This window comes from Pteropus medius, unplaced genomic scaffold (genome assembly GCF_902729225.1).
Source record: "Pteropus medius unplaced genomic scaffold, Ma_sr-lr_union100, whole genome shotgun sequence".
NCBI lineage: Eukaryota > Metazoa > Chordata > Mammalia > Chiroptera > Pteropodidae > Pteropus > Pteropus medius.
The window spans coordinates 13,945,504-14,017,592 of record NW_024346667.1 but is presented as its reverse complement, the minus strand read 5'-3'; the positions used below and the strand labels follow the sequence as shown (position 1 = coordinate 14,017,592).

The 72,089-nt window shown below is 35.0% G+C and overlaps 1 long non-coding RNA gene and 1 pseudogene across 2 annotated transcripts; one reads left to right on the top strand and one right to left on the bottom strand.

The window, feature by feature from the left end:
- Nucleotides 1–2,979: 2,979 nt before the first annotated feature.
- On the bottom strand, nt 2,980–3,098 carry LOC120613608 (uncharacterized; annotated as a pseudogene).
- Nucleotides 3,099–30,891: 27,793 nt separating this feature from the next.
- Nucleotides 30,892–53,435, top strand: LOC120613364 (uncharacterized). 2 transcript variants are annotated; one of them, XR_005655683.1, is made up of 8 exons: nt 30,892–31,004; nt 43,680–43,748; nt 44,090–44,158; nt 44,254–44,461; nt 45,256–45,426; nt 46,099–46,229; nt 51,391–51,525; nt 52,059–53,435. It is a non-coding gene; the product is annotated as an uncharacterized LOC120613364 (long non-coding RNA). The 2 variants fall into 2 exon arrangements; XR_005655682.1 differs by lacking the exon at nt 43,680–43,748.
- The last annotated feature ends 18,654 nt before the right edge of the window (nt 53,436–72,089 follow it).

The following is a 72,089-nucleotide window of genomic DNA, read 5'->3' as shown; positions in this document are numbered from 1 at the left end:
ATAAAAAGAAAATAATTCTGATGCTTTAAGCAAAAAAAAAAAAATATATATAACTAAATTTAGCAAAGATGTAAGTGATACTTGGTAAGTCAGATTATTAGAAAAAGATTTTTGGAAACATTTATTTGTTTGGAAAAACAAACAAATGGAAACATTTATTTTATTGGGGAACTAAAATGGCTGTAACTGAGCCAGATGACAAACTCATAGGTTTCCAAGAGAAACATAAACTTATCCTGAATAAAAAGTTGCAAATGGTCAAAAGCATTAAAAAAGAAAAATAGCGAAACCATCCAAGAACAAGGTAGGGCTTGGTATAAGAAAACAGTCTAATTTAGATACAAGTATATGCAAAGGAATGGATCACTTTTAATTGAAAACTAAAATCAATTGAAAGTTGAAATCATTTTAATTGAAAACTCATCATGTGTCTATATCATTATTTTTCCATCAATAGAATGTAGTCACAATCCACAACTTTTTTTCAACTTAGTAAATATTCATTGAGCATCTACTTAATGTGCAAGACTCTGCTAGGCACCACAGTAGAGGTTAGCAGGATATTGGCAAGGAGTGTGTAATCTGACAATGCGGATCAGAGAAATGCGCATATATTTCGAAAACAAAGCATAAAGTACTAAGTGCTGTAAGAATAGTAAAAACATTACGCTTTGGAAGATCAGTGGAGGGAAAGAGAGTATCCAGTTGGAAATATCAGGAAAAGTTTAATGAAGAAGAGAACATATGAGATGAACTGTGAAGAATAAAAAAGAACTTTCACAGGCTGGGTAGTAGAAATAAAAATAACACCAGTGATGTTTACTTTATGCTAGGCATTGTCTTAAGTATTTTACATGCATCATTTCATTTAATCCTCAAAACAACCACAAAAAAAGTAAATATAAAATTGCTTTGTTTATAACAATGTTAGCATATAGGAGACTCAGGAAATGCTTTTTGAATGAATTAATGCATAATGTAGAAAATATGTATGCATATGGGCAGAGATCAAGAGATCAATATTTAAAAATGATTAGTTGTAACAGGATTGTGGCCTTTCCCTCTTTTAAAGTCATCTTTAATTTGTATATTGTCAACTCAAGATTTGTGTAGAAATCAGGTGTTTATTTCCTTTTCGTTAACAAAAGATAAAGCACTTCCATCTTAAAGGATAAATGCATTAATCTGTGATTTCAATAATCAATAGAAAATTCTTTTTTCAGAATATTTGTTAACATACACAATCTTTCTAAATAGTTTTAATTTTCTTCACCTTTTAATTTTTTTCAGTAATGAGGGACATAAATCCAGATAAAATGATGCATATATCATAACTTAGACATGCACGATTGAGAACAGATGAGGCAACGATAGTTTGCATGCTGATCTATTTCTTAAAGTTCTCCAAATTGAAGTCTTATTCATCATTTTCTAGTTCTATGCAATAGTACATTCTTCAAAAAATGCCTAATGATAGAAGCAGGAGAAATGATAAATGAAATAGTCGAAGTATTCAGCAACGTGTTGCCGATGTAGTAAGATTTTTAAAAAATAACAGCATATTGTGGGATTTTGCCTTTAACTAGACTAAAATAAATTTTGTTGGCCTAGTTAGAAGAAACTATTAAATATTATATAAATATTGCTTTATACTTATTTGATTAGAAACAGCATTTATATACATATATGTACACATGTATATATATTTACCAATGAAGTGAATAACTCATACCTGAAGTACCATTTTTATTTTTTTCGCTGAAAGCAGAAGCTTCTGTTGGCAACGTAAACTACATTTGAATGTGTTGGGTTGACCATGAAGCTGTCAGTTTTGAGTGGGGCCCCAAGCAACAGAAGGCTCCACAGCTGGTCCAAGTTGAAATACAGATACTCTGCTACTTGGGCCTTGTGACTTGGCAGAGCCAATGACACCCAAAACATTTGTGGCAACTGGAGATGTTGTATGCAGTCCCTGGCCACTTTCAAAAGAAGACTCCTGAGGTTTTGGAAACAAATTCTTTCCCCCTCCTGTTGCCAACTTGCTACAGTTTCTTAGCCAGAAACTGAAGACCTGGCTAAGATGCACTCAATGAACATTTGACCTGAATTGTCCTTTTGATCCAAAACATCATAAATTAGGTTTCTTAAAGCCCTCCATTATCAAGTGACAGTGGTATACAGGAGACAGGACTCGAGAAGTTACTGAAGGCATGTGTGCATTGTGCCTCTGATTATCTTGGTGTCTACTTCCGGGGCTCTGATCTCTTACCCACAACTCACACATGTCTCATGTGGAGCTCCCTTGATCAGCTGACTGAGTAGGCTGAAATTCAAGTGTGGTTTATATGTGGTTTTGTACAACATGCTGGCACTAGCTAGAATTGGACTATTGCATTATAGTCCCCCTTAGAGGTGGCACAGAAGGACACTGGGGAAGGAAAATCCTTCCAGTAGAAACAAATTACAAGCAGTGCATCTGATGATTTACTTTGCTTGGAAGGCAAAAGGGCCAGAGATAGGAATCTAGAGAAATTAATAAGTAGTGGCTAAGGGCTTGGCCAGAAGTTCAGGAAGAATGTTGGGGAATCATGAAATGTAGATCTGGGAAAAGACTGGGTAGGCTCCTTTGAAAAGTGAAGAATGTGAGGATCTTCTATTATAGAAGAGGCTCTCAATGATTAATGAACAGGATGACTCAATATCAGTCAGCCTCTCTGCACCAACTCCAGAACTGGCTCACTGGGCTCATGGACAAAGTGGTAGCAATGGAAGTTCTGTGATTCCACTGACATGGCATCCCCTCATCAGGGTGGTCTGATCACTGCTGATTTAGATATTCAAACTGGTTATCCTATTAAGATGAAATTAAGACCATCCTAAGAGAGAGGAAGCTATTTTTTTTTTTATGAAATAGGTGTTATTTTATTTTATTTTTATATATTTATTTTATTTTATTTATTTAATTTTTTTGACATTAAACACATACAGCACCTGGTATTCCAAAGTGGTCTCCCATCCAAGTACTAACCAGGCTCGACCCTGTTTAGCTTCCAAAATCAGACAAGATTGGGCATGTTCAGGGTGGCATGGTCGTAGACTGAGAGAGAAAGCTATTGATAGAACTTTGGGGAGACAGTGAGGTTTATACTGTGCTTTCAGAATAAGAAAAGTACTTTTCCCCAGAGGGACCAGCGAAGTACCCATGGGGAAGTAGATAACTTCCACCATGGAGGGGGCAGTGCTTTATTATCACTAGAATTGACTCTTACTCTGTATGTAGGTTTGCCTTCCTTCCCCACAGTTCTTCTATAAGCACCACCATCCACAGACTTTCTATCTTAATTACTGTCAAGTTATCCAATACAACCTTCTTTATGATTAAGGAACTCATATTTTGGCAAATGAAATGTGGCAATGGGCTTGTGTCTATACTAGTCACTGGTTTTATCTTGAATTCCCTCACACTTGGCCTACTGAATGCTCCTTCCCTTCCCTCAATAAATAGAGGTTTCTAGCGTCCTTATGCTGTTAGATTTAGAGCTTTGTTATCCAAGGGTGTAAAGATGTAGGTATAAAATCATTAATTTGTTTTTTATTATATGGTGGTATGACTGGTAAGTAAGTAGTTCTATTTTCATTTCTCTTATTTTTTTTCTTTTAGTTATGCTCTTAAAATGGTATAAAAATTCAGCATTGACTGAGTCAGTGTTTATTATTATTTTAAGTATTGTTTTAATGTGGTGGTGTTCAACATAAAAATATTACATAAACTAGCATCAAGTAATTTTCACTGACACTTATGAATGAAGTTAGTACTTTAATTGTAAAAGGATGCCAACAGCTGGACTTAAAAATCCCATTTAGATTCTGATTTTGTTTAACATAGTTTTTCAGGTGAAAAAACTGCATGTATTTTCAAGGATTCTAAATCAACATCTAGATAGTAAAATTGGAAACTTTTCAAATACCTTATCAAAAGTCTTTAAAATTACATAGGGAAATTTTAGCAATATAATTTTTGGACTTCGGTAAATTTTTGTATTGTTTTAATTACTTAGAAAAAGACTGCAATGACATAACTAGCTAAAAATTTAAGGTAAAGCATACTTTGAGTAAGAGAACTTATATTACAACCGAAAATTTTTATGAGATGTCTTCTATAAAAGCGCATAGATCGTTTGAGGGAAATGTCAGCAAGATAAAGACATACTATTATTATAAACAGTTAAATATTCTGATCTAAATGTGGTACACTCAGGATAAAATTAGAACCAAAAGTTAAACAAAATATAGCAAGTAACTTAAAAAATATGTAACCTAGAGGTTAACATAAGCTATTCTGAAATGAGCACATGAAATGTACAGAATGCATAGAGCTAAAGGTGAGTGCTACAGGCATTTAAAAAATTTACTTTGCTTCTCTCAAAGGAAAAAAAAATGTAGTTCAGTATAATCTTTTCCATAATAGGAAATAAAGCTTTACAGGCAAAAGTGTAGAGGCTCTGATGCAGAAAAAGTACAACTGTATCTTTTCATCATCTGAGTTAACAATATATAGCCCAGCAAAAAAGCAGCTTGAGCTTTGTCAATGACCAAATCAGGACAATTTTCATGAAGTGAAAGGCATTAAAATAAATGCTAAATAACCTCGGGCACCCCAGGAACGAGGAGCCAGGAGAATTTGATTCAAGTCCCAGTTCTGCCAGTGACTATGTGATTTTAAGTAAATAGTTTACCTTCCTGAGCCTTTGTTTCCTTGTATGTGAAGCAGGAATGATAACTTGTGCCCTGACATCCTGAATTATGAGAATCAAATGACGAATCTGGCAGACATTGGTGAAAAGAATAAATGAATGAAGGCATTTTGTACATTAGAAAGCCCTGAATGCAAGTGAATTATCCATTCTATCCCAAGTTTACAATTTCATCATTTAATTTAAAGAAGAATGCCTAGTTAAAAAATTTTGCTATATTTGGATGCACGTTGCTTTACATATGGATATAAATGAATGCAATAGCAATGAGCTAGTCTGGTTGTCACCAGCTGGATGTCATTTGATGAGTGTACTAGTTTCTCTTTCTTAAAATAGTACTGCCTCATGACCAAAGCTTCAAGATTGGTAGGCATTGCCATGGGTTAAAAAGTACCTATTTTAAATGGCACTTAAAAAAAAAAAAGATGAATCTAGCATTTTTAGAATCAATAAAGAAATGTTTTAGTACAGGGATTGTCGGGATGGTGTTAAAAGTAGTGACAGGAGCCCCGCCATCAGGAGAGAAGTGTGGCATAGCTCATAGCTAGAATAGAGTCTTGGAGGCACCCTGCTGTGCCAAGCATTTATGCTTTAATTGCCTGGATTATGGGGAAGCCTTAGAGGGTCCTGGGTGGGAGGGCTGGGCAATCAGGATGGCATTCAGAGGGCTCTGGAGCGGTGGCTGTTATTTTTAACAACTATTTTTACCAAAGTGGCGTGTACTGGCTACTATCAACCATGTGGGTAGCAAACTCAAAAGCCTATCGGAGTCAAGACCTCAAGGACCTGTGTAGTAAATATGGGAGATTTTGTGGTAAACTGGAGACATATGCTGTGCGGAGAGACAGCTGCTAATCTCCAGCCAGTTGTCAGGAGAAAATGCAAGCCTGGATTTCCAACATCAAGAGATGCTGGAGGCTTGGATTTTAACATGAAATCTGAATTTGCAATGTTGGCAATACCTCCGACTTTTTAAACAACAGATCCTGTCTGAGTCAAATAAAACACGACCATGGGGTAGATTTGACTGAAAAAGCAAACGGGTCTAAAAGGGAGGAAAAGGAGAGGCAGGGCCCCAGAGACCAAATTTCCTAATTTGTAGTTTTGCCTCAGTCTGGTCTTTGTACAGAAATAAGTGTTCCAAGCAACGCCTAATATCCAAAATATACAAAGAACTCATACGACTCAGTAACACAAAAACCAAAATGATCCAATCAAAAAATGAGCAGAAGACCTGAACAGACACTTCTCCCTAGAGGACATACAAATGGCCAACAAATATATGAAAAGATTCTTCACATCGCTAGCTATTGGGGAAATGCAAATCAAAACTACAATGAGATACCAACTCACACCTGTTAAAATGCCTATAATCAATAGGACAAGTAATAACAAATGTTGGAGAGGATGTGGAGAAATAGAAACCCTCATACGCTGCTGATGGGACTGCAAATTGGTACAGCCACTATGGAAAACAGTATGGAGGTTCCTCAAAAAACTAAGAATTGATCTACCATAAGATCCAGCAATCCTTCTACTGGGTATTTACCCCAAAAGACTTGAAAACCCATATCCGAAAAGATATTTGCACACCGATGTTCGTAGCAGCATTATTCACAGTGGCCAGGACATGGAAGCAACCAAAGTGTCCTACGATAGATGACTGGCTAAAAAAGCTGTGGCACATATATACAATGGAATATTACTCAGCCATAAGAGGAGATGAAATACTCCCATTTGTGACAACATGGATGGACCTTGAGATAATCATGCTAAGTGAAATAAGCCAGACAGAAAAAGTTGAAAATCACATGATATCACTTATATGTGGGATATAAACCTAAAAGCAACAAATGAACAAGACAAACAAACAGAGACTCATGGACATGGCATGGACAATGGACTAGTGGTTACCAGAGGGGAAGGAGAAGAGGGGAGGGGGAAAAATAAAAAAAATAAAATGTTAAAATAAATAAATAAATAAATAAATAGATAAATAAATAAATAAATAAATAACTAAATAAATAAATAGAAGTTAAAAAAAAATTTAAAAAAAAAAGAAAGAAAGAAGTGTTCCAAAGATCTGGAAGGTGACTTGGAATGCTAACTATTACCACTGGCAACAGAGAGGGGTTTGGAGACCATGAGTGAAAACCTGCAGAGAGCAGGTGTGAGGTGATGTCAGGCAGGGCATCCTCGGGGCTGCAGTGATTGCTGTCGAATGATTCGTTACTGCGGTCATGTCTTATAGGGAAAAGGTTTCTCTACAAATTCTCTTCACAAACACATAGAAATATTCTTTCACAGATCTATCTTTTGCCATATTTTCACAGATCTATCTTTTGCCAAATATTTTTTCAAGGAGTATTTCACTAAATCATTAGAAAATCCCTAAAGGGGAGAAAATTTATTAAGTCTTAAAAAGACAACATAAAATGTTTTGGAATCCCTTCAGATTTGAGAATTTGCATTTGGCTCTTATTGTAGAAGATTCATCTTACTTGATACTAATATGATGAGATACTGTTTAGAATTTTGTGGGTGCATTTCTAGTGGAATTAAAATGAACTATTATAAAATGTGAATAAATTGCACTAAGATCCGACTTAAAATGCACGCTTAGCTGTGGACCAGTTTGCTAATCCAATTCAAAGGGAGGAATGAATGTCATTCTTCAATGTCCTGCACAGATCCATGTCTTTGGAGGTGCAAAAAAGGAAAGAGAGATAAAAATCATCCACACAAAGTGTGACCGCATATGTTCAAGCAGAGCAGTAGCTTGGGGTTGGCCTCGGAAAAACCCGAGAGAACATGCCGGTAGCATGTGGTGAGCCAGCTCCGCCTATGTTTTGCCCAGCTCTCTGCAGTCTTCACTCTTTCAATCACCCATTGCTCAATTTGAATGAGTGCTTAGGAAATTAACAGTCTTAATAATATTGCAAAATAAAATTAGTTGGATTTTAAAATATAAATAATATCGAATTGAATTGTTTCTATTTAAGTTAGTATTATCTTTTTTAAACTGACATTTGAGACAAATAACTTATTTTGTCATATGTATTTGAAAGTTACGAAATCAAATTTCTTTTAAAAAGATTCTCTGGGTGTTGTGTGATCCAGACCTCACTCAGACTAAAGTAGTGGAGAGATAAAGCGAAGTTAAGGGTCCTAATTTCTTGGACTGGCTTTTGTGTTGACTAGATATGTGGCCTTGAATGAGCCACTTTGACACATTAGGTTTTACTTTCCTTCTTGGTCAAATAAGGACATAATGTATGTAATACCTGCTCTCACAGCTGTCTAACAGAGAGGCTTCTGAGGAAAGAAAGGACCACACATAGTTTTGGAGGTAGAAACTGTACAAGCTCTAAGGTCTGACAACTTGAGGAGCTTAAGAGAATTCCAGAGAAGAGACATGTGGATAGGAGATGATTTGGGGATCCCCAGTGTATAAATTGTAGTAAAGTGTGGTGGTGCATGGGAACACTTGGAGGCAGCAGATTGGATGAGAAGGGCAAAAAGCAGAACTCTGGGAGAATGTAAACATCAATATTTAACTCATATTTCCAGTTGGCCGGATGCAAACTACTTTTGGGTTTCTCTTGTTGAATTATTCTGATAAAGCAAATTCACCTCTCCCTTTGGGGAAAAAGTATTTTAGGAGTTCAGTAAAATGAGATGCAGGCAGGGAAGAGTAAGGGGGACCCATGCTCTTTTCTGGGCTGCAGTCCCGAGGGAATAATTTCATAGTCCTGCCACTTCAGGTCAAGTACAAATGGGCCCTATGGTGAAAGAAATCCCCCAAATTCCAGGGGTGAGAAAAGGGAGTCAGAGTCCCCTATATGGGTTACCCGATAGGACAGGACTAGAGGCTGGGGAAGAGGGAGGGATTTCATAAGGATTTCAATTCTATCCTAAAAGAGGGAAGGTTTGGTAGTCAATATCAGAAATGATTCTAGCGGTGCAAGGGTGAGTGTGTACTTCTATTGCTCCCCCTTGAAAACTGGAAGGAAAGGGGATTTAAGGCAATTAGCAGACAATATTCCTGTCAGCCTGCAAGCACACACTTGGAGTCTAGCATTAAAATAAAGCAACCTTTGGGTTCTAGCGAGACTTCCAATCAACACAGACCCAATGGGTTACAGGCATTTGGGCTTACTCCCTCTTTCACTAGAATCTAGCTCCTCAGTGGACTTGGGCCTCTCAAGATCCCATGTAGGAACCTCTGATGTGTTCTGTAGGGAAACCTCGTCATGTTGAACCCTGCCTTTCTTCATTACTTTCTTCATTAAAGAGCATTATGGCATTTGCTCTGCTGGTTTCAAGTTTTGGTTTTCACCAGTAGATTCTGTTTGGTATTATGGATGCTGAGAAGATTTATTTGATGTGAACCCTGAGAAGGAACTTATCTTCTGAGATGGACCCCCAAAGTCAGCCGAGGGCCCAAATTTTATCAATAAGAAGAGTCTAATGGCCATTTGCTGACAGAGGCTTCTCAGTTACTCTGCGTGCCGGGGGAGAACCTCAGACTGAACTCCTGGCTTCCCACACTATACTGCACTTGTGTACACTGTCTGAGCCAACCACTGCAGAGAAATCCTGGTTTTGTCTTTCTACCAGTGGACTCAGAGCTGCCCCTTCCAATCAGAACTGCAAAAGCTGGATACCTCATTTACATAAAACGGATCTAATTGAGAATCTGGGCTGGAACTTTCACTATAAAAGGTGGCCTCCCCTTTGTCCCAGTGGAACATAATTTAGGTTGCTACCTGACTCTGTGTCTCCTGGGTTGCAGCTCTCTTTTGCTCAAATAAATGCTTTTTATTCCTTATTACAGTCTAAAATTAATTTTGGTTTACAGTATCACTGCCAGAAGGGACAGGTGTGAGGTAGGTGACCAACTATCCTGGTTTGCCCAGTATTGATGGGCTCCTGAGATGTGAGATTTTCAGTTTCCAAACCAGAAAAGTCCCAGACAAACCGGGACCAGTTGGTCACCCTAGGAAGGGGAGAAAGAGGAAATTCAGTGCTCCAAACTCAGCATGGGATATTTACACAAAAACCAACTCTTTTACACTAAAAAGATTAACCTTCTCTTAGCATATTTCCTATGACCTTAAAAGAAACTCTGTCTCTTTGTTTGCCTTGAGAAATATGTGTGTCTTAAACCCTGTAATAAATCCCTTTCAGCTTAAACTAGCCACAGCAGATTTTATTCTCTGCAACTGCACTTACCTACTCGGTGCCACATGTTATATTTACTCTGAAGAGATTATTCTAACAAAGCTAAAAATCATTTTTAGAGAATTAGTGTCTGGGAGTTTTCTAAATTTTTTTTTTGAGGGGCAGCAATTTCTTCCCCCTTCTTTAGGTAGCAATATTCTGATTTTCCTTTGGAGAATCACTCCTCCACTCAGTCTGGGAAGGGCTGACCTTAAACTCAGGTCTGGATGACAATGAACTTTCTTTTTCTAGCCATAGTGGTGGTTCAGACATTGGCCTGTGACCTACCTGGGCTAATGAGAATTATCTCTTGGGAATTTTGCTTGAGCTACTGAGAAAGAAGTTTCTTTTCGTTATATATCTGATTGTAGGCACAACTAAACTTAAGACTTGCCAGGGCACACAAACTTTGCTTGAGAGCAAAGAAGACAGAGTTGCAAGGGAGAGAAAGGGGCCAGCGGCTTATCACCGTTTTGGGACTCCTAGATCTGGTCGTGCCTGGAGTGTCTTTGCAGTTACGGGCATACTCTCTAATACTCTTGTGTTTCTGTTACTAAACACCTAAATAGTATTAAATAACACGATATAATGAAATTTAAATTTATAAACAAATAAATTTGGGGTATTATATAAAATAATTCACATGATTAAATACATAGTTCAACTGCATTTAATGTAGAATTCAATTTTAAATATTTGATTGGTAGATATACTTTCAGGAATATCAATAATGCTTAAAGTGAAAGAAATTTGCTAGTTCTTCCTCTTAGCCTGACTCTTACTTACTGGTATGATGTCTTGGGCAAGTTACTTAACCACCCTGTGATTCATTTGCCTCATCTGAAAAAATGTAGATAATAATAGTAACTACCTCACACACTTATTGTGCATAGAGCTGAAGCACGCAGAACAGTGGTCTGGCACCCTAGATAAATGTTATCTCTTACTGATGAGACAGGAATTGTTAATTCATTAGTTTTCCTATCACATTTAAAATTAATTTAATGTAATAGTTTTTAGGCAGTTAAGGTAAGAATTTGTGTTACTACACAAATATGTAAACAAACATATAAAACACTTAAGTATAAAAAAGTTAGAAACAGTTATGTAAATAATAAGTACACATAGGACAAAGGCTGAAAAGTTATAATATACAAAAGATAAAACATTATTTTTACATGTTGTCCAGCTTATGGTTGATTTTTGCTCATTTAAAATTTTTGTTATATCAGTTTTCATATAAATATAGATGCATAACACAGAGCTGTGTTTCAGAGAGTCAATTAAAAAAAACTTTGTTGGACTAAAAATTGTTGCTTGATTATAATAAACAAGCTCCTAATAAACAGTCTCATAAATAGCATAATACTTCACCGCTTTTGCTTTCCAAAAGGAAACAAAAGACTAGAATTGGATCATATATCCAATGTGAAATATAGGGTATTTCAATTAAGATTCAAGTTGACTTTTTAAAGTGTTGTTCAAGTCAAATGCTACCCTATGTCAATTGCTTCCAGCTGCTGAATGAGTTTGTAAAGTTATAGGGCATTACAACAACATTGTCTGCAACACTTCTTAATTTCACTTTTAGAACATGGAAGATAAATCACAAAGTGCATAAAAGTGTATCAAAATAATAATAAGTGATACATAAAGAAAGAATGATGATAATAAAGAATAAGTATATAATCTCCCCTCCCTTTGCAAGAATATGTGTAGAATGAAGGCTAAAATGTGTGTATAAACTTTAAAGGCAAATTACCAACTACTTCCATGTTAATTTTATCTTACACCTTTCCATTTTCTTTTGTATATATTTAGTACAAGTGCCAACCGTTTTTTTTTTTTTTAAACTATAGGTCATTTTCTTGGAAAAATAAAGGCAATGCTGATGCATTTCAAAACCAAGAAACATTGTGATAGTTTAATTCATGCTATTGCCATTTTAGTGGGATCTCACAGAATCTTAGGTATATAAAATAAGAAAAAAAAAAAAGAATCTTTCGGTGGTCAAGCATTACCCACACTGCCTCACTCTAAATTCCTGAGTTCAAAATGAAAACTAAATAGCATTTTGAAACGAGTGTTACATATGCAAGGATCTTGCAGAATCCAGTGGTCTCAGGTTGGATTGAAAAGAAAAAAGGTTCGTTGCTGGCCAGGGGCTTATTCTCTATTTTTCATTTCTGTTTGTAACTCCTGTCATCTTTGTTTCTTATGCTTTGGCTAAAAAGGGCAAGTCATATTTATTGGAACTGGGTTTCAATAAACATTATGCATTATAGTGAACCAAAGAGTGATTTATTGATAATTTGTCACTTATATCCATGAAAATTTAGACTCAGAGCTCCAGAGCTGGTAAATCATATTCTACTAGCTTGAATGTGTTGGTTCCCTACCCGCCTCCCAATTTACTGCCCAAAACACCCAATACAAGCTGAGTGCCCCATACAACTCAGGTCCTGGTCATCAAACACTTGCTAATACAAAATAAGAAAAAAGAACAACTGTTAGAGATTTATTTTTTGTTTCAATATGTTTTCGATTTAATTCTCAAGTTGTAGAAATAATAAATTAATAAATGTAATTAGATGTGAGATTACAATTTAATGAGGCCAGAGAAGAAGCAAGAATGTAAATAGAATGTAAACAGATTGTATGGAATTGTTATTATTTTTTTAGTTTGTTTATTATGTTACAGCTATAACGAACTTGCACAGTTTCCAGATGCAGGCAGCTGTTAGTCCTTTGCTATTAAGGAAACAAAAGTTCAGAGTTCATTTTGATCCACTTGTTCTAGACTAGTGATGTTTAAGATGACACTTGACTAAGTTGCAGTCTCAAGTCATATACAAGGTTGTCAAGATGTGCATCATGTGTTCACTGGCCTTTGCTCACTTATCTCATCTGGCAACCTCTCTAACAACAGGCTGCCCCAGTCTTTGTAATATGTTTATCTCCCGTGGTGATGTCAGCAAAACTCAGCAAATCTAATATTCATGCTCAAACAGATTTGCTGTTGCTCTTTCTTTATAAGAATAGGTCCTATATCACTCTTGCAGCTGCTTCCTCCAGATATGTGGACTGACCTTTGTATTTCATGTCCCTTCAGACAGGGCTCGGGCAATGAACAAAGCACCTATCTAGCTGCAACCTATTTTTCTGTTTGTTTGTTGGTTTCTATTCACAAAAATTTAATTCCTGTGTGTTTTTTTCCACAGATGCGACTATAATCATGTCTTTTTTTTCCCATTTGGCCAAATATTTTGGACATAAAATATTTACAGTAGTAATATAATGCATATTTTTTCTTTTTCAGAGGAATAATTGAGAGAAATAAACAGGGTTTTAGAACACAATTTAGGCGGAAAAATATTTTCTAAATGCAATGCTCTAAGTCTAAGGAATTAAGTGCATGAAAATGTATATATGTGCCACACAGAGGTCTATAAAAATCATGTTATATGTACTATCCTATAATAGCTCAAGTTTTAATTGTATGTTAATTAATCACTGTTTTTCAAGTTTAAAGTGGTTTTTTATGATTCAGTGGCAAAATATAACAGAAAGGTAGAGAAACAACAAAATTTAGCTATTGTTTCAGGTTTCCTTTTCACTATTTCTAGTGCAAATCTGTATTAGAAATCTGCAACTCCTTGAGTCGAGATAGTTGGAAGCGTAAGCGAAAGATGTGGATCTTATTTTTCATCATGAATTTAAGGTAATTTATTCCACATTTCTTCATTTATACATGATCCTGTACATGTGAAAACTTTTAAATGAGTCTCAATTACATTTATTTTTAAGCACGGCAGTATTGTAGCAACTTTAGAGCTATCTTTGATATAGAACTAATTTTACTTAACTAAATTATATATAATTTCATGTAACTTTCTAATTTTAAGCAGTGAAACACCATTTGTGTTACATCACAGGATTGCTTATTTTTATATTTTTTGAGAAGCATAATACTAAATTATTGATTTATAATGGTTTAATTGTTCATTCTGCACCCAAAGCACTATGTCTTTTTCAACGTCATCATCAACTATACTTCTTTTGCTAGATTTACAGTCAAAACATGGTCTCAAAATCTTTGCTAGATTTACAGTCAAAATGTTGTCAATTTTAAGATTTTTTTTTAAGACAAGACCCTTTTACTTTGTATTAAGAACCAGTTCAAATACAGTATAGATGTTATAAGCGTTTGTTTCACAGTAGTTTTAATAACAGATTAATTGCATATTGACCTTACATATAAAGATCTCAAAGCATAAATTCTCATGTAATTTGACATTGACTCTATAAAATTCTGTGTCTTCATTTTATAAATTTATAAATTCATACTTGGAGATTTAATATAAACCGACACAGACCACATTATAGCCACCGATGGTAGTAGTTTTATACAAATTATTTTTGATATGAATTTATGCGATAGAAATAAAAAGGTTAAATTTTAAGACTACCCATTTAAAATTTTTCACATTTCAAATAATGAATAAAAGTATTTTTAAAAATCCTGTGGTTTTATATTCTACATGATTAGAATTTTCATAAAATGAGTTAAAAAATGACCTCAAGTAAACAGCATTGGTTGCTTCTGATTTTGTACTTTCTTAGCTTGTGCTTTCATAGCTTTCTTTTCAAACATGTTCATAGTAGAAATCTGGCAAAGCCAAATTGAGGTGTAGCTCCTTTGACTTGAGGAAGAATCCTCGATTCTTTCCCTTACCGGCAGAGACTGTTAAAGTGGTTACTTACTCCCTTCTTGAAAATAGAAGAATCGAATGCATTATTTTTGCTTTGCAGTTCTAGTTTCAATTTTCTGAGTTCATGTATTTTTAAGGTATCTTATATTTTAAAAAATATTATGCTTGTTGGTTTTCTCACATTTTTATGGTAAAGTAAATCCTCTTATTTAGTTACTGAGGGCCAATCAAATAAACTTTTAATAGCAGGACTAGATTATAGAAATCTAAAGGTACGGGAACGATGCTTCCTTCCTTCTCAAATACTAAAGAATATACACACACGCACGCACACACATATTTATACACCCCATATTTGTACTTTTCCTTAGGACGCATGAGAGGGTTGTGTTCTGAACCATACTGTCTTGTCGGTTCTCTTACAGGCATAAATGAATGCCCTCAGACTTATGTAATTCATTCTCTGAAACCAGCTATCCTCATCATAGTTGGGTCCAAGTAGATATCTAGTGTAAATGTCTATCCAGGTGTTTTTTTTTTCAGTACACCCTGAAAAATATTTCCTTCCTGCATTACGTTCCACTGATGTTACAAGGCAGTCTTGGAGTATCTCTTGAGAAAGATGAAATCGCAGTAATTATATCTGGTGTTTATAGGATCGTGATGGAAGCAGCCCCTGAGAAAGGAGATTCCAAAGCTCCTACTATTTCAAATGGAAAGTGACATAAAATTAGGTTTAGAGTCCAGATTCCCAGCTTCTAAGAGCATTTAAACATTTAGAGTGGTCAGAATAAGGCATCAGATTTACCAGTCTTCCATCTCTGTTCTCCCTCAAAAGTCATGAAAACACCTGAGTCGTTTCATAAAGTCCATACTGTCATCCCAGGGACCCTATAATTGTGGTCCTTTAGTATTTGTGCTATTAAGATAAGGCAATTTTTCTTTTTAGGTCCAGTTAACTTTGACCATAAATTACAACAATAGTAACAACAACAATTTATTATGTTTATTTGATCCAAAGGCACCTAACTGGACAATATACATTTAACACTTCCAATAATCTTCTGATATGGGTGCTATTATTATCTCTAGCCTATAGATGAGGAAAAATGCAGAGAGAAGTTAAAAATCTTGCCTGAGTTGACACAGTTTTGTGTTAGGCAAATTCTAAGATTTTTCACCTCAAAATGTCCTCTTTCTGATATACACACTCTGCATAATGCCCTCCCTTTCAGTGTGAGCAAGGCTTGTGACTATGATGGGCTATAACTCCCACAATGATGGTAACCTGTGTGGCAGAAGAGATTTCACAAATACTCTAAGGACCCTAATCAGTTGACTTCAAGCAAATCAGAGAAGAGCTTATCCTGTGTGGGCCTGACTTAGTCAGTGAACCCTTGGGAATGGGTGGGCCCTTCCAGAGGAAGGGGCTGGAACTGCAGAGCAGCCATAGAACAAGGATTTGATGATGGCTTCTGGAAGCTGGGAGAGTCACATTCAACAGCTAGCAGGAAAATGAAGACCTCGATCAGACAATCCACACAAAACAGAATATTGACAACAACTGAATGAGCCTGGAAGGCAACCCTGAACTCTAGGTGAGAACCCAGCACCGGCCATCCCCTTGGCTTCAGCCTGTGAGACCCTGAACAGAGAACCCAGCAATACCATGCCCAGACCCCTGACCTACAGAACTGTAAGATAATAAATGACTGTTTCAGTCTGCTAAGTTTGTGTAATTTGTTATGCAGCAATTGAAAATTAATATAGCTATTGACTTGCAAAGCCAAGATTTAAAATTAGATCTGTCCAAAACTAGAACATTTACCCTTTTTAACATGGGCGCTTATCATTTTACTCTATTACACACTCATTCTCTGCATAGTTCTTATTCTAAATCTTCTCCTTTGGCTCTGAGTTCAAGATTAAAGGTAGACAAAATACTATTCAAAATTAATTTGTTGGGCTTTGAGTTCCTGGCAGCAGCCTAAGAAAATAAGAGTAGGGGCCAGCACTTAGCTGGTCCAGGCTAATGTGGTGAGGAAGAGCAGGACTGGAGAATTCATGGTCATCCCCATCCCTGGTGTCAACTGTATGATGCTAATATCACTGTTAACATCTTCACTGAAGTCACTATATTTGTAGAATATAGTGACTTCAGTGAAGTCATGTGCAAACCATAGCTGATGTGTATCAGCTTTGGTTTGTCATTGAACAACTTGTTCAATTTTATCACCCTGTTTTTCTTTATAACATACTTGAATAGTCAGACTTAATCTTATCCCTACCTGACCGAATACAGATGCTATAAGAGAGAAAGAATGGAAATATAAGCAAGAAAGATTAGGTTCTGAAATGCCTCACCAGGACTCAGTTGTGTGGGGCCAGGTGATAAGATCCAGTGTAGGTTTAAAGACTCTGAGAACAGAGGCTCACCAAGACAAATTCTCTGTGTAATATGGCAGAGGGGAAGGACAGCAGGCACAGCTGCATCAGGGTGTCCAGACAGAGAAGTAGATGCAGATTCCCATCTGCCCCAGTGAGAGGTGAGAAGAGTCTCATGATTCTTACATAAGCCACAAGAAACAGACATTCCTGAGACAGAACTTGGGTGATATTTGGAGAATGAGCTATGATTTGTGTGAACTAGATAATAGTGAGGTAACTCCCCAGGTAACAGCATGGGCAGACAAGGTACAAGCGCCAGACACTCTGTACTCCTTTGCCACAAATGACACATCCTCTGGCATTCTGGAGGCCAAAGGAGCTTAGACATAATTCGAGAAATTGGGGGACAGGAGAGACACTAAAATAATTATATATACATATAGTTATATATATTATATACCACGGTTTTATAATAATAACTATATTTGAGGTGATACGTGACTATATATTTTCCTTCATCCAGTGAGAGAGGAGGTCAAAATAGAAATTATGTTTTGCAGTACAAAAACAAAAAAAGTTATACTTCCTAAAAACCTAGGTTTGGGGCATATTTATGTATAACTATCCAATTTCATTAATAACAATGAATTGGTATCAGCATTGTCATGTTAACCACCGTCAACACCATGCATATTGGAAACTGGGACCCACAGAGGCTGTGTTCTGTCCAAGATCATGTAATAAATTAGTGGCTTAACACCTCACTAGACGCTAGACTTTTAACTGGTCTTTGTTATAGCTCGTGTTGGAATAATATTTACCCCTAACATCCAGAAAACTGAAGGCTCAGCTTCTTTTTAACTCAGGTTTGCAGAATGTTATTTCTCATTTATACTTCTCCGGATGCCTCTTAACCTAGGAAAATCAGTGGCTGAAGAGTAATGGATGAAGAGTTGGAATTGCAAAGCCTTGAGTGGTGGTGTTCTGAAAATAATTGCCTTAGACCTGACACTTATAAAAACTGGTAAACCCTAAGCATTGTCTGAAAGAGTCTTGAAGCAAAAATGGCTGAAATATGTTTAACTTCAGTAAAACAGCCAATCTGCAAAAACATCCTAGTCCTGAAGTTTTAAGCACTTCATGACTAGCTGGGAGCAGCCGTTCCAGCATCCTTCTCCCAGAGTCCGGGATGTTAAAACACCATTTAGATCCTTGAAGTAAGCTGATATTTTCACCTCATAAAAATACCTCTGCATGTTCACCTGAGAAGAAAAAAATAAGTGACATCTCTGGTGACTTTCATGAGGAATCCCAGTATACTTTTTTTAAAAGGAAGAAATGGAAAAGTCTTCAATTCCAGATGCTTGGAGATGGGAGGGAGGTAGGAAATTAGTATCTATAATTCTTACAACTGTGTATCATTTTCAGAGAAGTGTCAAATACTATGTGTATATGTATGTGTATATGAGTAGCTATGTTATTCTTTTTAAAACAATAACTCTTTGGGGGGAAAGTGGGGGCGGGCAAGGGAATTCCTGTTCTGCATGCAGGACATCTGAATGCAAAGATTTCAGCAGGCGTTGGGTTCATTCTTGGATCTCCATTAACCACCCTGAATTTCCTATACGTCAGTTCTCTGGTTTTAAATCTAGTGAAAGATGTCAGATTTTAAGAATGTGTATGGGACATCCCTCTTTTGTCACTGCTGGAGTTACAAAACCCTGTCATTTGATTCGCTGTTCTTTCTCCTCTATTGAAATTAATATTTGCAACTGGAAAGGCCAACATTAGCACTGAATATTTTAAACATTTTACAGCCTTTCAGCTGTTCTGTAGTGCCAGTTTGTTTTCCATTCCCCTTGACATCTCACAATGCTAAGTGCCCAGTGACAGCCTGTAGAGGTTTCACCATAATCCACCTTTATCCATTAACAGACACTCAATCACTAAAGTGCTTACTAGACTAAACATATTTATCCAACCAAATCACACTTTACAATGCAAATCTGCCAATCAGACCCCAGCTATTAACAAGAAACTGCTTTAAGGGGATTTTGGTGTTTGTGCTGTGAAGAGCCTGCTTACCTCCAACAAACCACTAAACCAAATTAACATAGCTGTATCCTCATAAAAGAAACCAGATATCCTGTTGTGAAAATAGAGCGCTTGGTGGGACAGGCCTCCTTTGATGGCTAACGGTGTGGCAGACGGGGCTTCAGACTTCGAATCTGGCTACCACAAAGTCATTACAAACCTTCCAGCATCAGGCTTTTGATAACTTTAAAAGCAAAATAAAAACGTAGCGTTGGGGTAACTTGGTAAGTCGTCAATGTACTCGGTTACTATTATAATTGCAATAAGTGCTGTAATTGTTGGATAAGGCTCCTTAATTCTAATTGCTCCTTTAACCAAGATCATGTTGTAAAAGCGCTTGCTTTAGCCAAAAATAAAATCCAAGAGACACAAATGTGGTAGTAATAATAATTCTTTTTATTGGCCTGGCAGAGAGGAAGAGAACAAAGCTTTAAAAACTTCAAAGTTCTGACCAAAAAAAAAAAAATCAGAATTGGAGAAACTCATATACTCTCTGCCCCTTTATTAGACCAATACTTACTAAGTGCCATCACCGCAAGTTAAGGGTTTGATAACACTTTTTTCCTTAGTCTGTGAGAAAGTTACTCCAACCATGTTGCCATACTAATTTAAGATTTCTGTCACAAACTACATAACACAGTCCTGTATATCCTCACTCAGAACTCTTAATCGCCTCAGACTTATTGGTATTATACCTCCTTTAAATACCAATATTTTAAGGCAGCTTTGACACTTGGTAGGGTTTGAGGTAATTATTTTCCCCCACTTAGCTAGCAAGAGAAGAAAGGTAGAATTTACTCAGAGTTAAGCTACAGACACAAAGTAAATAGTAATTCGTAAAATAATAGGCCATTATACTGCACAGAAAAAGAACGCTACTGTATCTCAACTCCACACTTCTGGTACTAAAATGAAATATGAATTTCCAGTCTTTACTGTTTATCAAAAATAATGAGCACTTTCTTATTTTAGTAGACTTTATAGGCACTTCTGGGGAAAATATTATGTGTGGCTAGAACAAGCTTCATTTGGAGGTCACTCTTCACTCTGGAATAACTTCCAAAGTGAATAAACCACAATGTGTGTTTTCCCAGAGATTAGCCGAGTAAAAACATCAGGCCAAAATAGAAATTAAATTGTCATGCAGCAAAATGTCAGTAGTTTGCTAGAAATATTTTAGATAGGCATAATAAATAAAAATTCTTGAATATATATGTATTTAATCTTTCTCTACTGCTCTATAGGAATAAGTTAAGAAAGAGTTGCTAGATGAATCATGACCTATTTTGGGCCAAGATTTTGCTGTAGTAAAAATAATCTCGGTTGTCTACTTAGTTAAAAAAATGAAATAAGAACAAATGCCAACGTTTTTGTACATGTGGTAAGAAGTGTAACTTTTTGACATTTCAAGTAATAATATGAAAGTCCTGCAGTTATGTAAATATCCCACTTATGTTACTGTGCACCAACTAAGGTTCTCATAAAATTACTTGCATTGTGTTTAATGAAAATAATCTGAGATTTAGATCTGAACATGATAAATATTATGTTTCATGGACAGCACGGAGTAGTGAAAATACTTAGTAAAATCATATTGAATATAACATATTGGAAATTTTAGCCTTTTGCTTTAAAATCTTATTTTCTAATTAAGCTACCATAGAGGACAACACTTATAATTATAATGTTGCTATTTTTCTTCTGCATGATGGCTTTTTTATTTTATTTTTTTGATGGGAATGCTCACCATTTACTAATTCATGTTGGATTTTGAAACTGCATTTTTCTAGCAATGGTATGTACCTATCATCCAATGAAAGTATGGGTAAGGTAGTTGATATGAACATATATTGATATGAACACTGTATTGGAGTGATAGAAGAGACAGGAAGCATACTCCTCCTCAGAGGAGATCATGATATAGAATTAGGAAGAATCTTACCAAATATTTACAAGAAATATACAAACAAGCAGGATTACTACAAAGGAAAGAGAGAGGAGATAAATAGAGAAGGTTTCCAACACTGGCTTATAATTCTTCCTGAGAATGACTGTCATTTTCATTTCTTAATATCTTTAGTGCCAGACATTGTGCAAGTAGGAGATCAATAAATGTTCATTGTCTAAATGAATATGAGACTTCCCGGAGAAGAAGTGTGACAACTGATTCTGAGGGAAGGAGACTCATGGAACAAGAAGCTAGATTTTTTTCTCTAAGGCCACTGAAAGGTGAAGGCCACAAGGAGAGTTGAGAACAGAAGAGACAAATGGACAATTCAAATACTACACGCTCTCCAAGGTTTTACTCCAAGGAAAGGCAGACAAATAGCACTTTTTTAATAAGCCAAATTTAGAACAGGTCAGTGTTTTGAAAATATCAAAGACTCTTCACTAGCGTCCCTTTGTTGCATAGAAAGCTCGGCCATCATTTACAATCCACAGATCTAATGTAGTTTTCATTTAGTTCATTTCCCAGTGGGCATAGGAGTTTCTTCTGCAGCATCCCCACCACAGACCTAATGAGAAAATCACTTGTTACTGTGCAAGGATGTACAGATATAAGGTCTTGTTTTATTATCTCACAATCCAGGAAAATGGTGCCTTAGAAGATGCTCAGGATCTGAGATGGAAGGCCTTTGGGGAAATCGCTCACCATGGCAACCATATGTAATTGGCCTCATCAGTTCTATGTGTCTAGGTAGAACATTATCAATTGTCATCCCCCCAAACCCACTCTAAATGGAAATATTGGTAGCAGAATTTTTAAAAATTATATTAACTATTTTTTTCTGTGTCTATTTCAGAAGATTCCTTCTGTCTCCACCTGTTCCCATCAATATCACCTCAAACCCAAATCTAAATAGCTAGATCATTTAGTGCTCACCGTCTCTGGGACATGACAGAGCAAAAATATTTTTGACTGTAGTTTAGAAAAGCCTTAGCCATAAAGAAAAGAGAGAAGGTTTGAGATGCGGTCAGAGTTTCAAGAGAAATGAGGTGTTTATTCACAAACCAGAAAACATTTCTCCTGCACGACATGTGGGAGGGCATTAGGGGAGCGCTGAGAGAAGAGAACTTGGCGGGTTGGGGCCAGCAGCCCTGGGCTCCAGAGCGAGTTAGGTCCACAGGAATTTGTAAAAACTCCTAGCTTTGTGGGCTTTGGGAGCAAAGGTGACTCATAGAGCTCTGGTCAGGGGCAGGGTGGCGGATGGGAGGCAGGACCTCAGAGGCTGGGCAGGCTGCCAAGTGGGTCTGTCGAGACACATAGGACTACAGACAGCCTCACAGAGATTCCCGCAGGGCGGGCGACCAACATGGCAGTACAGGGAGAAGGGTCGCCACGGGCTGAGAGGCCACACGGACAGGGAGGAGGGCCCCCTCAGCTGGAACAACAGTCATTCTGGATCATGCCTCAGTGGACAAACTGACATCAAACAGCAGACAACATCCCTTTCTTAGGCCGTGCCATCGTGAACTCACCTAGTCCTTAATGCCGGCAAATGACGGTGTTCGCCCGGATCGACTGAGATTTGTTTAATGCCACCCAGAGAGAGTGGGGAAACAAAATATAAATTGTGCTGAGTTATGGAAAGGAAAACATGCGAAATATTATATTGCTTGTCAACTGTGAATCCATAGTCTGTAATTGACACCAACTACATGTTGTTAGTGTTTCTAAAACTATGAAACTGGTATGTACATCTGGCAAAACTAAGACAAAATACTCAGCCGCCCTCCAAAAGAGCCCGAACAAACTTAGAAATGCAGAAGCATATGAAGCATAAAGTGAACGTTCTCCACCTCCTCTTCCCCCACTGACTAACACCTGAATACTGTTCTCCACACAGGAGGAACTGTTCATGCAGGTGTTTCCACCTGTTAGAGGCCAGTAGATAATAACAGCCTTCCTCATTTGAGGTTTAAAAAACAAAACAAAAAAACAGAAGAAAAGAAAACTCTATTTTTACCAGATTAATTTTCATATTAAGATTTTATCCTCATTTTAAGCAAACTATGAAACCTACCGAGTTCCCCCATTAGGAGCTACCTCAGCAAGAAGAAAACGTGTTTGTAGAGCCCTGACCAACAGCGATGTGGAGTTTTTGTTTTAACGTCACCCACGCAGCTCCAATGACGCATGAAGTTACAGAAATCTTGGGGGAGGGGGTGACCCCTACTAAGGCACAAGTTGTGTTCATGCAACAAGGGGCCATTCAGTGTTGTGTGATGACTGATAAATTACGTTAAGGTCACATAAACTGTGGGCTCTGGTTCAAAAAACAATCAAAAGCAACTGGAATCACCTCAAGGGAGATAGTTCCTCCCAGCTGCTTAGATTTTATCTTTTTCCTGGAAGAACTCACTATACCTTTAATCCTTGGATTGCGGTGGAGAAAAAGATAACATGAGACTATAAATTGATTCTGTTTACAGTTATGGCAAGCAGATGATTTGTCATTTATTTACTCTTGGAGAAATAATACTTCTGTCAGTGTATACATCTATTTTGAAGGGATTCTGTAAATACATGGCAGGTAAATTACTTGTAATATATTTCACAGTTATTAATAATAATGGTAATTTCAGTTTAGGAAATAAGAATTTTGAAAATGGCTGGATTATTGAAAATGGAAGGCTTCCTGCTTTCATTATAGGTTTCATCCTTTATTATCATTCAAGGCATTAAGATTAAAGAAAATAAAAAATTTGGTTCTTTAGTCGTGCTAGACGCATTTCAAGTGCTCAGTCACCACGTGCAGCTAGAGATTACTGTTTGGACAGAGATTATTGTTTGGACAGTGCAGCTATAGAACGTTTCCATCACCCTGGAAAGTCCTATTGGACAGCGCTGCTGCATGACTCTGGTGATGTAGCAGGAAGGGAGACGATCTGAAATATTACTATCACAGTTTCATTCTTTATCTACTGTGTAAACACAAAACTTTTCTGTTAAGAGCATGTTTGCAGTAACACCATAGCTAACATCCTACTCATTTTCCAGTTCTCACTGACTAGCTGAATGACCAACGGAATGACTGATTTTTTCCTGATTTTAATGTAATATGAAAGGAACAACTAAAATGAAATAATGGTTTATTCTACTGATTTGAGGTTAATGAGTGTTCCTCATATGACAATTTAAAAACTGGCTATGTGATTATTCTTATTTCATTCTTAGCCTGCAGATCCAAGCCACATCACTAAAGAAGAAAACAAAATTAATTCTTCACCGAAATATTTGTTTCTTTTTTTAGATTTATTTCCTCTGTGCTCAAGAACTTGTGAAAGCATCATAAATATTTATATATATTCAGTGTGCTTAAAGAGTCACGTTACACATTTTGTAATTAACTAATCTTAAATGTCCTAGTGTGCTCACATAAGGAACTCGGAGGTTAAACTTATTTGGAGTCTTCACATTGAGTCAGATGAGGGAATCAGTTCATTTTAAAGACTAATCTTTGCGTCAGTAATCTCTACCTTTTCCTGTGTTTATTTTTGAATTCCAGTTTTACTGAAAGTTGTGCAATAATGACTTACACAAAGGAAGTGAGTCAGCATCTCCATGAAATAAAAGGACTAAATTCAGAGCACAGTCATGCCCATTAGAGTTCTAAGTTGTAGGACTATGTGGTGAAGCAGAGAAACTAGGGTTGTTCTGGAGGAAATCTGTATTGATTCTAGAAATCCAAATATTTTCTTAAATTGAAGATGACTTCTTGAAGATGACTTCTTAAAAAAAAAGATGTACTTTTTCAATGACATAAAAATCCATATTTAAGATGATACCAATGTATCTCTATCTATTTATGTAAGTAGAGGCATTTTTATTTCTAAAGATTTGTTAAGTCCAATATCTATTTCTAAGTCAGATATTTTTGAAAGTAATTACTTTGCTGTTCCTTTGAGTGAATGATGAATAAAATTTCCTCTTTATTTTTTTTTGATTAAATGTATTTTCATCATTTCAGTTTTTTTAAATATATATTTAAAATATAGTACATGGTATTTAAACTGGTGTCACTTTTCCATGAGTTGTTCCATACGCACATTTTCCTAAATATCCATTCTTTTTCAAAACACTCTTCTAGTGCCTGCTATTCTTCCTTTTCTAAGGCCAAAAGGGTAAAATGAGGATTTGGCAAAAGTAAAATATTCACTTGAAATAAAAATATGAAACTCGCAAACATAGAGTTTTATGGTAGTAAAAGAAAAGCAGGGATCATTATATTTATTCTTTTGGCTTGCTGATTTTAAGAGTGAAATGATTTTTCTTACCCTTTAGTAGCAGTTCTCTATTGTAATCCAGCTGTAATACGTATTAGAATATGTGACTATTACTTTCAAATTTATTTTTAAAAAGCTTTATAGGTTGACTATTCAAAAGTACTATGAGATAATTACCTTGTATTTCCTTTTGAAATACACTCAAAAGCATAGATTAAAAATAAAACCTCATAAGAATTAACACTTTATTATTTAGGATGCCCCCTGGAAATTAACAGTACTATAAGAATAGAACTCATGTATCTATTTAATGAACAGATATTTCACTAATAATTTTTTTCCCTAAAACAATGTTTTTACTTATATTTATTCTAATGATTAAACCACTATCCTTTGAGCAATGCAGTTATGGAAGATAGAATGGTACAAATTATGCACTTAGAACTCCCCTGACCCTTATATTTTAATTATTTTGCTTTATTCATCTCTACTCCTGTGCCTGATAATTGAGAATGAAATAAACATATTTATTGAACATAGTACTTAGTACATATCCTATGGGTCAGGTGCCCTTCCAAGTCACTTTATTTAAATTATCTCATTTAATTCTCACGTAAGCTTTACTATTATTATTAACCCATTTTACAGACAAATGGATGGTTAAGGAGCTATGACTTGCCCAAGGTGCTCTGCTAAAAGGTGCCAGTGGTGGAAGACAAACCCAGAGTGTCTGATTTTAGAGCCGATGGTCCTAGTCACTACATTACTGAGGTTGGTAGTACCCTCATTATACAAGGAAAAAAAAAGCGACTCAAAAATTAAGTAACTTGTCCAAAATAGAGTGCATGATGAAAGAAGGATTTCAATTGAGTCACTGTAATTCCAATCTAACTTCAAAGGCAGCTTATTTGGCTATACCACACTTGGATTAGCAAATCAAATTTAGCAAAGAACAGGTTCTAGAACCTTCAGAAGCAAATAAGAATGGGAAGAGGGTAGGCAAAGGTCTTCCTGCCAGGGCCAATGTTTGTTTAACTAAGTGCTTATAAACCTGCCACGCAGGCTTAGAAATCCATCTGTATATATGGTACCTTTCTTTATGGTTACACTGAGAACATTCCAGAAACAAGCATATTTTAAACTCTTGCATAGGCTTATATTTTCACGCAAGTAGAAAACCAGTGAGGTACAGAAGAATGTTTGGAGACCCATAATTGCCGTCGTGATGTCTGCTTGAGAATGTGGGGTCTGGTCTTCCATTTGCACGTGCAGAATATTTCAGAGGCAGGCCTGACTTGGCCGGATCCCTAGAGAGTTTGATATGTCACTCAGGACACCCAGTGCCATCCTTAATCAGGAGGCTGAAGTTGCTGCTAGAAAGATGAGCTTCTAGAGCTTGTGAGACAATATGCAAAGGAAACAGATTTGAAAGGAAGACTACCCTTTCTATTGGAAAATATGTACCTGTGATTCTCTAATCTGCTGGAAATTTTAAAAAGTCTACTTTAAAACTCCAAGCTAATTGTTCAGTTTTTAAAAGATGAAAAGTGAGGAGTAACACATGTGGAGTTTTACAATAAACAATGATGAGCAATACTTTGCAGATGAGAGCGATTTGTCATGACCTTTTTACATGTGGTACAATGAATAATGATGTTGATCTCTGACTAGCAGCTTTTACAACAATTTGGATAGATGGTCCCATATTTTTAATTCTTGGAGGAGAAAGAACGAAGGAATGCATAATAGAGGCAGAGAAATTCTTGGGAAAGGGAAAAGTATGTGGACTAGTAGTCGTAGAGAGAAAAGGGCAGAACCCTATAGGGGAAAAGAGGTATAGACCTAATTCCAGAAAACATGAATTGCAACTTCGGATATCACACATGGATTATGTATCTGTTGGCTTTAAAGTTTTTATCATTCTTCGATAATAGAAATTGAGGCAAAAGAGAGCAAATTTTGAATATTAAATGTGGAGCTATTTCTACTTTAAAATAAATGTACTATTTTATGAATGCTTAAAGAATTTTCAATGCTTGGAAGCTTTCTTACGAGGCCCTCACTGCACTAGAAATCAAGAAATATTTATTAAGCACCCATTTTTTGAAGAGCAAAGCATTGGTTATTTTGGGGGGTACTGAAGAAATATGACAGTCCCTGCCCTAAGGGGGTTTGCCTATTGGTGGGGGGAGGGAAATCTCTCAAACATGAAGCAAATGGAGGAATGAGTAATGTGAGATAGTGTATTTTAATGGTATAGACATTAAACGTTACAAAGTCTAGAGGGGAGGCCTGGCTCCCCAGGCAGAAAAGGAACTGAAGCTAGGCTAGCTCTTGATGGATGAATGAGATTTAAGGAGGACGATGGGCAAAGGAGAAGTCTTTGAGGCAGAGAAATGACAGATGGGGTCTTGGAGGGCCGAAGGTGCGCGCGATGTTCATAGGGCACAGAGGCTGGAAGAAAACAGGGGAGAGGACCTGAGGCTGTACGATGAGGGTGAGGCTCCCTACTGGTCTCTATTACAGTTGAGGATAGAGTGTCAGTGCCTTGAGGGGCCATGGAAACGACCAGTTATTCAGACAGTGGTTAAAGCCTCTTTTCATTTGGGGCTCTCAGCTAATTTTTTTTTATTATTAAGAAAGAAATGAGTAGTCTATTCCTTCAGCATGTCCGTTACCTAAAGGTGATTGAAGTTCCTTTATTTAAATGCAATAAATATTTTTAAATGAAACATTATTTTGAAATTTTACTTATAGTTAAAAAGTTCCTCAGTGGTTAGAAAATTTAGGGTAGTCCCAGGTTTCTTTCAGATTTTCCTCCTTATTAGTTTACATCCATGTTGATTCACCCTAGAAATGAGTTATGGGTAGGAGGGATCTTTTTTTTTCCCCTTGTACTATAGAACACAGCATTCCAGAAAAACCTCATTTCCGTTGATGAATGGCTATTGGCATACAGAAATCTGGCGTGTGGTTGAGGATAAGGGATACAGCTGACATGAGAAAAGCTTGAGAAGGAAACCATAATCCCCCTTCAAATTCACTGCTTATTAGAGGAGCTAAAATGATTAAGCAGCTGGAGGTTTTGATGTATGAGGGAAGATTAAACGAATTACATGTGTGTAGGTTGGCTGACGAGCTAAGGAGAGTATGGGCATGTGTGTGGGGTGGGGGCCTGATAGCCATTCGCAGATAATTGAAAGTATAAGCCCCAAAGAAGAAGAGGAATTGTGGTAGTGGCCTTTAGAGGATTATCTAAGGGTAATGAATGAACTGAAGAAAAGAAAAAAAAAATGGTTTCATCAGGAAGACTTTCATAATGGGTGAGACTTAAGAGGCCATAAAAAGCTCTCCCATTAAGGTGGTGAAATTCCCATCCCTTGATTCATTTGGAGGAGGCCTATAAAGTTTTGGAAGTGCACAAGGCTGCCCCGTGTGGGAACAGGTTTGGAAAGCGAGGCCATCCTCTGACCCCATGTTTTACAGCTCATTTTCTAAAAAGAATCGATCGGTGAACAATACATTTGGAAACCCCCCAGGAACTGAGTCTGTCTCATTTAACTGATATATATTTTTTTCAAGTAATAGAAACTTGTTCCACACCTCTTCTTCTTCTGATTTCCACACATTGTCCTTGACATTATGTCATTTCTTAAGGGACGTAAGGATCCAATGGTAGAGGAATAGCAAGATTGAAAGGATAAGCAGGATGTAATTCAGCAAATGGCAATATTAATGAATCCTTCCTGCATTGCAATCTCTTTTCCAAACATGCCTGTTATGTTAGGAGGACTCTGTGTAGTGTTCCTCCTGGTCCTTTACTGTTAATCAGTGTTTGGATCATGCTACTCTTGGAAATGAAATTGGTCAAGGCTGGACTTTCTCCAGTATTATGATTAAGCAGAAATTCTTTCTGGCGACTTTAGATAATAAGGATGACAGCACGTCTATTTTTATAATTTGCAGAAACTAAGAGAATTGAGATCTCACAGCATTTATTTTAATGCAAATGGAACAACAATAACAACAAAAAGAAATCCCATGACCCAGTAGGATTATACTCTTTGATCTCATAGTGTCTCTTTTAGGTCTTCCTCCTGTGGGAGGAATAATAAGTGACTCTCACACAAAGATTTACCTACAAGCATTCCTTTGCTTCTTCATATGGAAAGCAGAATAGGCAGATTAATAAAATAAACTGAACAGCCAGGACTGAGACCTAGCAGTCCAGCTTCTGAGCACCATTCCGTACCTGTACCATTTGTCAGTGGGTAGATTTTTCCCTACTTTTCTCTTCCAAGCATGTATAGATGGCAGAACTTTCTGAAGGTTTAATGCTACTGAAGGTAGCAGCTGCGATCAAGGGCAAGAGACACACGACTGAGCCATAGATAGCCTCACATTAAAAAATTTCATGTCCCTCTTCAGAGGAACCTAGCTCACACCTTTCTTGTCTTCATTTTCTTTTCTCCTTCGGGCTGGCCAGAGACCTTGAAAATTATTCTCTCTGTATTGATGAGGTGTTTGGTTCTCTTTTTCTCACTTTCAATCCACAGTGGGCATTTTCTAAGGGCTCACATCCTGCAACCAGAAAGGTGCTTTTCCAACGACAGGATGTCCTTCTTTTCAAAGTTTGAATAATATTCCATTGTGTCTTTCTTTCTCCTTCCTTCCCTCCCCTCCTTCCCTCTCTCTCTCCCCCTCCCTCCTTCCCTTTCCTTCCTTCTTTCCTTTCTATCTATATCTACCTCTCTCTCTCCATCTCTCTCTTTCTCTCCCCGTCTCTCTTTCCACCCCGACATTTTTTTTTATCTGTTCATCTGTTGATGGACACTTAGCTGGTTTCCATGTCTTGGCTATTATAATAATGCTGCAGTATATATGAGAGTGCGGACATCTCTTCAAGATCCATTTCGATCCCCCGGATATATACTCAGAAGCAGGGTTTCTGAATCATATGGTAGTTCTATTTTTAATTTTTTGAGAAAAATTAAAATTATAATTGAGGTTGATTTTGATGAATCACTATAAATTATGCCAAATAATTTCATCTTTGCTTTCGTTTTTTTTTTTTGGTTCATATCCATTAACTGATCTTGCTGTATTTAAAATTTTAATATTTTGTTCACATAAATTTTTGCATTCGATTTCTAAAAAATATTACATCTAAATATTATTTATCTTATTTACTGAATCTTTTGGCATCGTCTTGAATTTTGCGGCCAAGACAAGTGCCTCACTTGCCTCAGGCCTGGCCCTGCCCATTTATCATCACTAGCTATTGGGCAATTCCAAAAGAAAGCAAAATAATAGCACAGGGTTTAGCAATTCTTTTCTGATAGATATAATTTAAAATAATTTTTCCTTTTCATGGAGCTAATGTAGCCTGCCAGTTTTTTTTTTAAATTATCTTCAGATCATTTTCAAGTAATCTTAGATAACAATTGGAGTGCAGTCCATTTCTTGATTTATTTGCCCATTTGCTACGGAAACTAGCAACACTATAAATTTCTGCTCATTTTTAAAGTCTTCATCTGTTGCAATATATTCGAGAAAGTTTCTGGAATTTGGGAAGACCACATGGTTCTGAAAAAAATCTAAATAAGTGAGTACGGCCCTGTTTGTAAATCTTCAAATAACAAAACCTTTAATGTTATTATGTTTTCAGAAATTATCCTTCCCAGAAAAATGCTCTATTACTTTATGTAAATGAGAAAATGATAGCTCTTGAGGGATTATTATAAAAGAGTTTTGGATGTCTGCAGATGTTGAGTTATTTAGTGTAGAGCAGGGCAAGAGAAGAAGGCAGTTTTGAATGTTTTTTTTTGGTGGGGGGGAGAGCGGTCCATTGGGTCTGTCATTTAAAAATCTTGAATATTTACATATATTTTTCTGGATCTAAAGAGAAAATTCCTATGAAAATATTGTAATTAAGCTTTTGGAGGCATTAGGTCACCAGATCTAAGAGAGAGGCAGAATAGGAAGAATGCAGAGAGAGCTGAAGGCCAGTTTGAGGTCCAAAGGTAGGACATTTGGGGACTTTATTTTCTATATATGAGTCATATATTTAAAAGAAATAGGGAGGTTTTTAGTACAAACAGGTCGGGACAAAATATTTTTGTCGACTCTCTGCACCCAGTAATTGCAGCTTATGAAATGATCAGAACGGGCAGGCAGCCCAGCCTCACTCACGCGGTCCTTGGTTTACTTCCAAGTGACCATTGGTGAATAGGGTCTCCTCGCTGTGTTATTAATTAACCCTGGCAGACCTTCAACATTTTCATTACCTTGGCAGAAAGTGGGCTTTTCCCTCAGTGTGCTGTGCTAACCTCGGAGACTGTACTTATCTCCATTCCAGCACTCAACTGAAGTCATTAAAATCATCGCGCTTAACCCTGCTGCTGACTGCTGATGTTGCAACAGTCTTGGAAACAGTGAAGCCTCATCCAGGTGTCATTTGTTTTCTTTTAAAAGTGCTACAGAAGTTCCAGTGTCCATTTGCTGTTCTGGAACAATGATCAGAGTTCCTTGTTTCAGTTGATTGAATTTATTTGGGAAATAGAAAAATCAGAGAATAATGTACTGTGATATCTGCCTTGTTAATCACCTGAAGAAGTTAAATTAGAGACCTATAACCAACAGAGGGCCGGAGTGAGAATCACAGTGTGTTGGAATTGTACAGCCCAACTCCCATATATACACCTGATCTTCATCACATCCCCAGACATCCTGTCATTCAAACTCTGCCTGAATCCTTTCATTAAAAAGCATCTTAATTACTTTTTAATATAGCCAGTTTCATGTCTAGGGAAGCAGTATGATTCAAAGACAAAACAGAAGCTTTTGAGTCGTGTAACTCAATCTAAGAGTCATGTAACTCAGTTTAAAACTTAGGAGTTGATTTTTTAGGAGCTATATTGTATTTGGGTAAGGAACTTAGCTTCTCAAAATCTCAGGTTCTCATCTTTGGGAAAAAAACCAATGGGTTTTCATGATAATTAACTACTGGAAAACAGTGTATGGTATGTGTGTTTCCAGTCTAGGAGAAGTTACTTGACTGAAATCACATTTATCTTTTATGAACAAATTGCAATAGTTTGAGTTATATTTCCACTTGACAGTAGACAGTTGGTCTTTTACCGTGTTGTCTAATATTCTTTTTGAACTGAATATTTTGGGGAATCCAGAAGGTCCGGATGTTTCACAGACCAATTCTAAGTGTAGTTTTCTGGGGTTCTGCTCTGCTCTTCCCTAGAACCATTCATGCATTTCAAGGAATGACAGTGGCATCCCTCTGGCTAATGTGTATCATCACTACCAGAATGAGACACAGAGCCTACTCTCAGTCCTCCATGGCAAAGGCAGAATGCAGCTACAATTTGTAATGTGACTTTATTGCAGGCTTGGGGAAATGGATGGGAATTCCAGCAATAAAAAATCTGAAACTAACTACTAAAAATTATTGGCTCAAATACATGAGTGAGGCTGAGCTCCATTACAGATTTCTCTTATTGGAGGCGTTTTTACTGAGCTCCTAGCTTGCCTCCCTGGGGCGGACCTCAATTTCTTGCCTTTGTTCCTGGCCTGTTCCCACGTCACAGGAGTGACCTTACTACTCCCAGCAGAGCAGCCCTAGAGTCTTCTCACCTCTGTCAGATTCTGTCCACTAGCTCTCTGTGGCCTTAAGATGGGAAATGTTTCTTTTTACTCCCACTCTAAGTCTTCAATTCTGCTCCAGAATTTAACTGTACTGAGGAATATGGGAACTTCTACTACATCTGGGGCAAATTTTCTTAAGTCCCTCCACATGTGGAGAAGTCTAAAATGGGATTTTTAACAGAATATAATAATATAACATAAATATTTTCCCCAAAGTCAATCTTTCCCTTTCTTTCAGCTCAAGGAGAATAGTGGGCTTATACTTTTTCCTGATAAAACACATAAATACATGTATATTGCTATAAACTGAATATCTATGTCCCCCTCCCAAATTTATATGGTGAAACCTAACCCCAAATGTGATGGTATTAGGAGGTGGGTCTCTGGGAGGTGATTACTTCAAGAGGATGGAGCCCTCATGAATGGGATTAGTGTCCTTGTTAAGAGACTCCAGAGAGCTCGCTGGCCCCTTCCACCAGGTGAGGACACAGAGAGAAGCTGGCTGACTACCAGCCAGGAAGTGAGCTCTCACCAGACATCGATTCTGCCAACGCCTTGATCTTGGATCACCCAGCCACAGAATAGTGAGACATAAATTTGTGCTCTTTATAAGCTACCCAGTCTATGGTATCCTGTTATAGCAGCCTGAACAGACTAAAACAAATGTATACACACACATATATGCAAATACATATATATGTAAATATCAGTATGGGGAATTTAAATTTATATTAATGAAATAAATATTTCTTTGAAATAATAATAATCTGAGTTCAAGAAGAAGACTATATATTATGATTACAGTTTTTTTCTACTGCTTACAGGCGAATTAGCAACCATTAGAAAAATGGCCAACATTTTTTCCCCATTACATAGAATAGTTTAGCTTCTTAGGTAACTCATCGTCCCAAATAATTCTTTTTAGAAGAACAATTCTTACTTAGCTTTTACAGATATGAAACTCATCAGGATGACCTACCAAGAAAAGGAATAATTTTATCTTAATATTTAAAATAAAATCCATCTATTACAACAGAGAATGCCACTTGAAACTTATACTAGACTTCCTCTCTTCTCATCAACTTAGAAGCATTCAGTAACAACAAGAATCAACTTGTCATGTATTTAACTTATTGGCACACACTAGGTATGCAATAGCATCAGTTTCCCTTTCTAATCTTTAAAACTTTTCCTTCAGTTGTGCCAAATTTATTTCTCTAAAATTTTCATTCATAGATCCTCTTTCTGAGCCTTGGGAAGCTGTACTATTTCATACCCTTTAAATTGGAATTCTGCCCAATATTTTGTTTTTTACAGCTGGAAAAGGGCAGCACAGATTTAACCTTGTGTCTTAATGCTGAGGCACAAAATGTGCCAGAGGAAATCACCACCTTCCACCACTATACCTACTTTCTGGGCATCAGATAAAGATCTGGGCTTTTTAATATGCTGTTTTCCTTGGATTGGTAAGGAAACAAGGAATTTTGATAGTTAAGTGTGGCTATTTTTTCTTTTTTGGAAAGAGAAGATCTGTAATTCATGGTTAAAGCTTTATTTTGTGGATAAGCTATTACACATTTTACCATTCAGAAAACTGAATCAATCTGAGGCAAAATGATTTTCATTATTTCTCTGACTTTTTTTCTTAGTAACTTCTTTCTCCACCAATATTTGTCAGACAGAAGGGGGACCTCATGCAGTGGGCACCTTCCCCAGATGCCACACTTAGGTTAAGGATGGAATATTGTCTTTAGCATTTCATCACCTTACTTAAAACATCACTTCCACAGAGTCCTATTAGCCAGGCAGGCAGCAAGCCAGCCAGCCAGCCAACCATTATTCATGAGTTGGTCAACTCTGAATGCTTAGGAACTTACTCTATTAGAGAGAGAGAGAGAGAGAGAGAGAGACAGAGAGAGAGACAGAGAGAGACAGAGAGAGAGAGAGACAGAGAGAGAGACAGAGAGAGACAGAGAGAGAGAGAGAGACAGAGAGAGAGAGAGAGAGAGAGTGTGTGCGTGTGTGTGTGTGTGTGTGTGTGTGTGTGTGCGTGTGAGAGAGAGAGAGAGAGAGTTTTAGATCTGGAATTGGTCTCTACAAGAATTCTCCTTTACTGTATTCTATTATACAATTACCCAGTTAACATTCAAGTATTTCTTTAAATAAAAACATAAGTAGCCAATTGTCAAATTTTAGAACAATTGCACGTTATGAGAGATAGCAAACACAATAGATGTTATTTTCATTATTTAAAATAATTTCCACAGGCTGGATTCATAGATTAATATGTACAAGATAAAATTAAATATGAGTCTCCTTGAAAAAATGTAGACATATATTTATGCTTAAAGGGTCAATTGTACAGATACAAGTTGGAGTAATATGACTAAACAGCAGAAGCTATAAAAGAGATTTCAAAATTTTTGTGGATGTGTGTTTAGTTCTATGATGAGGTTTCAAAAAATTATGCCATTTCAGTCTGCATTGCTAGAAACATTACTATCTGGAGAAAAGGAGGTAATACTATGCTTCCATATTCTTCCTAGACAAGACTTAGAGCATCGTGTTCCCTTCTGGGCAGTTTACTTTGCTGGGATGTTGATAAACTGGATCTGCTCAGAACAGAGTGGATAGAATATTGTAATCAAAGAAATGCTGACATAGGAGACATGGTGGAAGAAACTGAGTGTCTTTAACTGGGAAAAGAGCAGACGTGCAGAGATGTGATCATGACTTTTAAATATGTAAATGCTATTATCTGAATACAGCAATGTAATGAACATCTTAGTCTCTTCAAATCTGGGTTTGAAATACAGTTTTACTATTTAGTAATATGCTATCAGGCAAATTACTCCATGTTGTCATCTAGAAAGTATGGGGATGATGAAAGCTAATTACTACTGAGGTTAGTTGTAGAGATTAAATGAGGAAAACTATGTGAATGCCTATTGCCATCCCTGGCACATAAGACCTCAATATTTAATATTTTCAGATGGCAGAAATAATATCAAAGGGAGTAAATATGAGGAGGTTGATCTTAATAAATATAAGACTGTAAAAAAATTTAAGAAATGAATATAAGAAAGAAATTTCTATAAATTTGAGCTAATAATAAACAGTGGGTTTTCTGTTATTGGGAGAATGTATGACAAAATTGGATAACTACTTATCCAATGATAAGTGATAACTGGATTATATGAACTCTCTGGTCCTTTTCAGCTATGAGTTTCCATGAACTTCTTAGAAGCAGGAGGTTTAGAAGCAAAAGAAATTATGATTCGTACGTAATAATAAGAATGGACTTTTTGTATAATAAAATATAGCAACAATGATAATGTGTCTCATAATCTTATAATCAGTTAGGTGGAATACTGTTACATTTAAGAATAAATTTTAAATAAAAAGTGTTATCTATGTAGTAGGCAATTAATTAAAAAATAATTTGTGTGTGTTTATCAAGGTATATCCATTTACTCAAAGCAAGGACAGAAGAACTACTGTTAAGACCTGTTGATTGTGAACCATCTTTTCATACCTTGTGATCACAAAAAATCTGTTTCATGGATGCATGAAATAAGTTTTAGAAATCTACACTTAGTGATGTACCTTTAGATAAATTTAAAATTTCTGCCATTCCTGGTTTGGCTTATTTTAAAATTTATTTTACAGTTTTTCAGGAAATATATACAGTAAAAAATTCAAAGAAATTAACAATTTACTTAGTTGTTTTAATTACCAAATAATGAACTCCAATGTAGGCCAAGTTTAAAAAATCTTTTTTAGGAAAACATAAAATTATTATCAAAGTGCGAAGTAAAATGTTAACATCCTTAATGGATATGTGAGACATGTGTCTTTGAAATTATTCTAAAGGGGATGAGAGAGTGAAAGCATATGAAGGTAGGTTGAGAAGACTTTTTTTCTATGCTCAATGATCTGCTCCCTAGGAACATTTTGGTTATTTTCCCACACACTCTCCTTGGTCACAAACAAAAGAACACAATAGAAGAAACCATTTGAATTTTGTGATTAGATAGAGACTTTCCTGAAGGGTTGCTTCTGAAAAAGAGTTGTAATGATTTTGATAACTTGTGGATAGTCTTAACTATGTTTCCTTCCATCAGCCCTCATCTCTAGAGATCTGTTTAATTTATAGTGGAACCCAAATGAACTTGCAGATACACTGCAACTAAAAACTTTCACTCACACTCACATCAAAAACAAAAGAAACTAGAACTTTTCCTGCTTCCAACTCACTACATTTAAAATGCACCTTGGTCTTCAGTGCAAAGGAAGTGTTAAATTCATATTTACACATGTATGCTTTCATAAAGATGTTTAAGATATATAATTGATATATTACTGTTACTTTTATATAAACATAAGACCCAATTACCTCATATATCATACTGTGTTAATTTACTGACCTTGAACTTTTCTTCTAATAATTTTAAACTACTCTAGGTACTCATCCCCTAAGTCTTTTAATATTTTATCATGTCATATGGACAAGAGTAAAAATAAGCCAGCTTCTATATAATAATGCAAATTCTTTTCTCTAGCATAAAACTTGAAGGTACATAGTGCATATCTTTAAACTTATATTATTAATTTGGTTATTTAAAAAAGTCGAACATAATGAACAAGTAAAAAATAAATACCCAGTCCAAAACACTCACACTAGAGCAGACCAATTATATGTTCATACATAAATACTTAATTATATCATGCCCCCAAAGTATTTAGCAAGTAAATTAGAAGGATTTAAGTAAAGCTTTACAGATACCTTATTTATATCGTCTCATGTAACTTTCTTTTGCTTAGAATTCAAGTTATTGAATTACATACTGTCCTGTGCTCACAGGACATTATATTAAAACTAAGTCTATCCTCATAAACAGGTTCATTTTTAAAAATATACTCAAGAGAAATGATTCTGTATGTGCATCAAAGGGCATGAGAGCTTTATTAGTAATAAACAAAAGTTGAAAATAAATCAATGCCAATCAATAGTAGAATGAATAATAATTGCCAAATATTTATTAAGTAGAATATAAAATATCAATAAAATAATGAACAGTTGTTACAAACAGCAACATGAATATTGAGCTCACCAGACATAGTGATGAGCAAAGAAACTAGAAACAAGAGTACATAATAAAAAAAATCACATGTGAGATTAGAAAATACTTTGAGATGAATGAAAAGAAAAATGTAGCATATCAAACTTTATAGGATGCAGCTAAAGCAGTGCTCATAGGGAAGTTTATAATTGTAAACATTTATATTAAAAAAAGAAAATCTCAAATCAATAACCTAAACTTTCATCTTAAGAAATTAGAAAAAGAAGAGAAAACTAAACCCAAAGCAAGCCAAAGGAAGGAAATACAAAGGTTAGAGTTCAAACAAATGAACTAGAATAGAAAAATAGAGATAATTAGTGAAACCAAAAGATAGTTTTTTGAAAGGATCAGCAAATTTGACAAACTTTTAGCTAGACTGACCAGGTGAAAAAACACAGAAGACTCAAATTAACTAAAATTACAAATAAAAGAGGAGACATGACCACTAGTCTTAGGAAATAAAAGTGATTGTAAGGAAATATTATGAATAATTTTATGCCAACAAACTAGCCTAGATGAAATGAAAAAATTCCTAGAAAGACACAAACTATTGAGACTGATTCATGAAGAAATAGAAAACCTGAATAGATCTGTAACATGTGAAGATTTTGAAGTAGTAATTTATAAAGTATCCAAAAAGGAAAGTCTAAGTGCAGGTGGATTTAAAGAAGAATAAACAATAATCCTTCAAAAACTTAAAAAAAAAAAAAAGCACCCGACCAACTCATTTTACAGTACCAAAATCAGAAGAAGTTGTCCAAAAGAAAGAGAACTAGAGAGCAATATACCTTATGAATATAAATAAATCTCAACAAAAGACTAGCAAATGGAGTTGAGAAACATAAAACAAAGAAAACATACCATGAGCAAGTGGAATTTATCCCAGGAATGAAAGGTTAGTTCAATATATGAAAATCAATCAATGTAATGCATCATGTTAATAGGATAAAGGACAAAAACACATGGTAATCTCGGTATGCAGAGAAAACATTTGACAAACTCTAACACCATTTCATGACTTAAAAAAAAAAAATTCAACAAACTGAGAAAAAATGGTAAATACCTTAACTTGATACAGGCTCTTTTACCAGGAAAATCCCATAGCTAACGCTATGTTTAATGGTTAAAAACTTGATGTTTCCGCCCTAAAATCAGGACCCAAACAAGAATGCTTTCATCACTTTATTCAACATTGTACTAGACGGTCTAGCCAGTAAGTTAGGCAAGAAAAAGAAACAAAAAGCATCTGGATGGAAAGAAAACGTAAAACTATTTCTCTTAGTAGATGATGCGATCTATATCCAAGGAATCCACTAAAAGACCTACTTGAACTAATAAACCAGTTTAGCAAAGTTGCAGGATACAAGATCAATATACAAAAATCAATTGTATTTCTATGCATCAGCAATAAACAATCCAAAAATTGAGAAAATTCCATTTATAATAGCATTAAAAAATAATTTTTAAGAAATAACTTTAACAAAAGAAATTAAAGACTTTTACACTGAAACATAAAACATCATTGAAAGATATTAAAGAAGACTTAAATAAATAGAAAGACTTCATTCGAACTGGAGACAATATTGTTAAGATGATAATACTTGCCAAATTGACCTACACATTCAGTGCAATCCAAATCAAAATTCCAGCTGCCCTTTTTTTTTTTTTTTTTTTTTTTTTGCAGAAATAGACATGTTGATTTTATATGTAAATGCCAGGACCCCAAATTGGCACAAACTATCTTGAAAAAGAAGAAATTTGGAGGATTTACATTTCCTGATTTCAAAATTTACTAAAAATTTACAATAATTAAAGAAGTATGGTACTGACATACAGATTAACATATAGATCAGTGAAATAAGGTTGAGAGTTCAGAAATTTACCCTTAGGTTTATAGTCAAATAATTTTCAACGAGCGGAGTAAAAAAATTAAAGAAGGAAAAACTGAGCAAACTTTTCAACAAACGGTTCTTGGACGACTGGATCTATATATGCAAAAGAATGAAGTTGGACACCTACTTTATACCATGTACAAGAATTAACTCAAAATGGATCATACACAAGAATGTAAGAGCTAAAAACTATAAAATTCTTAGAAGAAAACATAGAATTAAAACCCATGACCTGGGGTTACACAAATAAAAATAGACAAAAAAATTGAATAGACATATCTCCAAGGAAGATATATGAAGGGCTAATAAGCACATTAAAAAGTGTTTAACATCACTAATTATTAGAAAAATTAAAATCAAAACTACAAAAATACCACTTCATACCTACTAGTTATGATGAAAAAGAGAACAACACATGTTGGAGAGGATTGGATGATATTGAAACCTTCAGACATTGCTGATGGGAATATAAAATGGGGTGGCCCCTTTGGAAAAAGTTTGGCAATTCCTCAAAAAGTGAACACAGACTTATCATACAAACTGGCAATTCTACTCCTAGGTATTCTATCAATAAGAGAACTGAAAATATATGTCTACATAAAGACTTGTACACAAGTATTCATAGTAGCATTATTTATAATAGCTAAAAAGTGTAAACCCCAAATGTCTATCAACTGATGAATGGGTAAACAAAGTATGGTACAGCCAAAGAATGTAATGTTATTTGGCCATTAAAAAATGATGTACTGATACAGGCTATACAATCGATGAATCTTGAAAGCATTATATAAAGTCAAAGAAGTCAGGCACAAAAGGCTTCATATTGTTAGATACAATTTACACAAAATGTCCAGAATAGGCAAATAGGGAGTGACTGTGAATGGGTACAAGGTTCTTTTAGGAGATGATCAAAATGTTCTGGAATTAGATAGTGGTGATGGTTACCACATTTGTGCATATATTTAAAAACCACAGAATTGTGGTTACGCTTAAAAAAAAAAAACAAACCAAAAACTAAAATCAAATGATTCCATTTATGGGAAGTACAATAATAAACAAAACTTATCAGTGGTGATAAAAATCAGAATAATGCTCCCCTCTGGAGGTTATTGACATTGAGAGGCATGAGGTAGCTTCTGGGGGTAAAAATGGCCTCTTTATCTGAGTAGTGGTAAAGATATATATCTTTATATATCACTATTTATACCTGAGATGTATATGTAAAATATTCACATACATGTAAAAATCATGGTGTTGCACAATCAAGATTTGTGTACTTTAGTGTATGTATGTAACAATAAAATTGTAAAATGATTCAAAGATTTCGTGGTGGCAAATTAATACTACATTTATTGTAAAGGCCAAAGTTTTAGGTCTTAGAAAAAGTAGAAGCACAAATGGATACAAATGTAAAACTTTATTATATGATTCATGATTTATTTTGTAAACAGACAGTTCTGTCTCTGGCACATCGTGAATGCTAAATTCAAGAAAACTTCCTCTTCTTTGCTCCTTTATATTTATTTACTTTTACACTGGATAACAATTTGATAATGGAAGCCTCTTCTCACTATAAATAAATAATTTCCCTTTCCACCTCAGGATTCTCTTTACAAATGACAAAAAAACAAAACAAAACATCTAATAAATAATATCGCTTCCCGATATATGAAGAAATGGAAAATGAATAGAAAAGATACAAGTATTTGTATCAGCACAAAAAATAACCTAATAAATAATGTGCTGGCCTCTGCCTATTTGAGAACATCTAGAAAGTACAGACTTTCTGGTTATCACGAGAACTACTTATTAAATATTATATTTATAAAAATAGCAATAGGCTTGCCAGTCACTATATGTATAAGTAATCTGTGTAGGATTAAAATAGTCCTTAACTGTTTATGAAGACAAAATTTCTATGATTGGTTAGATTTTAATTATCATTAAGGATTCTTTTAAATTAACATTTGGCTTCAGTTTCTCAATGATTCACCTAAGACTGCTAGTATTGATTAAAATGTGCCAAGAAACCTCACGTTCTTAATTGCCATGACACTAGAGAGGTTATTTTGTTTTTTCTATATATTTAAAAAAAATTTTGGCTTGGCTTAAAGTTTTTATTATATCCCTGTATTTCATTTAAGGATAATTTCAATACTAGTGCCAAAACATATAAAATTTATATTTAATCTTGATAATTTCTAAAAGTATAAGATCCTATAAATGGGATTCTAAGATAATTTATTTATAGACAACAAACAATTATTCTACTTACAAAAAATTAAATCATACTGATTGTTACATATGCTGACATAAAATGATAATTTGATTCACTCTTTTGTTTAAATGTGGCAAATTTCAGAACTTCTAACAGTAAAAAATATTTGCCAGTTAAGTCTGTAGTTAGTAAGACTTCAGAGAGCACTTTAGCTTATAGAATTGAAAACTCAAACTTAGAATTGAATTACTGGACTACTTTTCTAATAGTATCATAGTATTATGGTTTAAAATAGCAGATGTCCAAAATGAAAAATCTTTTCAAGTTTCACTTTGAAGAATTTTGGATTTTATACATATATTGCCCTTTCTTTGCCCACATGTATAAATTTTAGGAGAAAAGGATGTTGAATGTATGTGTGTATGTATATAATGATGCCATTATAGTCTATATAGAGTTTTTAAATATATATATATAATATATATATATAATAAAGGAATAGTCAAATATGTGGAATTTTAATTAATCATATATAAATATAGAAAACTGTAAGCTTCTTTTCCTTTCTTAGGCAATGTCTATGGGGAGCCTATAAAATGAGCATTTGAGAATCAATTTCCCTCCTTCTTTCTCTCCCTGCCTCTCTCCCTTTCTCCATCTTTCTCTTTCTCTTTCTGTCTCTTTCTTCCTTTCTTCCTCCTTCTCTCCCTTCCTTTTCTTTTTCCTTTCTTTTCTCTTTCTTTCCTACCCCACCAATCCCAGCATGACTGCATCCTGTAATTGTTGATATATCTGGCCATATATTAGATCTAATTTATAAATTTAGTACTCTCAAACACTTACTTAATGATGTTCAATTTAATTTTCTTCCGTAGACAGAAACAAAGTTATTTTTCCTATGTATAAAACAGGAATGAAATCTACAAATATCTTTGATTGCCAGCTATATTTTTTATTCCACTGCCATAAGAAAAATCAGTTAACGCTAACTTTGAGATCCATGTGTGAAACATGTAATCTCGAATTACTGGCTCTTTACCAATTCTGAAAATATTCTGGCCTGTGGTTTTTTTGAGAATAAAAATACAAAGTTAAAAAGAGATAAGATAAATTTAGTTGTTATCAACATAGGCCATGGAACTAAATTCTTCAGGAAATAAAAAATTAAAAGGAGTCCATTCTGGCTACTGTATAATTGTCAGATTTCTATTTCTCATGCTGCTCGCAAGCTGAGGGCCTGTGGATGTTAACAAATTTCTACCTTCGTTGGGAATTATTCAAACTTTTAATTTTAATAACATTTAAAAGCCAAAATTTTATTTAATTATTTAAGGACAGATCTCAGGATTTAGTAACATTACTAAGAAAGATTTGTTAATGTTTTTCAGATGATTGAAATAATTTTAATTGAAATCAAAGTAATCGAGGTTAAAAGCAAGGAGCTTTTTCTGCATGAGGTAAGGTCACTGAAAATCATGAGACCTTACAGGTTTTCTTAAGCCCATATTAAGCCATTGTAAAGGTTTTCCTTGGCTTTGAATGTAAAATGCTATGTGGTCTACAAAAAAAGTAGCAAGGGCTTCCTTAGGTTTTTGACTTGTTAAGTAATCATGCTCATAACATACCCACTTCAAAGCCATATTCTGAATAGTGAGGAATAAATCAGTTTTATTTGTTTTGTTTTCTTCTATTTTAAATTCTGAGGCAAAAATCTAATAGCTATATTTAATATTAATTTTTCTCCCTCACAAAACAATGTATTTATGCTGGAATATTTTTCTTGTTTCTGCAATTTCAGGGAAATGACAAGCATGGATTTCAGAAGTTCTGAGGATATATTTTGATATTTTAATAGGCCTATTGCCAGGTATGATTAGACACTCCATAAATAATTGAATTGAATTATTTGGGTATTTTCATCGGAGAGAACATAATATTGATTTCTTTTTGCTTTTACTTTAGGAAATTCTTGGAAAGTCTTCATTAAGTAGAAACAAAACAAACCATAAGACTCACAAGGAATAAATAAGAAAATCGACTTTGGGGCGATGGAGTTTGACTTCGCAGCTTGTACTCTCCCCTTTATAACAAAACCTCCGCACTAATGCGAAGCAGCTGTGGCAATTTCACAAAATGGCCTAAACTGTTGAAAAGCCATTAAGAGTCTGATGTATGTAGAATAAAAAGGTTCATTCAGCTTTTTAAAAGGTTTCCCAATATGGAGTGTTATTTTATTTTATAACCACGTCTTAGTCATATTAAGTTTAAATGCCACAGAAAATTTTAATGACCATGTGGCTGGCTTTTTTGGTGAAATAGCAAGAATTCTTCAACATGCCTAAAATTCTTTTAGAAAAAAATGGGTACAAATCTATTAGGGACACTATACAAGTTCCCACTATTAAATGCATAGTTAGAAAATTGAGCAACACATACAGGATGATTTACCATTCATGTTTGTAGGGGGACCTAAATAAATTAGAATCAATTTCTTTAAACCTAAGGCACATAAAAGTTTTTGGAAATAATGAAAGCCACTTGCTTTCTCAGCCTTTTCATAGGTCTAAGGCTCAAGGTTTAACTAAATGTTTTTGAATTTATTTTTTATCAATTGTATTTTTTGTAAAAAGTTTTGAATCTTTTCCTAAGGATGTGTAAAGGACTATATACCTCTATTTCCTGTCGCTTTTTCCCTCCGAAGGTGGTAGCTAGATGATGTTTTCTGTGCAGTCACTGGCTTTACTCACCTTGACTTTCAGGTCTATCTTAGTGCACTTCAGATTATTTCCAAGAGTGATAAGGCATTAATTTATTATTGTAGTCAGTATTCTTCCCGATATGAGGTAAATATTTTTAGCAGACTTATAACTGGACAACACAAGAACGGTAAATGTGTTCCTTAGAAATCCATTGTGAATTTTCTCGTGTTATGCACTGATATATGTGCTCTTATGATTCATTAAGCTGGACTATACTGATCAAGCTCAGAGAACTCCTATGAGTGCTGATGCCCACACACCCGAGACAAGGCAGCTCCAATCTGCTGAACATCATCACTCTGCTATGTTGATCTAAAGACCAGTCACGATAGAAATCTGGATTCACAGGAAATAAGAGTGGCCACCTTCCACAACAGTAAGTAAGCCCAAGAATTGGGAGCCTAGCATTTGGTCAGTTGGCAAAAACATTTGAGGACTTTGATTATCCGAAGACTCAATTAACACCTACTCTGTGCAAGGCATTTTGCTAGATGTTGTAATAACAGTGATATAAAATAGTCTGTGACTTCAAAGGGCTGACCTCTATTGGAAAGATCAGATGCATGCATTTTTTTAAATTACAAAGCAGTGCTGTCCTATTCACAGCAATATCCCCCTGGTGTGTGGCACTGGTAGTCAATGATATGAGAGTAGGGAAAGTGCCTATGGGCAGCAGTGGTTTTGCAAATCCCTGGGTGGTAAGGTGAGGATAGAGTAAGGCTGGTGGTGGGAGAGAGCACCATCTCCATGGATGGATGTGGAATATTTCAAGACCAAATAGTGGATCAGCATAACAAAAACCCTGGGATTGGGACTGAGAACAGTAGAAAGAAAGGTTGGAGAAGCCAGTAGAAGTCACATTCCAGTCTCTTAATGAATATTAATTGACAAACAATAAGAACAATCCAGATAAGTTACAAATCGTTGCTTATCTGTTTTTCAAAACTCAGTGGAGAGCTGAAGATGCAAAGAAACTGAAATGAACTAAATTCTAGAGTCACAAGACCTTCCTAAGAGAGAAGATAATCAGGATCGTTTTCATTCCCAGGGGCATTATGAATAAGAAGCAAATCACCATAGACGGGGTTAAGTGGAAACCAGCCCAATGTTTAATGGACTTTTAACAGCCACCTGTGAGCTGGTGTGATGGATTAGAACCCCAAGGAGCCTTGTCACAAAGTAAGTCTACACTTGCTTACCATCTCTTTGCCACAGGGCTTTTCTTGAGTGCACATGGATAGTGAACCAGAGACGGGCAGGGCAGGAGGCTGTAAGAGGCGGCCTACCTGTGCCCATCTGGTGCACCAAACTCACTACAGTGCTTATCAGCAAACTTTCCCTGAGCACCTGCCAGCAATTCATTGAAGGAAGGGGACAGGGCAGCAGAATGATCAACCTCCTGCAGTTTGGAAAGCTGAGGACTGAGCTATAGAAAGCATAGAGAGGTCTCAGTGTCTCGCTGGTGCTCACATACCAAGTCCTGCTGAAAAAATGAAACCAGTGGTCACCTAGAGCTAACTAAAGCTGCCACAAAGTCCAATCACATCAACAATAGGTTAGATCAGGGGGTCTGTGACCTGGTAGGAACTGGGCCACACAGCAGCAAGTGAACAGCGGGCCAGCTCGCGAAGCTTCATTTGGATTTGCAGCCGCTCCCCAGCACTAACATGATCGCTTCAGCTCCACTTCTGATCATGAGGCATTAGATTCTCATAGGAACACTGGTCCCTGGTGCCAAAAAGGTTGGGGACTGCTGGTTTAGATTGACTTGGCGCCCCTCTTCTCTCCTGCCATGGTAGAGGCCTGACAAAAAAAGGAGCATGCCTGTTTCTGGGCATAAATATTTTTACTCACTTCAGTCTCCTTTTTTCTTATATACATAATGTTAAGTAAGCAAACATTAAAATATTGTGAAACATCTGAAGAAGCAAGAGAATTTGACCTCTAATCAAGAGAAACAATAGCTAATGGACACTAACCCAAAGATGGCCCAGATGTTGCCATCGACAGATGAAAATTATCAAATAGCTTTAATACACAAATATATTAAAGGCTCTGGTAGAAAAGGTGGACAACATGGCCAGACAGAATGTATGCAGGAAGAAGTAAAGAGAAGCAGGAAGAGGCCATATTTTTAATGATCTATTTAAACTTATTATTTGCTAACAAGTAAGAAATAATTGAATATTCGCTTGGTGAAAAAAACCTGAGCCTTAGAGAATTTAAATAAACTTGCATATAGCTTTCAGAGTTGAGACAGGATGCTGTGATGGTTTAACTCCAGCGTTTGTGATTTTTTCCTTGAATTTGCCATATTTTAACTGTCTTTAACATTTTTGATCATATAGTCTCTTTTTCCCCATTTATTATTATTATTCTAGACTCAAGTAATATTAAGAATTTAGGCCTACAAAATGAATTTAATGACTTTAACAATTTTTCTCTCTACAGGCAATTTTGCAGTCTAAGAAAATTAGTGATCTCATATATATCTATTTATCACAATTTTATGCATAATTCTAATTATTTGACCTGAAACACTATGTTCCAATTAATCTTTGATTCATTTCAAAATAATTCACCTTCAATAATTATTTGGTTCCATCTTTGCTTACTAATAATTATGTTAAAAGTTATATATTTTTAGATAAAAGATTATTTTTTAAAATAAAATGATCACTGAATAGAGAGGAAGAGCTTAGACTGCAACTGGGAGTTTTCTTTCTAATAGAATCATGCTCTTTCAGGAAGTTTACTATGTCACCATTTTATGAATGGACTGGAGTGGGAAGATTAGTCAAATTATTTGTATAATTGGTCAGGCCACAGGTAATATAATTTTGATTACAGTGGTTGAGGTGGGAATGAAAATGAGGGGGGCATTTTTGGGAAAAAGGAATAGATGGACTAGATAACTGAACCTGGGTTTAGATAAGGAACAAGCCAAAGATAATCCTAAGGAAACTCAAAATTTAGTAGTAGCTCTCAGGTCTATGAATGATGACTATGATGAAGAAACCAAGGCAAATACAACTTTGAGTCATAAAAAGGAGAGAAATAAGTCTTTAAAATATCAGGGAATCTCATAATTCATAGGAATTGTTTTTCTGAAATGAAAAATCCAGTACAAGTTTCACTGATGGGAAAAGAACAGAGACAAATATTCATATAATATGTGGTAATTTCAGCTTGGTCTTTCTTCTTGCCTTGCCATATTCTGCTTTTTGAGGAAATCATTCATTTAAAAAACAGGAAGATTAAGATATTTTTGATTTGTACTGCACTGTTTTTTACTTGCTAAAGTGCTGTTTTTCTTTTTTCCAGATCTTTACACACACACACACACACACACACACTAAAATTAGGGAATATTTTTTAATTCTTTGTATCCTAAAGTATCCAGCATTGTTCGAGGGTAGGTAGCAAAATTACATTAATTAATTCAGCCATTCAATTGTTCACAGCCTTATTTCTAGGTGCTATTGAAAATGACAAGGATGAATGAGACACCTCACTGGCTTCAAGTTGCTCATGATATACTAATTGATTGACATTTGTGACAGTAGAGAACAAAGATTTAACTATTTTTTTTTTAACAATGTTGTGGCATTTGTCTTCTTAAGCTTGTGTGATATTTCTTTGATCAGATTATATAAGATAATGCATGTGTAATACTTGGCATCATGCTTGGCACATAATAACCCCTCAATAATTGTTAGCTATACTTTTATTTGTATTATTAATATTATTATAAAAATAAATTATAGAGATGATCTGAAGATCTTTGATAAATATTCACCTACTATTTTTACCACTCTCTAAAATGGCAAGTGAGAGGTCTTAAATCTTAAGCTCTATTGGATTCATGACAAATTGATGGACTCTGCTCCATCAATATTTAAAGTGTCTTCAGAAATAAGAGAATCAAAATTTTTTTGCTCTACTCAAAATTTACCCTATTTCCGTGTCACTTTCCTGCTTTCTCTTCCATCACTCCATTTTATGAGATGAGAAATATGAGAAATACAGCTTCTATTGGTTATAAATATTTCAGGTCCTTTGGAAGCAAAAGTAGAAGAAAAGAAACAGACATGAACATATCTTAAATTTCTTTTGGAATAGTTATGTAATTTCTACAGGTCTACCATAAGATTTCTTTTCAGTTTGCCTCCTTTTAAAAAATTCTATTGCTAGAGTCAAGCACCTATTTTCTTGGTTGCTTTTCCAAGTGTGTAGGTATAATACATTCTGAGTTATTTCTATTATAACTTTTGTGCAACACCATCAATATTTTACATATGGTAGATATGGGGCTATATAAGATTTAAGTGACTTGATCATAGTCTGAAAAAAATTCCATGGAATTTTAAATGTCACAAAACATAATAAACAACGACTAAATGTCAGGCACTATGTTTTTCTGAGTCACTAAACTAGCTGTCACTTCCTTCTGTTCTTCTGCCTTCTATTACCTTCTCCACATCTTTTACTCTCTGTCCTGCCCTCTTCTGTTTAACTTTAACATGGTCCCCCATGGACTCTTCTGGTAATGTTAGCTTTTCTCCTGTAATACACTGGTTTCTTGGTGATAAGTTGAGCATTGTATTCTTAAACATCTAAGAATAGCTTTAATTGATTTAACCACTTGACTTTAAGCCACAGTTCAATTTTCAACTGATACGATGGCACCTTTCATAAGGGAAGAAAATATGAGACCTCTAAGTCAAATGAAGATAGGGTAAGTGTTTCTATCTGACATCTTGATTAATATGAATTAAGTCAAGCTTAGTTTAGTAGTTCATAGGTTCATGTCAGTAATGATAACAGTAGCCATTAGAGATGACACTGAATATGTTGAGTCTTGAACTAGGATTTCCTTTGAAGTTCAAGAGACTTAGCTACCAAAGTCCAAAACAGAAAGTAGAAAATGGTAAAAACATCAAATGGATATAATTTATGTCTTCACCATCGTGCTTCCTAAAGCTTTCAGGTTATTTTCATTTGTTATGCAATTATGATACAATGTGAATATTAACTAAAAGCCACCAATTTTATTTTCAGAGAAGAGATCATAATACATTTTTAAAAGGTAGTTCTCTATAAAGTAGAAAGAGATAGTAACTCATTCTTCCTGGAATAAAGTATCCAACAACTTCCGTGTGGCTACTTTGTTCATTTTACTAATGATCATGGAAGGACCTCATAGAGGAACATTAGAGTCTAATCACTAGACTCTAGTGATTAGACTCTAATTAGACTCTAATTAGATAGTGGTGTTGGATCATCTGTATCAGGACCACTTGGGAAAATTACTAAGCTCTGACATTCCTGGGCTCAGCCCCAGATCTACTGAATCAGAATCTCTGGAGATGGGGCCTAGGATTCAGCATTTAATACTAGCTCTCCAGATATTTGTTATATGCACTAAAATATGAGGCTCACTGCCTTCTAAGTGCACAATTTTTAAATGGAGAATTTATGAAACTTACTTTCTCATTTCTTTGAACTTGGGAAAACTGGGGTTTTTATCTTTAAGCAACAGAGATTATTAGTGAAGGTGAACCTTGGTTGTCCTACCCCTTTCAATGAAATGCTCAGCACAGTCATGATGATATGAAATCACAAGAAAAAAGAGTTATTTATTGCTTCTTTACTCCCCCAAACTCAGTCAATTATGAGAAGATCTGGTGGATTGCTTGTAGCATAACGTAATTGAGGTAATTAAAGGTATCATTCTGAACTCTGACATCCACAGTGCTCACAGTGGGATCAGGTTTGGTGATAAATTGCATGGTTAGATGTCTTAGGATATAATAAACCTCTCTTTGGATAGATGGTGGTGCTTATGCTAAGTTATTTGACTCTACCAATCCAATAAAAAATGTGTCCAAACAGGAGGGTAACTGAGTGCCTGGTCATAACTTGGTCAAGAGATGCTCTGCACTATTGAGAGAGGTTGAAAGGAGGCTGAATTTGGAGTACAGTAATACGTCAACCTGAGTCAATGTCCCTATCCCCATTTAAACTCCTCAATATCATGCTTGGGCATTTCACTTACTTGGGGATCTATTTTTATCACATATGAACTTGGCGGTAGCTTCCTTGTGGTCCTCTCACAGTAGGGACTGGAGTATGATTCCAGGCTCAGACTGTTTATTAATTCAGTTGCTTCCCCACAGATCCTGTCCCAGTGTTCCTATGATGGCAGCAGAAATTCCCGAGTGTGGTTCTGACGGCATATGAGACCGATTTCTAGTTCTGTCCCAGCGACCTCTTTCTGGATGGGGCCTTTCCTTTGCTGAAGTCTGAAGCTCAGATCAATCTCTTTATTTTTTCTCAGGAATACTGAGATGGTAGAGATTATAGACGGTATTGCAACCTTTTGTCAACGATTTAAAAAAAGATTTTAGAAATATTTGAATGAGATCAAGAAAATGGAAATCAAGGGTACCTCTGCTCACTCAGTCTTCTTCTTGTAAGTCTTTGTATTTATTTTTTATAACAATTAAACTTTTAAATTACTAGCCATTTATCTCATTGTCCTGGTATTCCAGAGACTTTTATCATTATATTCTTGCTGCTCTATAACACTTTGATATCTTCCAGGCCTATAAAATTCATTTCTCATGATCTCTATACCAAAAAGAAAACTGTGTATTTGCACATAAAAAATTACTGTGTTTATTTTCCACATTATCTTTATATATTGAGAGAGTCTTTAAAATATTTTTGGCCTTTCCAAATAAATAAGCCAAAACACCCTTAAAAAACCTTCTCTTCAAACATTATTCTCTTTCTCTTTTATTAAAGTTTCTCTTTTAAAGACAAAAATAAATCTTTCACTGCTTATTATTTCGATCTAATCTAGATATCAGATGCTGCTTTTTGTTTCCAAGACAACTTCATTTAAGAGAGTGTGTAAGGCTATTAGGTCAAATTGAGACACCCATTGAGTTTGATTTTAGAATTTCTTTGACTTGTAATTTAAAGTCATTTGTTTAATTACAGGACAGGTTGATGTTTGAGGAACAAAGTTGGCTGTGGTCCAAGACATGTGGATCTGCACCTCGGAGAACCCAGTTGAGACCATCTTCCCCACCTTCTATTTGCACAGAGGATGAAGGCTATATCATTAGAGATTCTGTGAATTGTGAATGGTCACAGTAAATTAATAATGAAATATAGATTGCTGATTCTTTGATCAGCCAATCTAGACTCTTTGGGTGGTAATGTTTACAATGGTTGGGAGTTGGGAATCCGAGAGCCCTTGTTTGAATCCTGTTTTTCACAGCCGTATAATTGTGGTGAATTATTTAACCTTAATAAGTTCTCACTTCTCTTTCTTAAAAACACTGTTTTTTAAAAATTAAATGAGATAATGTTATTAAGTGTTTAGCGCAGAACCTTAGACATGGTAACTGAAGGCAAATATTATATTAATGTCATTTCTACTCCCCAATATGGCTTTTCCTATATCCTTTTAAATTATAGACCTAAACTTTATTTTATCAATTTAAGCTTGAATCTTTAAATTGTGACAATATATTTATTTTATTCACAGGACTATTTCCCTTACAGGTACAGACTGAGTTTTAAGTAGTTATTAATGTTCTTATAACTAGTTTTCGATGATTGTAAATAATAAGGTACATAGGAGAGGTTCCAGCTCTGAATTACACAAACTGGATGCAAATCCTGGCTCTTGCACTTTCTGGTTATATAACTAAGTTTTCCAGCCTCTCTAAGCTCAGGTTACTATCTCAAAAGTAGGGACAGCAGTAACAACTTTGTAAGCTTGTCAAGAAAATTTGCTTAGATAAAGCATATAAACTACTAAGCTAGTATTCAGCAACTAACTGCTTGATAAAGGTTAGTTCTTTTCTGTTTTCTCCCACTTAAAACAATCTGGAAGTACTTACTAATTTGGTAAGGGTTTGCTTTTAGACTAAAAGATCTTTGGGTTCATTATATATTTTTTACCTTCCCGAGATTACTTCAGCTACTGTAAGTGCTATCTGGCATATCAGAAATAAGCATATACCATCTCTCCATCCTGAAAAACCACTAAAATGACCAAAAATGTATATAATATGGCATACACTCAAAAGACAAAAAAATGGAGCCACTGGTATAAGTGGAAACTAAAGAAATAGATCTCTGATAGGTGAAACCTGACCTGAAATAAGAGAAATGTAGGAATATATTGATTTGCACCACAGAACCCTAAAATTACTCAGGAATTTATGAGAACAGGTATTATTGACACCAGTGTAAAGGTGGAGTGGATGAAAGAAGAATCTGTTAGTCTATTGAAGAAGTAATTAGATTACTCTTTGTAGCTGGACGATAGCTCCCCACCACACACACACACACACACACACACACACACACACACACACACACACACACGCCGCTACATACACATTACACACTTCACAACCTCTGGAGAGGGTTAACTGGAGGACTTGGGGTGGAAAAAGCAGCAGATACAGATGAAGGTGAAAGTACCAAGTTGAAAATAGGGGGTGAGGTGAATGTGTATATATTGAACTAAGATATCCAGCTTTCTTCGTCTAATCAGCTCCTAGGACAATGGAAATCAGGCTAACACCTTTGAAGCAAAAGTTGGAAGTTTTCTTATGGAAAATCAGACTAGGCCATGAGAAGAAATCTACAGATATTAACAAGAAGAGGCACAGCCAGATTACCTTTAGCAAAGCCCCTTTGTCCACATATGTCTCTTCATTCAGTTCTTTAGTGTCCCATTCTTAAAAAACTAGACATCCAAATATACAAACATTTATGAAAAGTTTATAAAATGAAAAACAGAGGCAGAAAAAGAAAAGAAAGGAAAAAAGAAATCTGAAAAAATTTTTGCTAATTCAGGGAGAAGAAAATCTCAAAAACAAGCAAACAAAACCCTAACATTAACAATTAACAGAGATAAGAGAAAATATTGCATTTACGAAGTAAGAACAAGAAAAAAGATATATTCAGATAACAAAAATTAAAAGTTATGACAGTTAAAATGAAAATTCAGTAGAAAGATAGGAAAATGGAGTTGAAGTAATATTCCAAAAATTAGTACAGAAAGACAAAGAAATAAAAAATAGAAAAAAAAAGATAAGAAAGAGGAACAACTTAAGAGATGCCAACTTTGAATAAAACAAGGTTCTATGGAGCAGAACAGAGAACATGGAACTGAGGAAATTATCAAAGAAATAATTTTTAAAATGTTCTATAATTAAAGAATATCAGTTTTGAAATTAAAGGAGCCCAACAATTGTCTAGCAACTGGATGAGGAAAGATATATGCTAAAGCACTTAAGATTTCAGACTACTTGAGGAAAGGAGAAACTTATAAATGCAGAGAGAGAGAGAGACAGAGACAGAGATAGAGATAGAGAGACAGGAAGACAGAGGGACAGAGAGACAGAGGAAGAAGGAGAAAGACTACATATAGTAAAGGATCATGTATGAGAGCAATACCGCATTGTAAAGCAATGGCTTCAAAATTCTGAAGGAAGATTTCAACCTAGGGTTTCATACCCATTCAAACTAGCAATCAATATGAGGGAGCAGGAGAGACATTATCAGACATGAAAGATTAAAAAATTAACCTACCCTGTCTCAGAGAGTTTCTAAAAAATCTAACAAAATCAAAAAACAAGATGCCTTGGTATCCAGGAAATAGAGAAGCTAACATGGGAATATATAAGGGAAACCATAGGATACATGATGAAGGGAGACTCCAGGACAACAGCTGTGCAGATGTGGTAAGTAGTCCAGATTTGAGCAGAAGAGATGGCTTCAGTTAGGCCGTCTTTAGTAAAAGGTGAAAGATTTATACTATCTGAAGAAAAACCAGAGCTAGGCCATCTTTAAGAGACTGAAACACATAAAATCCCTGATGTGTTGAACATGTTAAAGGGATACTTATGATTCTGGGACAGATGAGCAAAATTAAAATTGAATTATTATTGACTAAAGGGAAAAATAAAAGTTGTACAAGAAAATAATAATTGAAACTACATGGCTTGGCCCATGAATAATATTTATATACTTCTAATAATGTGAAAAGTGAGTACTGATGTAACTAAGAATGATGGCATAACTAAATCAGAAAGATAAAGATATTAAAGGTAGGTTTGTAGGTGTGAGTGGGGAACCTGGGAAAGTATTTAAGATAAAAACCTCTTTTCCACAATAGGAAGCTAATAGATACCCACAATTCAAAAATCAAGAAAATAGAGTTATAAGTATGTTATTTAAGAATATAAAGTAAAGGTCAAAATAAAAGACTAAGCTAGTTGAAATTTGTTGCCTCTGGATAGCAGGAATTTGGGGGTGGTAACAGAGAGTGAGATGGTGGGGTAATGCTTTTGTTCATATTGAACCTTAAGGAAACTTTTGACCTTGACCTTGTGTACTATAAATAAGTACATCTTGAATAAAAATAAAAATCATATAAATGTTATAAGAACTCCCTCTTCAGTATAGCCCCTCTCTCACTCTTCCTACTGATGAGCGAGTTTAGATCAAAGATAAAGCACATCTCTTTTAGCCAGTTGATTCATTTACGTGAAAATCTGTCCAAAGGCCCCAGTTTTTACTGTCAGTTTCTTTTGAATCAGTTTCTAAAAAACAATGCAAGAAATATTTAAACTCAGTTGTTCTCAAACTTTTCATGGTTAAGGACAATATATTATATACTCTCCCTCTCCACAGACACCAGATTTTGAAATATTTGTTAACTTTTTTGATATTTTATTTTCCCATTTTATTTAAGTTGTTTGAAAGCTACGAATGAGACCTGCTGTTCATATGAGCTATCACAGTCATCAAAATGAATTGATTTCACACTTCCCCAAAGCAAAGTAATGATATTTTTAGTTTTAAAATGATTTACAAACTTCTTTTACTAACTTTAAGAGAGGAAGATTTCCAACAAATAAATAAGTAAATATGAAATTATCCAATAGCAGAAGGTGTTTTGCAGGAGTTAGATTAGGGTGATCTAGGGACAGGGGTCCACTTAGATGAGATAGTCAATGAAGGCTTCTTTAAGATGACTTTTAAACTGAGACAGGATGACAATGAAAGGCAGTCCTCTGAGGTTTAGAGAAGGCGTCCCAAGACAGAGGGATCTGCTAATGCAAAGACTGCAGTAGGAACGAACTTGAAGGGCAGCGAGAAGGTCAGTGCAACTGGCCTTAATTTTCAATGCGTGTCTGTAATTATAGAGAAATCTTATTAATTCATGCTAATTCTGTACAAAGGAATCTACATTAATTTTAAAAATCTCACAAAATACTTTGTTGCTAAAAGTCCTTCTAAGGTCATTATTTTAATGACTGAATAGAGCTGCATTATATTCTTTTTTTGTACAGTTTCATCCTGAGACCTTTCTTTTCTGATAACTGACAAAAGCTATGAAGGTCCAGCTAAGCAAGGATAAACATTAGCAAAGTGTCTGTTGAAAATTTTATACAAATAATATAATAGAGATATCTTTTGGGGTGAGTTATTTTTTTTCTAGAGAAGATTATGGTACCCACCAGAATTTATATTCAATCAGCTCCAAGCTATTCATTGAATGCAACATGGTGGAGATATAGCTTACTTTAAATAATGTAGTTTTATGGGTGACAAGTTGAAAACACTTTTTTTGTTAATATTTTTTTAAGACAGACTTCCTCAGTCACTCAGTGCTTATGAACATGATATTAATCTTGTTTTTTAAAAATTATTTCCTAAATCGCATTTTCTTTTAATGTAATTCAAACTATTTAATGTTATTATGAACATGGTTTACCAAATCCTTAAGTCAAAATAAGAAAATAAATTTCTAGGTTTTAATTTTTAAGCATAACTTTGTGAGATTTTAGCTGCTTCATCTTAAATAACAATCAAGTGCTTGCCTCTGGAAAAAAGAAACACAGAAGAGAAGTTAGATGATTTATTTAAGTTAAGTTAAGTGAGGAAGCCAATTTTTATGTAATACTTAAATATTTTCTTGGTAGAGTTTTCAAGAGGAAAGTCCATTTTAATATTTATAAGTCTAACAACTATTTGTTATTTAAAAATTAAAGTTGATGCATTTTGTTCTCTTCAGTTAACTTACTTAGTTAAAAAAAAATAAAGTTTACTATATTTTTATTTGTCGATTTTTATTTTAAAAGGAGAGTTCTGAACAATGATGATAAAATGATTCTTTTCATTCAGAATTTTTTTTAAAAGAGGACATTTACAAGAAAAATCACACACTTCCTTGTGTTGTACAGCAGCATCCTGTGTGTTTTTCAGAGATCCTTTATCATGGAGGGTGGTCCAGTGGTAATTTACCAGGGAAAGAAAGGAGTGTACAAAAATTTAATTATTATTTGACCTCAAATAATTATATGCCACTCAACTAATTAAAGAGCAAATTAACAATGTTCCACTAATGGGCAGTCTGCTCCTTGCATGACTCACTCATCTTTCACAAAGAATAAGTGATTTGTATTAGAAAAGAGTTGTGAAGGATGTTTTTGGGGGTAACTATCGCTGTCATTGCTATGTTAAATCACAGGCCCAACCTCTGGATAAAAAGAGACAGGCTTATCATGAGCAGGAAAACAGCAGCCCTGGTCTGATAGCTCTGACTCAAGGCCTTGTTTAAAGGCCATGACTCAGTGCAGGGCAGCCAGGCAGCCCTGTTCTCAGTCCCTTGCAAACCAGCCATTCAGCCTCTAATGTTCAGGTTGCGTGCCTCGTGCCGATTATTTCTGTGAAGTCCATCAGAGTCAGCCTTATTTTCTCCCAAGCATCTATCTTCATTTTCAAGTGAATGAAGGGGGATTTCAGTGGCAGAGCTGTCCACGGAGCAGAGCTAACAGTTCAATCAAAACAATGGCTGGAGAAACTGCTAGAAGAATGTTAATTCTCACATAAAGGCTTTTAATATATCAACGTGGAGTGTATGTCTGTTTGCAGCGAGTGTGCTTGTGGAGCTTGTGAAGTTTATTTTTATGGTGAATCAGAATATGCACAAGGATAAACAGGAATCCCCTTATTCACCTGTGTTATTATTGAGTGGAGATTTTTACGTCCATTCTTTCCCTTCTTATGACTCCTTATAACTTCTTTTATTTATTCTATCCCTTCTTATGACTAAACTACAAAGACTTATTTTTTATTGCTTCTTATTTAATAGCCTGTAGTTTAATATACTTGGTTGATCAAGAGGTATCAACCTAGAGACCCAGTAAAAATCATATTATATTTCTGTCAACGACAGCCCAAATGTGATAATAAACGACAGTTGCTGTGTGCAGACACAACAGGATCGTGGCTCAGTGGAAAACCATACCCCTGGTAGCAACCTTGACACCCAGGCCCGTCTATTACCACCATGCTTAGAAAGAGGCTAAGTTGGAAATCCAGATTTTTATGGGAATTCAATTGACTTTTAAAAGTTGGCAACTAATTAAAAAAATTTTAAACACCGTGCAGGCCAACAGCCAGTTTGCAGGCTATTTCTGGCCCATGGGCTGCCAATGTGCAACCTCTAATTTGAACTCTAAAGTTCTAATGGCATTCATTTCACTTACTGAAAAATGATCCTCATTTTGTGTTTGCTCCCTGCTAATAGAAAGTTTTGCAATCAACGATTTGAAATTTGGGTGAAGTAATTATAAGTAATTTGACATAAACTCATTATTGTCACTATTTTATATGTAAGGAAAGAAATGCTTAGTGAAATTGCACGACGTGCCCCAATATCACAATGCTGATAGAACTTGTGCCTTCTAAATACAAATCTGGTATTCTTAACACTCATTATGTGTTAAGAACTTAATTGAGTCATGTCCCCCACCCTAATTTATATGTTGAAGCCCTACCTAACCCTCAACTATAGTGTCACTGTATTTGGAGACAGGGACGTAATTAAAAGGTAATTAAGATTAAATGAGGTCATACAGGTGGCATCCTAACCTAACAGGACCGGCGTCCTAAGAAAGAGACATCAGAAGCAGATGTGCATGGAGAAAAGGCCATGTGCAGACACAGGGAGAAGGCCGCTGTCTGCAAGCCGAGGATGGAGACCTCAGGAGAAACCAACTCTGGAGGCGCCTCGATCTTGGACTTTCAGCCTCTAGAACTTTGAGAAAAAGAGTTTCTATTTTTTAAGTTAAAAAAAAAAAAAGAAGTAGAGGCAAAAACCAAAGCCTCTTCCACTCAAATAGCCAGACAGTCATTGCTTCGTGTTTACTTCAGTACAAGGACACTCCCATTGTCTATCATGTTAAATTTGAAAAATATTTGCATGAAAAGATACTGATTCCCTTAACATTTGGATGTCTGATCTCATTTGGCATGTAATGGGGACATAATTAGGTTTGTGGAACAAATAAATGCTGCTAAATAACTTTAATGTTTGGAAATATCAGTATGACTAAAATATTTCCCATTTCTTTTGAACAACAAACATTGAGTAAATATAAATGTTGAATCTTCAAAAAGCCATGGGAAAAGTGCAGTATTTTTCTTAAAAAACAATTTGTTGACACAAACCTCTATTCTTTTCCTAATTAAAATGTGAGAAAAAGTATTTTATTTAGACTAGGTATTATATTAAATTTCATCCCAAGATTATACTTTTTCCATTCTTATACATTCCTATGTAATTTCTAATTATATATTTTGACTTAGTTGTGAAAATGTCATGTTTAAAAGCATCATTAGTAAGGTTATATAGTATTAAAAAGAAAGTATTACTTTAGTATAAAGAATTTGGAAAAATAAATAACTAATATGTTCCAAGGTATAAAAGACCAAAAACAAAGTAATATACATTATTTGAAATGAATATTTAAGAAAAAGTTGTTATTTTGATTAAAAATTGAATTTTAATAATAGAGGTCATCTAAATTTTTCAGAATGAAGAAACTGAGTAACAGTTAAAAATTATTCTATATGAAAAACTTTTTTAGGTGTGGACCTAGGTGAAGTGATTTAATTACTGTCTAATTTGAAGTGAAAAAGTGAAGATTAAGAAATTAAAATATGTCCTTAATATAGTACTCTTAAATAGAAATGAACTATTTTCAAATATGAAAATAATCAGTTATTTAGAAAAGTAGAAATGTATGTTTGTTACTTGAAAATTAAAATTTCTATAAAATTATATTTAATAGTGAAAAGGGACATTCATTCCCATGATATCCAAATATAGTCTATACTTACTGTACGTCTATAAATGACATGGAGAAACTGGAAAGAAGGGGAAAAGCAAGAAAATGTCTTAATTTATAACAGATGTTTAACATGCACCTAGGGGTACATTCATTATGGACATACACAATTAATCCTTCAGAGACTCCTGTTCACATCACGCTTTCCTTACCTGTTCATTGCTTTACACTTGCACACTAGGCATGCACCTGGTCGAAATGTGAGTGACTCCCAACATCAGCTTGTTAAATCTTTTTCTATAAATTTTCCTCTTTAAAATGTGGCAAAATAAATTCAGAAACAAAGAAACGCACCTACATAAACAAGGAGATCCCTGAAAAGCATAAGCAGCCACTGGACTCAACCAGAAAGCGCAGGTGGAATGAGAATTTAAAGGACCTTGGAGCACTATGAATGTTTTTCACAGTGTCACAATTACAGAAACACCTGGTTCTGCAAACGGGCTGATCCACTGGGAAAATTTTCCACAGTGTTCAATGGGCCTCAGAGTAGCTTTAATACATAGAAGGCTACATAGAAGATTATGCGGATTTCAGCTACAGGCTGAAATAGAGTTAAAAATATCTGGGCTCCCTGGCCAAAGGTCTTCTTAGTAATTGTTCTGTCCGCCAAATAAGTCTTTTCTACGCATTTTTACTGCACTATTAATAGCAAAACTTAAAATATTATAAAACTTGCCTGATTTGAAGAACATATTGGGAGTTAAATCGATTGGTTCTAATTTGATGTGAGGGCCTAAGACATCATTAAGCAAAATAATAAACCAGATTGTTGTCTAGACAGGTTACTGTAACTCTAAGTCTCTCTCTCTCTCTCTCTCTCCCCAATGAGCTTAGAGTAACAACTTCATTGTGAAAGCAGAATGGAAAAAATCAGATGTCACCTATTACGCTGGTGACATGTCAGTCAGTTCCTGATCATCCCTATTTCAATTTTTGCTATAAATTTAGGGTAACATAAATATCTACTGTACTTAATTATAGCTTTCATAACTATAATCATTAAAGAGTTTCTATTGACTGTTTAGTTAGACAACAGTACTCAGAAGGCTAGCAATTTATAAAACCAAAACATATTTTTATGCGTAAGAACACATACATAATAAAGATGGATACTTGCTATTCTAAAAGCATAGTTCTTAGTTTCATATTTTTCATCAGTTGAGAAGTGACATTACCTAGTAAGTATAAAGTTATTTACTGTTCTATTCAGATCAAAGTTTTCATGGATGGCTATAATATTTAGTTTGATATTTGATATCTCAGACCATTAGGTGCAGACTTGTAAAGATGTAAGCAAAAAAATCACAAGTACAATTCTCAATACAAAAATAAATCATCCTGGGTTTATCTCTGTCACTCTCCCCTTTGTCTATATGGAAAATATGGTGTTGACTGACCAAGCTTCCCACTGTTATTTTATGGAAATGAGAGAGTAACAGGTACTTACTGACAAGAGTAAACTGGCTTCAGCACATGTAAGTTATGTATCTGGAAGTGAGGTGTTTCTTCTCAAAGTCATCAAAGAGGCTGGATTGCATCTGGCAGGTCTGATATGGTGTCAGAAGAGTAACAGGGAGCAACAAATCAGGTAGGTCTTAAAAGTCACAGTAAGTACTTCAGCTATTGTTCTGACTGAGAGGGGAAGACATGGAGGCTTATAGCAATGGAGTGACACGATTTGCTTTAGGTTTTAGCACCATAAGCCTGGTTGTCTTTTCAAGAGGAGGGTTAAGGGCAGAAGCAGGAAGACCAGTGAGGAGGCTATTGCGATAATCTAGGAGGGATCAATAGTAGCTTGGGTTAAGGTGTTTAGCAGAGGAGTGGTAGGAAGCAGTCAGATCCACTATATTCTGGAGGAATGTCAGATTTAGAATAACAGGTCAGATTTCAAATCAGAGAGAAAGAGGAATCAAGGATGACTCCAAGTTGTAGCCTGAAAAGTTGGAAGAATGAAGCTGATTTTAACTGAAATGAGCCCTGAACTATTACCCGGTAACATTATTTTTATTAAATGTATATTATGTCATAATTTAACAGTGGCTCAGCTGTGAGGTTTTAGGGTTATTTCTGTTTCTCCACTATTATAACTAAAACTGTGGTTAATGCCCTTGGATACAAATATCTGAGCACGTATTTGTGATTTCTTGGATACATTCTGTTGACTTGAATTTTTAAGGTCTTTGATACATATTGCCAAACTGCTTTTCAGAAATTTTGCAAATACAACCAGTATGTCATATATTTCTACCTATCCTTTTATTGTTAGGAATCAATAAATTTTATTTATTGAGCATATAATAATACCAGTCATCTTATTTTATTCTCATGGCAGGATATGGTAGATAGTCTTATCTTATTTTACGTATCAGGAGACCATTTCAGAGACCAGTTCAAAGTCATATAGTTGGTAGCGTCAGGATTCAAATAACTGTCTAACTTCAAAGGCTTTTACTGTTACTTATTATGACTCACTTCATCCTTATTGTAAAACTTCTATGTGCTTGTTTTTCAGCATGTATCTTATAGGATACCTTTAGATGGATTTGTAAAAACTCTAGGTAAAGTCCATATTTTAATTGGGATGTTTATCTATGATTGTTACTGAAATAACTCTTGGTTCTACTTTTGTTCCTCAATTTATTCTGTTTATTGTTTTGTTTTTGTTTTCTGTATGCCTCCTTAGACTTTTCTATCTGCCTTTGTTTACTCCAAAGCTTTGTATAGTGTATATTCCACCTTGAATTTTGTGAATGAATAATTTAATTTTTCTAAGACATAATTTTTCTAAGACATATACATTCAATGTATATTTTCTCAATTTTTAATTTGATAGCTTTCATTCACTTAATCCTTGAAAACTTTTTAGGAACCTTAAGAATTTAATGTGTTTGTTGCAGATTGTATTTTTCAGAAATGACCACGGTAATATCTTTTGTCCCACTTATCTTTCTAGAATAGGGTTCAGCAGACATTTTCTGTAAAGAGACAGCTAGTAAATAGTTCAGCTTTGTGGGCCATGCAGGGCCTGTTCAGCTCTGTTGCTATGGTACAAAAGCAGCCATAGACGACACAGAAATGCATGAATGAAGCATGCTGTGGTTCAGCAAATTTTGATTTACAGTACCAGGTAGCAGGCCAGATTTTTAGTTTCCCAGCCCCTGTTTGAGTATCTTTATACTCTTCCATCATGCGGTGGAGACCAATGCTCTTCCATTCAAATATGGGAGGATATCTGTCTCATTTGTAGCTTAACGAATGTGGCAGATGTGACCTGCAAGGCTAAGTCAGAAAATACAATGAAACTTCTGCCTTGTCTGTTAGAAGACGAATGTTGGAATCCTGAGCTACCAGGTGAGCCATATGAAGGCCATGAGGCCACCATGATGTGACAAGGCTCGAACCACATGGGGAAGCCCTGAGGTTACATGAAGAGGTGTACAAGCCCCAACCATATTGTCTCTCTAATAAAAGACCTTGAGTGAGAACCACACAGATGAGCCCTCACCAAAAATTCTTGACCCACAGAACCCATGAGGAGTAATACAAAGATTGTTGCTATTTTAGGCCACTGTGTTTTAGAGTGGTTTGTTTTGTAGCAATAGTAACTGGGACAAAATTTGACATTGGTAGGTGGGATACTGCTATGACAAAAATCTAAAACATGTAGCTTTGGTTTTGGTATGGATGGAAGGTAGAAGCTAGATCTCAAAATGGGTTGAGGGCTTGCAGAAAAGTGTTGGCAGAAGCATAAATGGCCTCAGGAGGCTGTCGGTGAGGGCTTAAAAGAAAATGAAGGAAATATTATTGGAGGCTGGAGGAAGTAAGAGTCCTGTTATCGAATATCTCCTGCCTCATATATTCTTTCAGAACCTTACAACAGCCCTATTAAGACGTAGAGTCTAATTTCCCTCGCTTGCATTCTAGCTAAGTTTCTGACTCCCTTGTAACCAACAGGTTAGAAATGACGCTGCATGGCTTCGGAGGGTAGATCCGAAAAGGAATAGCAACCTCCTTGGAAAACTCATGGAGTCGTTACACAGTCTGAAAGCAGTTTCAGTGCCCTGGGGCTGCTAGGGGGCTGGCCCACACAGACAGACAATAGGAGACCATATGGAGGGTGGGGAAGAGAGCCAGGAGGGAAGGATTCCAGTATTATGTTGAATAGAAATGGTTAAAGCCACCATCTTTCCTTGTTCCTGATCTTAGAAGAAAAGCTTTCAGTATTTCACCATTGAGTATAATGTTTGCTGTGGGTTCATATTGCTTTTGTTAGAGTTGGTGGTTTGTCTTTTTTGTTTTCGCCATTTTGTTTCTGTATGGCATGTTTCTTCTAAACAGCACATGGCTATATTTTTTTGATCAAAATCTTTAAAGTATATAGTTTGATTATTATGATTGCTAAAATATTTACATCCGATTGTAACAAAAATTTAACTTTCATTATTCTTAATATTTATCTTGATTAGTTTTTCTCTATATTCTAGTTTAATAGTCTTTCTTTATTCTGCCTTCTCTTCTTTACTGGGGTGGAAGTTATGTATTTTATTCCAGTGGTTGCACCTTACATGGTTGGCTTACAAAAGTCTTCTTTAAAAATATGGAAGAATCTTCCAATGTTTTAATTCTCATCATCTCCTTCCCATCTTATATATTGCTGCTCTACAGCATATATTCCAATGTTTTAATTCTCATCATCTCCTTCCCATCTTATATATTGCTGCTCTACAGTTCCATCCTATTTTTATCACCAGTAAATTAGTCATTATGATAATTATTATTTTATAAAATCTATGCTTAGATTTATACATATATTTATCCACAAATTCCTTGTGTACCCTAATTGTTGCATTCTATCTTTCTTCTGAATTCAGTTTCCTTCTTCCATTGTCTTTTGGCCTTATTGTTGCTGTTGAAGTCTGTTATAGGTGATTCGTTTCTTCTCTTTGATTACACTTAAAAATTTCTCTTTGTCTTAGGTATTCTGCAGTTTTTCTCTCATACATAGAGGTTTGTTTTTGTTTTAATTCTGTTTCGGATTCATTGTGATTTCTAAACTTCTACCATGGAATATTCTTAGCTATTAATCTTCGAATAGTACCATACTTTATTCTTTCGATTCCTTTTTTCTGGTACTCCAATTATACATTTGTTGTATTATCTCATTCTATACAACACGCTGTTATATTTCCTATTCCTTTATGCTTCTATCTTTAGTCTGTATATTTTTCGCATATTGATTGTCCATAATACCAATTCTCTCTTTAAATATGTTTAATCTACTATATAACCTATTGTGTTTTTAATTGCATTAACCATATTTTTTATTTTTAGAAGTTCTAAAAATATTTTAAATCTGTCTGTTCTTTTTAACTAGTAGTCTGTTTTTATGTTTTCTATTCCTTCTTTTAGTGATCTTAATTTAACTTTATAGCCTCTATTAGATTGTTCATTATTTGAGATTTTTGAGACTCTAATTTGGCTGTGGTTTTCTGCTGATTTTCATTCATGGTCGGTTGTTTCCTATATATTTTAAATTCCAGTTGCGAACTCCTGTTGAAAATATTTTGTCTGTGCATCCTAAATTTAAGATGTATCTTTAGTAGACATTTTAAAAAAAGTTTCAGTTAAGTTTCCTATAGGTATCACTGGCCCAGGAACAATTTCTATATTAATTTATCGGCTTGAAATTACTCATTTTCAAGGGAAATTTTTTCCCCACTCAGAACACAAGTGGAAATAGATGATGTTTATCTCCCTGTCTGGGAAAGATTGCTTTTCTAGTCTCCCTTTTATGGAGAGTGTACTCTTCTGAGTATCTCAATTTAATGAAGGAATTATAGTTCACATGCTCTCTCTCATCTCGTTTCTTCAGGATATCATGTTAGCATAAGTACCTAATTTATTGGAGAGACAATCATTTTCAGGAGATTCCTAGTTTTTAAACCCTCTGTATTTCTGACACTAAGGTATTCTTAGAAGGTCATAAAAGATATTAAAGAATGTTTATTTTATTTTACTCAATCACTTCTATATATTGGCAGTGGAAGAGTTTTAGTTCTCCATATAGCTCAAACCAGTAGTTGAGAAATAATTTTCAAACTTTCTTTTTTAGTAGGAGAATCTTTTTAAATGTGAAATATTTATTCAAAATAACATTGCATAAAACATAAAAAAAAGAGAAAGTGCTTAGGTTAAAGTGGGTATAGAATGGAACATCTTTCTGTGACTAACAGGATAGCTCAAAGAGCATTAGGACTTCAAGAAACACACTTTGCAAACCTCTCTAATGGGATAAATTTATTTTGATAGCCTCTTGACATAAGCCTTGTGTCACAAAAAAAAAGCAATGTAATTTGAATCATGTGATCTTGGTTAAAGTCCAAGCTTTGTTCTTAATTAGCAACAAGACCTTCTGCAAAACACTAAGAAACTCAGTTTCCTCATTTTTAACAACACAGACTATTGGACTAAATGGTCTTTAAGATTTCTTTGCTGAAATGTTGTAGGCTTGTAATGCTCAACCAAACATCCTCCTAGCATAATATTCTGGAGATACTTGGAATAAGAATGCCATTATAAAACTAAATTATTTTGAAACAATTCTCTACTATTTATACTCAGAATTATTTATCAATTGACTTATTTTATGCAGCTTGCCCACAAGATATATTTTAAAATATGAGCTTTTAAATTTAGACTTTGGCCGAACATTCAGAAATTAAATTCAACCTATATCTGTATTCAAATGTTTATGACTAAAAATAGCTTAAATGATCAAAAAAATTCTGCACACAGCCAACTTTAAGTCTAATGTAGGTGGAAAATGAATAATTAGTAAAGATGGGTTTTGAAAAGATGTTTATAAAAGAAATTCCTCATCAATCTTATTCTTCTTAGTCACTACCACAATTGGTCACAGTATTTAACATCTAAGAAAAAGTCTTCAAAACATAAATTTCTCTTCAGTAACTATGACAACATTCAAAATAAAAAGAGCTCTAAGAGGGCTTCATTTTTCTCCCTTTTAACTTTTTGGCAGGAAACATTTCTGCTTCTGAAACAAGTTCATCTAAATTTATTGCACTACTCTGCATAGAGATTAGTACATTCCACAAATTATCGCTGTTTTAGCTTATTTAGGACACAGCTAATAGCAGTAAAAAGAAAACTGAAAGTGTTGGTATGATATGGAGTTAAATTATATTTTACAAGCTTTAAGTGTCAGTTACATTATTATATAGTTTTCTTTCCATTACATTTTAAAGCTTCATTTTAATGATCAAATACAGGATAAAACATATCTTTGGCAAAATGGGTAAGACTTGGACTTGAAGGTGATGACCTAATTGTATAAAAACTTGAATTTAAAATATTGTTAATATTGTGGGTTATACTAGGAAGGTATATACTGAGAAAAAAAAATTCCCCCAAATTTAGAAAGTATTTTCTTATCCCTTTCCTGTGATTTGATTTTAAATTGAATTTAGATTTGCAAATTTGTAATTATAATATTTTATCCCATACTAGACTTTCATTTAAAAGCAATTCACTTAAGATGGTATTTGGCAGCCAAAGAAACAATCAATAAAATGAAAATGTGATCTATGGAATAACAGAAAATATCTGCAAACCATCTATTTTTTGAAAGGTTAATATCCAAAATACACAAGGAACTCAAACAACTCTATTGCCAAAAAAAAAAAAAAAAAATTATGCAATCTAATTTAAAAATGGGCAGAAGATCTGAATAGTTATTTCTATCAAAAGAAGACATACAAATGGTCAGTACGTACATGAAAAGGTGCTCAACATCACTAATCATCAAGGAAATGCAAATCAAAACCCAATGAGGTATCACTCCACACCTGTTAGAATGGTTATTATCAAAAAGACAAGAGATAACAAATGTTCTTGCAGATGTAGAAAAAAGGGAACCCTTGTGCAGTGGGAATATAAATTGGTGCAGCCACTATGATAACAGTATGTAGGTTTCTTAAAAAATTAAAAATATAACCATATGATCCAATAATCCCACTTTTGGTTATATAACCAAAGGAAATGAAATCAGGATCTCAACAAAATGTCTGCTTCCTCATGTTTATTGCAGCATTATTCGCAATAGCCAAGACATGGAAACAACCTAAGTGTTCATCATGGATGAATAGATAAAGACGATCTGATATATATTTTTAATTTTACTTATAAATATTATTCAGCCATGAGAAAGAAGGAAATCCTGCCATTTGCAACAACATGGAAGAACCCTGAGGGCATTATGCTAAGTAAAATAAGTCAGAGAAAGACAAATGCTTCATGATCTCACTTATATGTGGAATCTAAAAAAGTTGAACTCATAGATACAGAGAGAGATTGGTGGTTGCCAGAGGTGGAGGTGGGGGTGGAGGAGATGAAGAAATGTTTATCAAAGGGTACAAACTTCCAGCTGTAAGATAAATAAGTTCTGGGGACTTAATGTACAGCATAGGGACTATAGTTAACTATGCATTGTGCAATTGAAGGTTGCTTAGAGAGCAGATCTTAAATGTTCTCATCATACACACACAAAGGTAATTATGTGAGGTGATAGGAGTATTGACTAACCCTATCGTGGTAATCATTTTACAATATTTATGTATCAAATCATCATACTGTTCACTGTAAACTTACATATTAGATGTCAATTATATCTCAATAAAGCTGAAAAAAAAGTGTTAAGTTGCTCATCTAGTTGAGAAAAATAAAAATGTTTGAAATTCAGTTAGGTAGTGATTAAGCATTCATATTTTTATATTTTACTAAATCAGAAGGAGAAAATGACCTATATTTACGTGTAAAAACTTAAGATGGTGAGTAAGTTCTATTTTATGAATCAGGAAATAATGTTTGCATGTAGTCCACTGTGTTTTCAGGGAGAACCAGAATAAATAGATGTCTTTCCCTAGGAGTTAACACCTCTCAGGCAGAAAGGATAAATAATCTCTCAGGTGGGTCAAACTCTTAATCCCAGAAAACATTTAGTCAATAAGCAACAGATACTTGTCCTGCCCTCATTATCATTAACAACCCATATGACAAAAGCCACAATAACTTTAATAAGCACTTCATGATTTTGTTCGCATTGGTTATAAAAATAAGGGACTGAATTAAAATTCTCATCACACTTCTTACATACAGATATAATTGAACATATGAGAGCTGTTTTGCATAATTCTTTGCAATACTCTATTTTTAAAAAATAAAGTTTATTGGAGTAATATTGATTGATAAGATATGTTTCAAGTCACAATTCTATCATACATCATCACATATGTTGCATTGTGTGCTCACCACCCAATGTTTCGTCTCCTTCCATCACCATATATTTGACCCTCTTTACCTTCTTCAGCCTCTCTCTACCCCACCTCCCCTCTGGTGACTGCCATATTGTTGTCTGTGTCAATGTAGAAGACTCTAATTTTTAAACAGATTTTTGAAGGAAAAATAACAGAAAGACCTATGTGGCAGTTTTTTGTAAAAAAAAAAAAGTTCTGAATCACATTACAAAGATAAGTTGCTTTTCTTTTTTCATGGGATTTTCCAGTTTTTAGTGGCAGTTATTCCTTATTGGGTGTTACTAAGTGGTTACTTTTAGATACACATCATACTTCTGGTATTCAGTGAAAATTAAAATCCTTAAAAATAATAGACAATAGAAAAATACTTGGTATTTAAGCCAATTAAATCTGTTACAAATCAGAAATATTTTATGAGTTTCTTTAAAAGGTATTCTTCTTCCCAATACCATTTTAATAGAAATGCCTGAATGGTTAAATTAAACCTTTTCAGTTGTTATAACGGCATAAATCTGTAGAGAATCTCCTGTCAGCTTATCTTATATGCATACTTTGCTATTGTTACAGAACATAACTTTCCTTTTAGGGACAGAAATTTATAAGAAATTCTCAGTGGTATTACTCATATTAAATATACTTCATGTGTGTGAATAATGTTTAGAATCTGTCAAACACTACCAAGAAATTTTTAAACCTAAATTTCCCATAAGGCCAAAGAGAGGTGCTTCTATAAAAAAAGCAAGTTAAATTCTTGGTCTACAAAGTCACTTAGTTTCAAATATTCTTTTAACTGTAGGTAGTAAGTAGAGGCAAATGACTTCATTAAAGATGAAGCCTTATGAGTGTCCCTTGCCAGGTTTATCTTCTTTGGCTTAAGATTCTTTTGTTTTACACCAGAGCTCACTCTGTGGGAAAGTATCTTACATAGTGACCGACTAGATAGGTCAGACCTGGTTTTCATCGGGATTTGCACTTACCAGTGTTTGGCCATATAAAACTGCCATTTTTGTAGGTCAAAAAATTGTGGAATGTCAGCAAATTCATATTGCTCAAATTAAAACCACAATGAGATATCACCTCACACATGTCTGAATGGCTATCATCAATAAGTCAACAAACGCTAAGTGTTGGCAAGGAAGTGGAAAAAAGGGAACAACTATGCACTGTTGGTGGATTGTAAATTGGTTCAGCCGCTGGGGAAAATAGTGTGGAGGTTCCTTAGAAAATTAAAAATAGAACTACCTTATGACCCAGGAATCCCCTGTCTGAATATTTAACCGAAGGAATCCAAAACACTAATTCGAAAAGACATATGCACCCCTGTGTTCATAGTGAAGTTATTTATAATAGCCAAAATATGGATGCAACCTAAGTGTACATCAATAGATAAATGGATAAGGAAGAAGTGATTCATACATACAATGAAATATTACTCAGCCATAAAAAACAATAAAACTTTGCCATTTGCAACATGGATGAATCTAGAGGGTATTATGCTAAGTGAAATAAACCAGACAGAGAAAGACAAATACTATATGATTCCTCTTATGTGAGGAATCCAGAAAACAAAATAAATGAAAAAAACAGAAACAAACTCATAGATACAGAGAACATTTTGACAGTTGCCAGTTGGGAGGAGTGCGAGGGGGGTTAAAAAAGGGGAAAGGATTAAGGTGTACAAATTGCCAGTTATAAAAACAGTCATGGGATGTAAAGTACACTATAGGGAATATAGTCAATAATATTGTCATAGCTATGTACAGTGTCAGATGGGTTCTAGACTTATTGGGGTGATCACTTTAAAAGTTATGCAATTGTCTAATCACTATTTGTACACCTAAAACTAATACAATATTGTATGTCAATTATAATCGAAAATGTACAAAATTTTTTTTAATTCATGTTGCTCAATCTAATACTTCTATGACCATGGGCAAGTTATTTCATATTTTTTTTTTCGAGATGAATATCTTCTCTTATAACGTGGGGAAAATAAAAGTTTACCTCATAAAATCATTATAAGAATTATATGCAATGATGTACATAAAGTAATTTGCATAGTGTTTAGCCTCAATCAGAGGTAAATAATGTTATAGCTGCTCTCACAGCAGTAGTGCAGGAACTTAAGAAACAGTGTTAATACAAATAAAGTCAGGTTAGTGAGGGTTCCCATAGGAAACAACCCAAAGTACTCACATTTGCTTCAGTGCATGATACTTGAGTTTCTAGGTCTTCATAAGAGTATGGCTAAATACAAATTTGCTACCTTAGTAGACTTGCTCCCCAATTCTATGCAGGAGCTTCTGCTAGGGTCACATGCACTGTCTTTTGTTCTAGTTAGAGAGTTCAAGACATTGATACAAAGATATCTAGCCTTTGAGTTTTACTACTGATTTTTTTTCCTTTAAACTCTTATTCATCTTGTATTCATTTAATTCTTTTATTTTATTTTCCAGGTCTTCTCGGGA